The 72,089-nt window shown below is 37.8% G+C and overlaps 3 protein-coding genes across 4 annotated transcripts; 2 read left to right on the top strand and 1 right to left on the bottom strand.

Annotated features, from left to right (window-relative positions):
- The first annotated feature begins 3,030 nt into the window (after window positions 1–3,030).
- LOC138905463 (uncharacterized) lies at window positions 3,031–3,837 on the top strand. The gene is made up of 2 exons (XM_070193986.1): window positions 3,031–3,367; window positions 3,572–3,837. Exons 1-2 carry the CDS (start codon window positions 3,031–3,033, stop codon window positions 3,835–3,837), a joined length of 603 nt encoding a protein of 200 aa, XP_070050087.1.
- Window positions 3,838–16,809: 12,972 nt separating this feature from the next.
- LOC138905462 (nuclear matrix constituent protein 1a-like) lies at window positions 16,810–18,794 on the bottom strand. The gene is made up of 2 exons (XM_070193984.1): window positions 18,030–18,794; window positions 16,810–16,911 (listed from the first exon to the last, which is right to left on the bottom strand). The coding sequence occupies exons 1-2, from the start codon at window positions 18,792–18,794 to the stop codon at window positions 16,810–16,812; spliced, it is 867 nt and encodes a 288-aa protein (XP_070050085.1).
- Window positions 18,795–23,413: 4,619 nt separating this feature from the next.
- Window positions 23,414–52,049, top strand: LOC104120480 (geraniol 8-hydroxylase-like). Of its 2 annotated transcripts, XM_070195990.1 has the most exons (4): window positions 23,414–23,994; window positions 24,450–24,894; window positions 43,059–43,118; window positions 51,740–52,049. In XM_070195990.1, exons 1-4 carry the CDS (start codon window positions 23,546–23,548, stop codon window positions 52,037–52,039), a joined length of 1,254 nt encoding a protein of 417 aa, XP_070052091.1. In that variant the 5' UTR covers window positions 23,414–23,545; the 3' UTR covers window positions 52,040–52,049. The 2 variants fall into 2 exon arrangements, with proteins under 2 accessions (XP_070052091.1, XP_009630529.1); XM_009632234.4 differs by lacking the exon at window positions 51,740–52,049 and having other exon boundaries at window positions 43,059–43,893.
- The last annotated feature ends 20,040 nt before the right edge of the window (window positions 52,050–72,089 follow it).

Raw genomic sequence — 72,089 nt, 5'->3', positions numbered from 1 at the left:
GCATCCAACTCTGTCATCACATGTATTGTTCAGGTTGTGGTAGAGATGCGTCAGTCTTATTTGATCTAGGCTCCACTTATTCTTATGTTTCTTCTTATTTTGCTTCGTATTTGGGCGTACCCCATGATTCTTTGAGTTCTTCTTTCTATGTGTCTACACCTGTAGGAGATTCTATTATTGTGGACTATGTGTATAGGTCGTGTTTGGTTGTTATCAGTGGTTTTGAGAGCAGAGCTAATTTATTACTACTCGGTAGGTGAATTTTGATGTTATTTTAGGCATGGACTAGTTGTTGCCCAGCCGCGTTATCCTTGATTGTCACGCCAAGACGATGACGTTAGTTATGCCAAGTCTACCGTGGCTAGAGTGGAGGGGTACCTTTGATTATGTTCCTAGTAGGGTTATTTCATTTCTAAAGGCTCAGCGGATGGTTGAAAAGGGATGTGATGCGTATCTGGCATATGTGAAGGATATTAGTGTTGATACTCCTACTGTCGAGTCAGTTACGGTAGTGAGGGATTTTTCATATGTATTTCTGGCAGATCTTTAGGGCATGTCACCCAACAGAGATATCGACTTTGGTATTGATTTTTTATCGGGCACTCAGCCCATTTTTATTCCACCCTATCATATGGCCCCATCAGAGTTGAAAGAGTTAAAGGAACAGTTTCAAGAGTTGCTTGACAAGAGATTCATATGGCCTAGAGTCGAATGTGTATTGATTATCTCCAGTTGAACAAGGTTACAGTGAAGAAAATATATTCAACACCTCGTAACAAAGAAAATGCACAATTTCAATATAGAGACACTGGATCATCACAGTCCAAGGAAGAAAGATCAAACCAAAATGAGAACTTAACAAAAATGCAACACGAAGACGATTTTGACAATGAAGAATATTCAAAGGACAATATAGGCAGAAGCAGACAAAAAAATGGAGAAAGGAAGAATAAAGCAAGAACCTCATCATCCTGCAAAGTGGGAGAACAAAAAAAGATTACTACCACCCCAATATCCCATGATTAGTATAATATTTTGGAATATTAGGGGGGGTAAGATCCAAGAAGGCAATTCATAGACTTAAAAATCCTGCCAACATTAACAAAGTGATGTTCATTGCTATCTTTGAACCTTTTGTGAATATCTGCAAGATTGACGGATATAGGAGATTTCTAGGTTTCACCCATTGCTTGGCCAATTCCAATGAGAAGATCTGGTGCTTATGGAAACACATAGATCATGAAGCTATTTTGATTAATGATGAACAAAAAATTACTCTCCATTTCAAGGACAACTTGAACATTGATAACTATGTTACTGCTGTGTATGCTAAATGCACTTCTATGGAAAGAAGAGACTTATGGGATAGTATTGAAAGTATGAGAAATCGGATCAATCGTCCGTGGTGCATTGGGGGAGACTTCAATTCCATAATAGACCCTAATGAGAAGTTAGGGGGTAGACCACATAGAGATCATAGGTGCTTTGATTTCATTAGTGCCATGGAAGCTTGCGGCCTTTCTGATAAAGGATTTTTAGGTTACAAATTTACTTGGTGCAACAACTGAAAACCTAGTAAAAGGATTAGGAAGAGACTTGACGGGGTTTTGTGAATGATCAATGGGCCCAAAGGATTCAAAGTTGTATTGTCAAGCACCTGGTCAGAACAGGTTCAAACCACAGACCTTTTTTGATGAAGTGTCACTCTGATCAAAAGGAGTTTATTAAATATTTCAAGTTCCTTAATTTTTGGATAGAACAAACAGATTTCTTAGAGGTTGTTCAAGATTTTTGGAACATGAATGTCATTGGCAATGCAATGTAGAGACTTCAATGTAAACTCAAAACTCTGAGCAAAATTCTTAGCCAATGGTCTAGGAATATTATTGGTGATGTGAAGGAACAAGTCAGTATTTGGGAGGCTAAAGTCCAAGTATTAGAAGAACTGGACATTCTCAATAACACAGAGCATGATAGGGAGGAACTAAACAAGGGCCATGTAGAATATGTTAGATGGGTGGGTATGCAAGACTCTCTTCTAAGACAAAAAGCTCAGATTAAATGGTTCAAAGATGGGGATTGCAATAGCAAATTCTTTCACAGTGTGCTTAGAGACAGAAGAAAGAGGCTACAAATACACAAAATCAAGAACCACAGAAATAGATGGGTTCAAGGTGAAGACAAAATTGCAAGAGCAACAATCAAACACTACAACACTTTCTTCAACCTCGACCAACCAACTTTGAATCATGATTTGCTGCAATGCATTCCTCAATTAATTACAAAGGAGGAAAATGTCTTTCTTAATAGCTTGCCTAATGAAGATGAAGTTAGAGAGGCTATCTTTAGTATGAATCCTGATAGTGCTGCTGGACCAGATGGTTATAATGGAAATTTTTTTCAAACATGTTGGAATATTGTCAAGCAAAATGTCATGGACTTTGTTGCAGAATACTTCAATGGAAAAGAATTGACTAAATTCTATACTCATACCTGTTTGGCTCTAATACCAAAAATGGAGAATCCCTCCACCTTCTCGGATCTTAGGCCCATCAGTTTGAGCAATTACACCAATAAGATCATCTCCAAGATTATTTCCAGAAGACTCAATCTTCTATTAAACAAGTTGGTATCCATGAACCAAAGTGGCTTTATTTCTAGTAGACTAATCACAGAAAATGTTATGCTTACCCAGAAATTTGTCCATAATATATCCAAGATGAATATTGGGGGAAATATTGTTCTAAAGCTTGATATGGCTAAGGCCTACGACAGAATATCATGGACATTCCTTGTGGAGGTCTTAAAAAGGTTTGGCTTTTTCGAAGCTGGATTAATAGTATTTGGAGACTTATCTCCAACGTGTGGTATTCTGTTCTTATTAATGGATCCAGGAATGGATTATTCTCTTCATCACAAGGCCTGAAACAAGGTGATCCGCTATCCCATTCACTCTTCATCTTAGCAGCAGAGGTTCTCTCCAGGTCACTCAATAACCTACACAACAACAACGACTTTATTCCTTTCTCAATGAATCAAAGAGGCCCTCAGATTAACCACCTTACCTATGCAGATGATATTGTCATTTTTAGCAGCGGCAACAGTAGGTTAGTGAAGCTGATTATGAATCAAATTACTAATTATGAGAGGGCTTCTGGTCAAAGGGTGAACAAACAAAAAGGTTTTTTTCTCACTGACCCTAAAGCTGGGGTTTATAGGATCAATAGGATTAGAGCTTGTACTGATTTTATGGATAAAACTTTTCCATTTACATATTTGGGTTGCCCTATCTATATGGGGAGGAAGAATATTTGTTATTTTGATGATATGGTCACTAAAGTTGTGAAGAGACTCAATGGGTGGCAAGGTAAGATGCTCACATATGGTGGCAAAATGGTTCTAATCAAAAGTGTGCTTCATTCTATGCCTACCTATACTCTCACTTCTATTAATCCTCCAAAAACATATATTAATCTTCTAGAAAGGCACCTTGCTAGGTTTTTCTGGGGTTCTAATGTTGATAAAGCAAATTATCATTGGAGATCCTAGAAAAACCTTTGCCTTCCTATAGATGAAGGAGGTATTGGAATTAGGGATATGGCTGACATCTCTAATACTCTTGCCATTAAAAGATGGTGGAGATTTATGACTCAGATCTCTTTGTGGTTTGACTTCCTAAAAGCCAAGAATTGCACTAGATCTCACCCTTCAGCAAAAAAGTGGAATTTTGACAACTCTCAAGCATGGAAATTCCTTCTTAGAGCTAGAGATAATGCAGAAGCAAAGATCATTTGGAAAATCAACAATGGAAACACTATTATGTGGTTGGATAATTAGAGCGAAATGGGTGCTTTGGCTACTTTTTATCCAGATGATGTAACCAACCATAAAGCCAAAGTCAAGGAGTACTTCACAAATAGAGGTTGGGACCTTAACAAATTGAGAAGAATCCTTCTAGAATATATGGTGCAGCAGATCAGTAACATTAAGATTGGCCATGAGGATCAACCTGATTATGCCATCTGGAGTGCTACTCAAGATGGACAATTCTCCAACACATCTGCATGGAATATGATCAGACACAAAAAGGATAAGAACCATGTTCTAGCTCAAGTATGGCACAAAAGTTTTCCCTTTAAGATATCTTTTCTAACTTGGAGATTAGTTTTGCGCAGGTTACCTTTTGATGAAATAATTAACAACTTTGGCAACCAGTTATCCTCTATGTGCTTCTGCTGCTCAAATCCTATGTGCGAGTCAATCCAACATATCTTCATTGAAGGACAGGCTGCCAACCACATATGAAATTTCTTTGGTGCATCACTCGGCATTAGGCATCACCACTGGTCTCCAACTATGGTATTGAAAAATTGGAGGGATACAAGGCCTAAGAATGAGATTCACAAATTACTCCTTCAAATTATTCCAATTTGTATTTTATGGGAAATTTGGAGGAGTTGGGCAGCTTGTAAATATGGAGATGGGTATTTTGGCAAAAGCCTGTGGCAGGAAGGTTTAAGGCTAACACAGATGGAAGTTTTCTAGGCAACAATTCAAGAATATGCATTAGAAGAGTTATCAGGAATGAACTAGGTGATTTGGTAAGGCATTTTCAATTCCTATCCAATGCAACAATAATAACCAAGCAGAGGCACAAGCATCCAAATATGGGGTGGAATGGTGTTTTCAAAATTGAATACATGCTTTCGATTTGGAATTAGACTCACTGATTGTGACGAATATGCTGAAAAATGAAAACACCAACAATCTCAAGTTTAGAAAGATAATCAAAGACATCACCTCGATAGTCAGTAGGGTAGAGGTACACTTCACCCATTGCTTTAGAGAAGCAAATAAAGTGGCAGATTCTTTAGCTAAGTTAGCCTCATCTGGTGGAAATGGTACCTTCTACTACTCTTTTTAACAATTTTCGAAAGAGACGAAGGGACATTTTCAACTTGACAAATGACAACTTCCTAGTATTAGAAGAAGATACGACAAAAGTAATTTATTTGTAAGTTGAATTTATAGTTAGATATGGAAGAGTAGTATAGGCCCTCTCTTCCAATTGTTTTTAAGACTACATCAGTCATGTTCTTTTGGAGGTTAAAGTTCATGTCCCCCTCTTTTTTGTAATTTTTGCATTTGAATGGACATCGTAGGGGTCTAGCCTAACCCCCAACATTTAAAAAATAATAATAATAAAAAAAAGTAGCAGAGAGACCTTTAACCTTGGATGTTCAGACCTTGGCCAACCAGTTTGTTAGATTAGATATTTTCGAGCCGAGCCGAGTTTTGGCTTGCGTGATTTCTCAGTCTTCTCTTTATGACCGTATCAGGAAGTGTTAGTATGATGACCCCCATCTACTTGTCTTTAGGACACGGTTTAGTACGGTGATGTCAAGGAAGTCACTATTGGAGATGACAATGTATTACTGATGCATGGCAGGCTATATGTGCCCAATGTAGATGGTTTGCGTGAGTTGATTTTTCAGGAGGGTCACAGTTCGTGGTACTCCATTCATCCAGGTGCCGCCAAGATGTATCAGGACTTGAGGAAGCACTATTGGTGGAGGCGTATGAAGAAGGATATAGTGGAATATGTAGCTCGTTGCCTAAATTATCAGCAAGTGAAGTATAAGGATCAACGACTCGGTGAATTGCTTCAGAAGTTAGAGATTCCAGAGTGGAAATGGGAGCAAATCACTATGGATTTTATTGTAGGTCTCCCACTGACTCAGAGGAAGTTCGATGCAGTTTGGTTGATTGTGGATAGATTGACCATGTCAGCTCATTTCATTTATATGGTTACTACTTAATCTTCGGAGCAGCTGGCTCAGGTTTACATTTGCGAGATTGTCAGACTTCATGTCGTACCAGTATCTATCATCTCTGACTGGGGTACACAGTTCACATCACCGTTCTGGAGAGCCGTAAAATGTGAATTGGGTACTCGGGTGGAGTTGAGTACAACATTTCATCCTTAGACGGATGGACAGTCCAAGCGCACTATTCATATATTGGGGGATATGATTCGTGTGTGTGTGTGTGTGATGGATTTTGGGGGTGCTTGGGATCAGTTCTTGCCACTTTAGAGCTTGCCTAAAATAACAATTATCAGTCGAGTATTCGGATTGTACCATTTGAGGCTTTGTATGGTAGGCGGTGCTGGTATCCAGGGGGTTAGTTCGAGCCGGGCGAGGCTAGGTTATTGGGTACAAACTTGGTTCAGGAAGCTTTGGAAAAGGTTAAATTTATTCAGGATCGACTTTGTATAACCCAATCCAGACAGAAGAGTTATGCAGTTCGGAAAGCTCTCGACGTTGCATTTATGGTTGGGGAGTGGGTTTAGCTCCGGGTTTCTCCCATGAAGGGTGTTATGAGGTTCGGAAGGAAGGGAAAGTTGAGCCCTAGGTATATTGGTCCTTTTAAGATTCTTGAGAGAGTTGGATATGTGGCTTACAGACTTGCACTACCACCTAGTCTCTTTCCAGTTCATCCAGTGTTCCATGTTTCCATGCTCTAGAAGTATAATGGCGATCTGTCTCATGTGTTGGACTTCAGCTCAGTCCAGTTGGACAAGGATCTATCTTATGTTGAGGAACCAGTGGCCATTCTGGACAGGCAAGTTCGGAAGTTGAGGTCGAAGAACATCGCTTCAGTGAAGGTTCAGTGGAGAGGTCATCCAGCCGAGGAGACAACTTGGGAGACCGAGCATGATATACATAGTCGTTATACTCATCTTTTCACCATTTCAGGTATGTCTCTATAATCGTTCGAAGATGAACGTTTGTTTTAAGTGGGGGATGATGTAATGACCAGGCCTGTCATTTTGAGAGTTTTAGCCCTGAACCCCTAATTATTTCTCCCTCTATTTCATTTTGTGGTTACGTGACTTGCCGGGAGGATTTATTTTTGGTTTCGAAGTGAAATGGGATACATAGTCCCTAAATTGGAAGTTCAAGTTTTAGGTATTGACCGTCGTTTGAATTGTGTGAAGACAACTTTGGAATGGAGTTTCGACGGTTCTAATAGCTCCGTAGGGTGATTTTGGTCTTAGGAGCGTGTTCGGATGTTGAATTGGAGGTCCGTAGGTCATTTTGGCGTAAATTGGCAAAAATTGGAAAACTAGATAATTTTTTGAAGTTTGACCGGGAGTGGACTTTTTGATATCGAGGCCGGATTCTGATTTCAGAAGTTGGAGTAGGTCTGTAATGTCAATTATGACTTGTGTACAAAATTTGGGATCAATCGGACTTGATCTGATAGGTTTCGGCATCGTTTGTAGAAGTTAAAATTTCTTTAGTTTCAATAGGCTTGAATTGGGGTGCGATTCATGTTTTTGATGTTGTTTGATGTGATTTTAAGGCTCGACTAAGTTCATACGATGTTTTAAGATTGATAGTATAATTGGTTGAGGTCCCGGGGCCTCGAGTTGATTTCGGGTGGTTAACAGATTGAATTAGAGTTGGGTGAATTACTGAAGTTTGGAATATGATGGTGTTATCGCACCTTCGGAGTTCTAATAGCAGGTGCGAGCTCGCAGAAGCGAGAAGTGAAGCACATAAGCAACCTAGGAAGCGTTATGCAGTGGTCTCAGAAGCAAAGTAATTTTCGCACCTGCGTGGTCGCAGATGTGTCCCACTTGTGAACACCTTTATTCAATAATATTGTTTCCCCATTGAAATTTTCACCTAGTTTGCGTGTATTTAAGGTGGAATTTGGGAGTTTGAGGCTAGGGATTTAGAGAGTTTAATTTGGGGATTTGAGTTGCGATTTGACGTCAAATTTTGGTAAATTTGGTATGGTTAGACTCGTGGTTGAATGAGTGTTTGTATTTTGTGACTTTTACCCGATTCCGAGACATGGTCCCGGGTTAACTTTTTGAGGTGATTTTTAAATTCCTTGTTAAAGTCATAATTACATTATTTGATTAGTTTATTATAATTATATTTATAGTATGTAAATATTTTGGCTAGATTCTAGTTGATCGGAGTCGTAAAATCGAGGGAAAGACATTCTATTTGACTGATTGAGCGAGATTTGAGGTAAGCGAATTGTCTAACCTTATGTGGGAGAAATTCCCTTTAGGATTGGTACTGTTATGGTATTTGAAATATGTGAAGGCCGGGTACGTGAGGTGACGAGTGCGTACTCGGGCTAAATGTTGGAAATTTGATTTTTGCTAAATAGTTCCTTTTTGTTTCTTTAATCGAGTGCTCTAGCACGTGTAGTCATCATGTTTAGCCTAATGTTACATGTCTACGTGTCTTATATCTTACTTGCGAATTGTGCAACTTACTAAGTTGAATTACTTGTTTCCCTTGATTTTGTATTCGTTATTTAATTGTATGATTCTTTGCTGTAATTTCATTATTCCGTTTGTTATGTGTTGTTTTCGTGATCTTTTGTTGAGATAATTGTTTGGCTGTGGCAAAAGGTTTCTGCCGTGCAGTGTATTTATTGTAGCACGAGGTTTCTGCCATGCGGAGTGTTATTGTGGCACGAGGTTTTTGCCGTGCAGAGTATTTTTGTGGCACGAGGTTTCTGCCGTGAGGAATGTTATTGTGGCACGAGGTTTCTACTATGCGGTTATCATTGTTTGCATGAGGTTTGTGTCGTGCCGTTGTGAGATATTTACTTTTGGGACTACGAGGCGGTACCTTGGGAGTGCCCCAGTTGTTTACCCCTATTTACTGTATTGTTGTTGTTGTTGTTTCTTAATTTGTAGAATTCTTGTTTCCTTACGTGTTGTAGTTGTCTTCTTGAATTATGTGTTGTTACCTTCTGTGAATTTTTATTGTTACACTTCTCTATCATTCATCACTTTATTATATCTTTTGCCCTGGTTTCTTATTATTTTCAGTAGGCCCTGACCTGAGCTCGTCACTACTCTACCGAGGTTAGGCTTGTCACTTACTATGTACCATTGTGATGTACCCATACTACTCTTCTGCACATCTTTTGTGCAGATCCAGATTCTTCCTACAAGGCCAGATATTAGTGAGCCAGCCCGTGCATGAAGACTTTAAGGTATATCTGCCAGCGTCCGCAGACCTTGGAGTCCCCCTCTATCCTTATTATGTTATTTTTGCTTATTTTCATTAGACTATGATGTATAGAGATATTTAGTATTTCTCTATATATTCAGTTATTCCGCATAATTTCAGGCTTACCTAGTCTTCAAGACTAGGTGCCATCACGACATCTGTATCGCGCTCAAATGCACACCTTAAAACAAGGTATGAATAGGTCAGTTGCAATTATAGTAACCCAACGAAGAGTCGGGATTGAATCCACAGGGAGCTAGTCGGGATCGAAACCACAAGAAAGGGTTTTGTTTCTATTTCTATTTTAAAACTAAAGATTGCAAAATAGAGAAATAAGACTAGGATAATTATTTTTTATGGTTTTTCAAATTGGTAAAAGCTTAGGGATGTGACCACTACCTATGTGTTTTCCTAATGGGATAAAAACCTTAATGCTTATTTTGTTGATCGGGTGTATTATAGCTATCAACTCTCAATTTTTCACTCAATACCTCTCGGTCAGAGAATGATTTTGCCCAAATTGGCTTTCTCAAGACCAAATGGGTATCACATAATACAATTGATAAAAGCTCAAGTCGGGTTATTACTATCTCTAGGTTGAACCCTTTAATTGGGTTAATCAATCTCTCGATTGACCCAATTCCTTGTTAGCCAACAATGTCATGTCGGATCGGGTTGCACACTGCAATAATGTCATGCCGTATCGGGTTGCACGCCACAACAACGAGATGTTGAGCATAACTCCTTACACTTATTTGTGTGTCTTGTTTTTCATCCATGAGGTAGGTTTACGACATCTATTTGGCCATTTTATTCGTTATGCGGGCTGGGTAGTCCTTTATCTAGAGTTATTCTTCCTTATGTATAAGATTTGTATAAGGTATGTTTAAGAGCAAATATCATTATTTAGTTTAGAATGAGGTAATGGTTCTTGTCAGGAGGGGAGACTTCGTGAATTACTGATTCAGCAGGTGGTTATGAGTTTCTACATGACTCTTTCGTCGTGTTAGTGTTATGAGAGTTGGAACATGATTTATATACGTCATGAGATGTATTGCGGGCATCAGATACGTAGAATTACAGCTATTAGGGTCGGAGGATGTTATTATGGGCAACCGACTTATGTGGTGCGTGGTGTGATTTCAGCATAGATGCATGATCATGTTTTGGTACAGTGCGTGGTGATTGGTACGGCGTTCGTGTGTTAGAGTCAGGCCTTCTAAAGAAATTCGGAAGTTGGAACTTGGTTTTAAAGCTTGTTAACTAAGTTTATAGGGAGTATTTTCAGTATGGCTCGAGCTAAAGTGTCCAACCAGAATGTGGTGGCACGGGTAGGTGCACAAGGTGTCGTACAATAATTTTGGACAACTCCGGAGCAGTCCTTAGCACGTTTGAGGACGAACGTATGTTTAAGTGGGGGAGACTATAACGACCCGACCGGTTGTTTTGAGCTATAGTGCGTCGTTCATTGGTTTGAGGCATTGAGTAGCTTCACTTCAGGTATTACGACTTGTACAAGTGTTCAGAATTGAATTTCGTGAAGCTCAGAGTCAATTTCGAAATAAAATTCTAATTTCGAAAGCTTTAAGTTGGAAAATTGACTAAGGTTTGATTTTTGAGTAAACGGACTCAGAATCGGGATTTGAAGGTTCTGATAGGTTCGTATGATAATTTCAGACTTGGGTGTATGTTCAGGTCGAGTATCGGGTGGCCCGAGAGTATTTCGATGCTTATTTCAGAAGGTTGCCATTTTGAAGGTTTAAGAATTTTCTAAGTTTGGGTTGTAGTGAATTTTGATATTATTGATGTTCAATTGGGATTTCGAGCCTAGGAATTGTTTTGTATGGTGATTTTGGTCTTAGGAGCATGTCCGGATGTTGATTTGGAGGTCTACAGGTCATTCCGGTATCAATTGGCGAAAGTTGGAAATTATATGATTTTTTGGAAGTTTGACCGGAAGTGGACGTTTTGATATCGGGATTGGATTACGATTCCGGAAGTTGGAGTAGGTCCGTAGTGTCAATTAGTACTTGTGTGCAAAATTTGAGGTCAATCGTACTTGATTTGATAGTTTTGGTGTCTGGTCATGGGGACTTCAAGTATTCTCAAAGATCGATCAGAAGTTCTTAACAGGAAAAGTCGAAAGGAACCTTGAACTGAATTACAACTTTTGGAACTGTTTCTATAGGAAAAACCGTAAGATAAAAACAAACTTCTGCCCCAGTTTTGGAGTATTGGGAATATGGATTTTTGTTGCAATGGAACCGAACCCAGGGTAAGGCTGCCTACGTATCCTTTCGGAATCAGGTCGGACGTAGTTCAATGACTCAGAAAATTTGCTCAGTGACTCAGATTTTTTTTTATTTAAGTACACATGTTCCAAAAAGTGGAAAACAAAGGAAGAAGAAAAATACAACTTAAAAGGGGTAACAAAAGGGTGACACTTTCTTGGAATAGCGAGCAATGGTAGCCTTCGTCATCTCGATCTAAGAAAATCATGCGCGAAAGTTCCACAGTGGGTATATATCAGACATAATATCTTTTGACTGCATCTGCATTAATAGTCATGTCTGGTACCCGTCCTTCTTCATCTACCAAGTGCAAGGCCCCTTTTGGTAACACTTTCTTGATGATGTAGGGTCCTTTCCAGTTTGGGGCGAACTTTCCTTTAGCTTCTACTTGGTGTGGAAGAATGCGTTTCAGAACGAGTTGGCCTACCTCGAAGTACCTTGGACGCACTTTCTTGTTGTAAGCGCGTGCCATTCTTTGCTAGTATAACTGGCCAAAGCACACTGCTGCTAGCCGTTTCTCATCAATCAACATTAGTTGTTCTAATCGGGTCTTTACCCATTCTGCATCTTCAATCTCCGACTCCACAATGATCCGAAGAGAGGGAATTTTGACTTCAACCGGTATTACAACTTCTGTCCCATATACCAACAGATAAGGAGTTGCACCAACAGATGTGCGAGCAGTCGTGTGGTATCCCAGAAGAGCAAAAGGCAACTTTTCATGCCATTGTCTCGAGCCTTGGATAATTTTTCTAAGAATCTTCTTGATGTTCTTGTTCGCCGCTTCAACGGCTCCATTGGCTTTTGGCCGGTAAGGGGTAGAATGGCAATGCATAATTTTAAATTGCTCGCATACCTCCTTCATCAAATGACTATTGAGATTGGATGCATTGTCAGTGATAATGGTATTTGGGATACTAAAGCGGCAGATGATGTTGGAATGAACAAAGTCTACCACTGCTTTCTTGGTGACTGCTTTGAAAGTGATGGCTTCCACCCACTTGGTGAAGTAATCAATTGCAACCAAAATGAATCTATGCCCATTTGAAGCCTTTGGCTCAATTGGCCCAATAACATCCATTCCCTAAGCAACGAAAGGCCAAGGAGAGGACATGGGATGCAACTCTGAAGGTGGCGAGTGAATCAGGTCACTATGAATCTGGCATTGGTGACACTTGCGAACAAAACTGAAGCAATCTCGCTCCATTGTAAGCCAATAATACCCTGCCCGCAGAATCTTCTTCGCCAAAACATATCCATTCATGTGAGGTCCGCATACCCCCGAATGCACTTCACTCATGATCCGCTCAGCTTCTGTTGCATCTACGCATCTCAACAAGTTCAAATCTGGGGTCCTTTTGTACAAAATTTCCCCATTCAGGAAGAAACCGCTGGCGAGCCTCCTTATAGTTCTTTTTTGATCTTCCTTGGCATGCTCTAGGTATTCTCTCATTTTTAGGAATCGTTTTATGTCATGATACCATGGTTCACCATCTGGTTCTATCTCAATTGTATTGCAGTAACCGTGTTGATTCCGAACTTAAATTTCTAGTGGATCGATATGGGTGTTTCCCGGATAAGGGAGCATTGAGGCTAAAGTAGCCAAAGCATCGGCTAGCCCGTTGTGAAACCTGGGAATGTACCTGAACTCGATGGATTTGAATCTTTTGCTCAAATCTTGTACACATTGTCTGTATGGAATAAGCTTGATGTCTCTAGTCTCCCATTCACCTTGAGCTTGCCGGATAAGCAAGTCAGATTCTCCCATAACCAATAGTTCATGCACATCCAGATCGAGGGCCATTTTCAAACCCATGATACATGCTTTGTATTCTGCCGTATTATTGGTACAGAAGAACCGAAGTCGGGATGTTTCAGGGTAATACTGTCCAATAGGTGAGATGAGTATTGCCCCGATCCCAACTCCTTTGATATTGACAGCTCCATCAAAATACATTTTCCATAGAGGGTTGTCGTCTGGAACTACTTCCTCTATTGAGTTGACCTCTTCATCTGGGAAGTATGTGGTAAGTGGCTTGTACTCATCATCAACTGGATTCTCTGCCAAATGATCGGCCAAAGCCTGTGCTTTTATCGCAGTGCGAGTGACATAAACGATGTCGAACTCTGTGAGCAGGATTTGCCATTTTGCGAGCCTGCCGGTGGGCATTGGCTTTTGGAAAATATACTTCAGAGGATCCATTCTGGATATGAGGTAAGTAGTATAGGCCAAAAGATAATGTCTCAACTTCTGAGCGACCCAAGTCAAAGCACAACATGTCCTTTCTAAAAGGGTGTACTTAACCTCATAATTTGTGAACTTCTTGCTCAAATAATATATTGCTTGTTCCTTTTTGCCTGTCGCATCATGTTGCCCCAGAACGCATCCAAAAGAATTATCCATCACCGATAGATATAAAAACAAAGGCCTACCAGGTTTAGGTGGGACCAGTACAGGGGTTTTTGATAGATAATCTTTGATCCTGTCAAAAGCATTTTGGCAATCGTCTGTCCACTTGATTGCAGCATCCTTTTTCAGCAACTTAAAGATGGAGCATGGTTTCTGGGCCAATTAGTTGCATATCGGCACGACTAGTGCCTTCACCAGCCTGAATCATATTCACTTCAGAAAACATCTGCCTGAGGCCATGGCAAATTTCATCAATGTTTGCATGCGCTGAGGAATTTTGACCATGTTTGAATCGTGACTTGACAAAAGTGTAGAAAATGTGAGGGATAGGTTGCTGCAAGACCCACCCATGCTTTTTGCGGTGCTTGGCTTTGTCTTCGTCTGCTTGTGTTGGCCTGAAGCCTAAACCAAAAGTACCCCTGTTACTGAACGGAGAAATGGGTTCTGAAATTCCTTGCAATGATGCCCCCAAACCTTTTCCTGGCTCATAACCTTGTCTCATCATAAGTGCAGCCACCATTACGGATGTGGCGGAGAGACGCGGATGTAGAATGGGTTTTCATTCCTCAACATGGTCCACAACAACTACTTCGAAAGCCTGATAGACAATAGACTCACATCCTTCCTTGGCCTCAATACATGGGATTAACGGGTCTTTATAAATGGATGACTCGTCTTCTCCGTGAACAATAATTTCTTGCATGTCGTGCTCGAATTTGAGCATCTGATGCAAGGTGGATGGCACAACTCGGGCCGTATGGATCCATGGCCTTCCAAGAAGAAAGTTATAAGAAGTTTCCATGTCCACTACTTGGAAGACAATTTCAAAATCAACAGGCTCAATCGTCATGGTGAGGTTGATCTCCCCAATGGTATCTCTCGCTGAGCCATCAAAAGCCCGGATGCGAACATTGCTGGGTCGGATCCTGTCTGTATTGATCTTCATGCTTTGCAAGGTAGAGAGAGGGTATACATCTACACTCGAGCCTCCATCAACCATGACTCGCTTCACATAATGCCCCTCACATTTGACAATCATGTGCAAAGCCCTATTGTGACCGGCTCCCTCCTCAGGAAGTTCATCATCAGTAAAGGAAATTCTGTTAACCTCAAAAAATCTATTGGCCATCTTCTCTAACTGATTCACAGTGGTATTCTCTGAGACATGTGCCTCGTTTAGGATTTTGATTAGTACACGGGCATGCTCTCCTGAGTGTATAAGCAGAGATAACAGAGAGATTTGGGCAGGAGTCTTTCTCAGCTGGTCAATGATTGAGTGATCCTGAACTTTCATCTTTTTCAAAAACTCCTCCGCCTCTTCTTCAGTGACCGGTTTCTTTATTGGCATTTGGCCTTCTCTGATTTGCTTAGCCTTCCTCAACTCTTTTGGAGAGTAACACCTCCCTGATCGAGTCAAACCTCCAGTTTCCCCCACTTCTCCTATGATTTCCTTACCTTTGTAGGTTACTACGGTTTTGTCGTAGTTCCAAGGGATGGTTTTCGTATTTGTTACACGGGGTTGTGTGGCAGGCTTGATTATGATCGGCTCAATTATACCCATCGTACCGCCCTGATTCTCCTTTGTGATGGGGTGACCTCCAAGGACGTATAACTTTGGGCTTGGAGCATTGGAGCGAACCTCCAACCTCAAGATTTTCGGAACAAATAAAGTTTCCCTCTCTGAGCTCTGGGCACCTTTCACAATCAACTGTGCATCTAGGCTTGGACTTACTTCCAGTTTGGTTCCCTCTTGAATTGTTACCACTGTCATTTCTGCTCGACCAACCGGCTTGTATACATGATCTCGTCCAATCATTCCCACAAAATGAATATCATTGTGTACTGGCAACGGGTTATTGGTCACATTAGGAGGGTCCTCGCCATTCGTGACTACAATCAATTTTTCAACAATGAGTCTTTCCATGGCTCTTTTCAGGGTCCAACAGTCATCAGTGTTATGCCCCAGAGCACCTGAATGGTATTCACACCTAGCATTTGCTTGAAATCCGTGCGAATCAGGATGCATATGGTGGGGAGCGATGGGTCCAATCACGCCCATCTGCTTCAACTTCTGGAACAGACTAGAGTATGATTCAGCCAATGGAGTAAATCTTTCCACCGGCCTCTGCTCTCGACCATAATCCTGCCTAGGACGAGCATTGTAGGGTGCCCAAAAATTTTGCTGCTGAGGTTGGGGGAATCTTGGAGCTGGTGCCCATACTTGTTGATTGGGAGGACGAGCATATGATTGAGCATTAAACACTGTATATTATGGCGGTCCCACGAAGTACTGAGGAATTGGCGGGGGATAGTAATGTTGAGGGTAGCTGGATTGCCCCTGCTCAACTTGAACATATGGGTGCGATGCCCCTCTTTGAACTTTCCTAGATCCTGAAGTCATCATGGACCCTTCATCTCTCTTCTTTCTATTTGCCAAACTTCCCGACCCATTTTGGATAGCTTGGGTGGTGGCTTTGAGAGCAGCTTGACTTACAATTCTGCCAGTCTTGAGGCCATTTTCGACCATTTCTCCTATTTTGATCGCTTTCGCAAAAGGTCTGCCCATTGCGGACATCATGTTCTGAAAGTAATCAGGCTCTTGGGCCTCCAGAAAAATAGTGATCAACTCGTGGTTATCCATGGGTGGCTTAACACTAGCTGCTTGCTCCCTCCACTTGATTGCATACTCCCTAAAGCTTTCAGTTGGCTTTTTCTTCATATTGGACAGGGAATTGCGATCCGGCGCAATATCTATATTATATTGAAATTGTTTGATGAAGGCTTGGGCCATGTCATCCCAGACATGCCAGTGAGAGATATCTTGGTCAATGAACCATTCGGAGGCTACTCCCAGAAGACTTTCCCCAAAATAAGCCATCAGTAATTTTTCTTTTCCACATGCACCCCTCAGCTGGTTACAGTACCTTTTCAAATGGGCGATAGGGTCGCCGTGTCCATCATACTTCTCGAATTTTGGTGTCTTAAACCCTGGTGGCAAATGGATGTGAGGGAACATGCATAGATCACTGAACGAAACACTTTTGTGACCCCCTAGTCCCTATATGTTCTTTATGTTTTGTTCAAGACTTTTCATTTTCCTGGCCATCTCATCCGGCTCAATCGTCTTGACAAGCTTTTCATTTTTCACTGGTGACTCGTACTGAGGAGTTTGATTATATGGAGCCAAGACCCCGAAAGCCATATTTGGAGAATAGTATTGGCCATCATAAGCATGAGATGGTGGCTCGTTGATTGGCCTCGTCATAGGAGGTGGAGGCGGGATTGTGTATACCGGTGCGCCAGACACGACTGGAGGAGTGTTCCTGACCGGTGCGACTGGAGGTCGCACATTAGAGGTACTAGGAGCAACGTGGAGGCTGTAATTTGGCACATACCCTGGTGGTAGGATGTGGTCGCTCGTTGTATGGAGCGGTGGTTGAGTAGCCAGGGGTATGGTGGAAGTTCCCTCTGAGGGACCACGGGGTGGAGGATGACCAGACACCCAAGCTTGATATACATCAGACAATTGCTGTCTCAATTTTCTTATTTCCTCCGACTCTTGTTAAACTGATTGACCCTGGGGGTCGTCAGTGATCAACTCGATCTCATCATCATTGGCCATTACTACTGCTCCCTTAGATCTAGTGAAGTAATGGTGTGTTGCCAGTTTCACCACAAACCAACCACCTTAAGATTACTACGTAAGACACAGCAAACGTGTTAGGGTTAAGCATTTTATAGATAAGAATCACACATAATGTGCCATGCTCCATTCATTGTCACTATTTCTAGCATGCTTTTGGAGGCTTCATGTTTCATTCCGGCTTATGAGGTTGCTTCTTATTGACGCTCTTATTTTCTTATCTTTTTTTTTCTTTTTTTTTAACTCACACCTCATTTTGATCCCTCATCTTAGAATCATTGAAAAATATTTTGATCGAACCTCTTTTGGGTTGCCTACGTATCATGTCGCCGCATGAATCAGATCATTATGTAGTTCAGGGGGACATAATAACAATTTTTTTTTTTCAAAATGACTCTAAAGACATAAATATGACTGAAAATGCGACAAATATAAAATTAAAAATACGACAAATGCAAAATGAAACTAAAAACTAATTGACTGCACTAAAACTTTAATCTTCAATGGCATTCTTTCTTAAACTGATATCATCAATGGTCTGCATTCCTTGGCCTCCACTCTCCCCCCAACATCTCGTACAAATTCTGAAACACTCCCGTCAATTGTGGAACGAGGGCACGGGCCTGTTGACCAACTTTCTCATTGTTTAGATGACGATGATCGTCATGAATATATGCTACTTTCTCCACCAATTGAAGTACTTGCTCTCTAGCAAGCCCCATATTCACGTGACAATTCTGCAACCATATATGGGTAGTGTTGAGGGCGTTACCCATCATAGTCTCGCGTCCCTCGTATTCTTCAATACGGCGGTTTAGCACAGCTCTCTCAATCATCCACTGACGTCTCTCTACCTCAAAATCTGCATGTTGATGACCTCCCTTATGCTTTTTTATTTCTTCCAATTGTGAAAGAAACTGACCCTTTGAGCATATCCAATGGGCCCTTTCTCTATCAAACTGCTCTCTCTGCTGATCAAACTCCAATTGTTGCTGGTGCGCATCCTCTTCAATGATACTCAAGTCTTCTTGCAGCTTGTGCATTTCAACATTGTTATTTGCCTCAACTCTTCTAACTAAACCAATAGTGCTTGCCAATTCTTCTTCTAAGCGGGCCGCCTTATTTTTAGCATGCTTTTGATCTTTATCCATGACCTGTAAGGCCGATTGATAATCTTTCTCAATATTTAAATAAATCTGAGCGACTCCGGCTTGCAGTTGGGCTTGTTGTTTAGATATGGTCATCCGGGAACGCTCCAATTCCTCTTTTAACTTTTCTATAGCTCTTTGATCATTTCTCCTCCTGTTGGATCCTTCAGGCATATCTCCAAGCAACGAAGGGTCATGAAACCAGGTAATATATTCAGGGATCACCTTTCCATGATCTCGGTCTTCTACCATATCATTCAACTCCGATACTTTACTTGCATACCAAATTTTCATAATTTCTTCTTCGTCATGAGGTTGATCTTTACCAAAATCATAACAGAACTTGCTCATATCTCGTGTTGGTGGCACCTCCTGTAGTCGTGCAAATTGGCGCATTACCCGAAGTGGAGCATAAAACTGAACACCATCCAATCCTATGAGTACCAAATAAAAGTGGTATGCAGACTCACAAATGACCTCTTTGGAGGAGAACCAATCGTAGTTCCAAGTGATCCGTTTGGCAGACAGAGTAAGAAGTAGTTCTTTCCAGGCGCCAATCCCCTCTGGTAAGTCACATTCGTCAATTCTTTTCTGGTGATCATAAGTATGATTGGGCCATAGCTCACTAAAATTAGTGATCGTAGGATGACGATAGAAATGCTCTAAAAACCATATCTGTAACAAAATGTTGCAACCATCAAAGTTTCGCGCGCCCATTTTACATCTAGTTAAAGCACGGAAAATGCAAGAAAGAATCATAGGGACCAAAGTATAATCACCCCCTCCTAAGGTCAGAGCCTCAACTACACCTGCCAAGCGGATGTCAATGCGTCCCTCCCTTTCCGAAAAAACTACACGCCCCAAAAAAGTGACCATAAATGCAAACCTTCTATGTACCTTCCATGTTTCCTTATCTTCCTTTGATTTCAATTTTCCCACATTCCTTTTGAAATTGCATTCTTGGCCATACAACTGAAACAAAAAGCCCAGCTTAACCCATTTGCCTCCTAGACCTTCATATTGTCCGTAATTTATGTTCAAAAGCTTCAGAGACCTACCTTCATTCATATTTTTTGGTACTATGGGCCTTTGGCGGCGAAGATTGCGGCCCCACCCCTGGAAATGGGCGATTTCCTCCAAGGTCGGAGTCATTTCACAGTCGGTGAAACGGAACACATTATTTTCAGGATCCCAGTGCGGAATCAAAGCTTCAATCACATCCCTCCTGGGCTTTATCGTAATCATGTGAACCAAATGTCCCAAGTATTTCTTTATCTAGTTTCGCTCATATTCCTTAAAGTCTCTCCACCAATCCCACAACAACTGTGGTATCTAATCGACAATGAGAAAATCTGGTATCCCTTCTAATCTGGGCCTCTTTTCAGACTTACCTCTTTCCCCACTCATGGTATACCTGTCTAACCAGACACGAGGTTAGGCTTTGATCAAACATATTATTGACACACAAAAATTCTGATTTCTCGAGTTTTGACTCCATAAAAGAATATAAATAAATAAATAAAAACTCAACTGTGGGACTATAAAAAATATTTTTGGATTTAGTATTTTTTTTTTTTGGATTTTCTAAGGAAAGAATTGTAAACAGGGAATTAAGGAAAAGGAAAATATATTTGATTTTTTTTTTTTTTGAAAATTGGGGCCGGAACCGATGAGGTTTGCCTACGTATCTCACATCCGGTGAGAATCAGACCCGCGTAGTTCGATAAAATCGACTATTTTTTTTTCTATGAAAATTAATCTTTAAAAACCATATGCACTAAACCACATCATTTTTTCTCTCTTCGTTCAACTGATATATGCTAAAGCCACTCGACATGCAAGCCTCCCAAATAATGCAACAAGTAGCACGTAACATGACATAACGGTCTCAACAAATTCTGTCCTAAAACAGAACTCGACCTCTGTGTCGAGCGCTGCTAAGTCAAATGCACATGATGCAAATAAAGCGTAGCCTACTACGGATATTCATTGCTTATGGCTTGTTCTTCTAAGTTTGTAAATCCTAAAAGAGATGGTATCTAGACCTGGCTTACCCGGGCGGACAACCCGAGCTGAGGAGCGTCAAGCGTCACCAGTAGTAGAACAACACTGGCTAGCTGACGGCTCTCCCACCTAAACACGTGTGACTAAATCCTTCACCAGAAGCTGGTCGGCTAACTGGCTTTATCTCAAGACAGAAATTTTGTGATGCTGGTAGGCAAACACAACATAACTAATTATCAGAAGACTCAGAGGGATGCGAGAGAAGATACAATTTATATGTACAGTTCAACAATATCAAAACGGTAAAAACTCGACAAGTAACACATTAGGCCCAAATAAATCACAATATATACAAAAATTAATAAAGCCAAATAAAGTCAATGTACAAGCTCGAATTCTTAAAAATTCCCCAGCAGAGTCGTCAGAGCTGTCACACCCCTTATATACACCCCAAAAAGACATGTGTTATGGATTGTTGTAGGTTAAAATATTTTTCCAATTAAAGTGACAAACTTGAGTAAGGACTATTTTATTTATAGAGTCGCCACTTAGAATTGAGTTTTTGGGTGTTCCAAGTCACCTTTTATTTGAATCCCTAGTCAAAGGAATGTTTGACTCTATTATTATTGGTCTGCAAAAATAAAGTCCGGGTAAGGAATTTTGTTGACCGGGGAGAAGGTGTAAGGCATTTTCGAGTCCCGTGGTTCTAGCACGGTTGCTTTATCGACTTAAACTTGGCTTAAATTAATTTTGGATAAACTATAATTTATTGGTTTCCATGTTTTATCTATCCGCTTTTAATTATTAAAATATGGAATTATCTTTGAAACGAATCACTTGTGTTAATCCGTTTTGTTTATTTTGCTAAAATCATGTCACACGTACGTACACAAAATTAATAGCATTTTATTATATTAAGATTGTTTTGCCCAAAGTTGCGTGAATAGATACTTCGTTTTTAATTTTGGTAATCACAATTATGTCACACGAACGTATACATAATCGCGATAAACTAATTAAAGCGCGCCTAAGCCACTCTATCGTTGTTCATTATTCTTCCTAAACTTTAAGATTATTGTAAGGCCATGATTTATGGAATTATTATAGAATACTTTTGTGAGTAATACTAAGAATCTCAAAGTCACTTAATCAAAGATACAACTCACAATTATGCCGAAAATATTTTATTCAACACTGCCATAGTCTTAAAGTTCTATGGCCCAACTAAATAGTTTATATGCTTAATTTAATCCTAAATAGTTAACCAAAATCTATCACACATAAGTCAGATGCAACAACCGAAAACTATCAATTCATTAATAATAAAATGCATGAATATTTAGATAAAGTAACACAAGATATAAAGTTACTACTTACTACATATTTCATGTTCTTAACTAACTAAATAATGGCCTACTCATTTAAGCCAACAAGGAGCAACGAAAAGGAAAGAACCAAGAAAATGAAATCTCTAGTACTTCATATAACTCATTCAAGCCAAAGTGGGCAAAAACAAAAATGCCAAAATCAGATGGACAACTAAACCATTTTGAACTAATCTAAAACAAGACAAATAAGCAATAAAATAAGGAAAATGTGATTTAAAATCAGAAAAAAGAAATTTACGATTATTAATAGAATTAAACCAGTAAGAGAAATAAATGATTAAATTCAATATCACAAATAAAAGAAATTCACTTCACTGTTCAAAACATTCATCAAATCAAGTCATATACTAACATGCTTAAAAGTAACAATGGAGAAGATGAACCTCAAAGTTGAATCTAAACTTTAAATGTTTTATAACTCTAAAATCCAAATCGAACAGGATATTGATTGAAGCTCTACAACAACCTCGTTAGCTCGACCGCGAAACTATACCGATGACCTCGACTGGAAGCCTCGCCGGATCTTCGACGGAGTTTGGTTGCTTGGCTATTTTTCGGAGTTGTCTTGGGGGCTGTTTTGAATGGTGTTTTACAACTTATTTTTTTTGGAGTTCTTTTTTTTTTCCAGCCCTCTATTCGACTGTTTTTTGAAAGCTTTATGTAGTCGTCTTAATTGAGGAGCTGGGGTGAGGGAGATGGTGCTTCAAAGCTGTGCAATTTCATGTTGCAAAAGGGGTAACAATTGCCTTTTTTCAAGGTGGAAAATAGGAGCTTTTTTGGGGGGATTCCCTAGTGGGGAGTCCGTTCTTTTTCTTTATGGGGAGATCATGTGGGGGTTGTGAGTGGGGACAAATATGGGAACAAAGAAAAGTGGAGAGGGGATAAAGTGTGAGGGACAAAAAGTGGGGACACGCGTGGGAAGATGGGAGTAGGAAATATTCAAGCACGATAAAAAATTAGATGCTCACAAATAGTACTCTACAAATCCCGAAGGTTTTGCATTACAACTTTCTATCGCCGAGGAGTGATGGAATGAACGAGTTCTCTCCATTCTAAATAACATGTATGTGTTCCAATCTTGAGCATGAAAGTTTTGTTAATAATCATAAATAAGTTAAAGAAATTGTTACAAAAAAAATTAAAATATACGAGAAGCAAATGAAATATCATACGATACGAAATGAAACCCGGAAGGAGGGCCATAAAAATTTTCCAAATGAAAAATAATAGAAAATGAAGAGGCGTCCGGATCCTTACTATCCCTATGTAGGTCGGCTAATAAATAACACCCAATGGACCCTCGATGTTTTGCATTAACACCTACTAAGCAAATATAATCAGATGGAAATATGTAGTATTAATTAAACCACTAGAGTAAGGTAAGGACGATTATACAATTGCTCAAAATTGTATAGAAACTTATTTGTAGACTACAGTGAATTTAGTTATTTTCCGTGGTACCAAACATACCCTAAATGGAGTAAACTTTGAATAACAACCAACCAGCTCACTCTTTTTGTTTCTGCGGTCAAATATTAACACCTTCAACTTATAGGATAATGCAGTATTTAACCACTAGCTAATTGTCCTATGATAAAGACAGAGTAAACTATGGATTACTTAGCCATTGGGGGTGTATTACTACTTGCATGGACTTTGTTTCAATGCATTTCTTGCCTTTCTACAAGCAACAGATGTAACAAAAAACTTCCACCAGGACCAATTCCACTACCATTGATTGGAAATCTTCACAACATTCTTGGTGATCAACCCCACCAGTCCCTCGCGAAGCTAGCTGAAAAATATGGCCCAATAATCAGCCTCAGATTGGGCCAAATAACGACGGTGTTAATATCTTCATCAGCCGTGGCAAAAGAAGTTATTCAAAAGCAAGACTTGGCCTTCAGCAGTAGAACAATCCCAGATGCAATCCATGCACTTAATCACTATCAGTTCTCTGTGATATGGCTACCAGTCAATACTCGGTGGAGAAGCCTCCGGAAAATCATGAATACTTATATCTTCTCCGGCAACAGGCTTGATGCAAATCAGCATCTCAGGTTTATATAACAAATTTGAAAGCTGAGTCAAACTTGGGCAAATCAAATCAATAAACAAGCCCATGGCCTAGCTGCCAAGCTTCCAAAATTTCTTATTTTGAAAAAGCGATTTTTTATTGGAAATGTTTTTTGAAAAAGTACTTTAAAAATACAACAGTTTGTGTTTCATTATTAGAGCAACAATGAATACTTGACCAAGATTTTAAAATGTGCTTCCAGAGAAACGCTACCTTTATCAGCTTCTCAAAAACAGTTATTTCAGATTTATATAACTTCCAAATTTATTTTTGTATTCTGGTTTAGATTTCATTTTTACTAGTCGAGTTACAGTATTTTGATCCGTTTTGACCCAATCATTTAGTGGATCACTTCGGGGGTCATAATCCAATATGTTTAAACCTAAATGGATTGGCAGGTTACTGAAAAAATGTTGATTTTGCAACTTGTAATCTCAGGTTTCGAAAGATCCAAGATTTAATAGCTTATTGCCGTCGGTGTAGCCAAACAGGGGACGTAGTGAATATAGGACAAGCTGCTTCTGAGACCTCATTGAATATACTTTCGAGTATCATTTTTTCAAAGGATGTAGTGGACCCTTATGCAAATTCAGGTAAAGGATTCAAGGATGTGGTGTGCAAAATGTCGGAAGAAGCTGGTAAACCCAACTTGGCCGATTATTACCCTGTGCTGAAAAGGATAGATCCTCAAGGGATAAGGCGACGCATTGGCAAGCATTTCGATAAATTGCTTCAGCTGATTGAGGGATTGATTGACGAACGTTTGGAGCAAAGGAGGAAATCACCAAATAGTGGTAGCACAGATGTTCTTGATGTTTTGTTAAATACTAGCCAAGAAGATCCAAAGGCAATTGACAGAAATCACATAGAACGGTTATGTCTGGTATGTTTTCAACTTCTTCATTAAGTTCCTTATTCGCCATATATGCTTTCATTAGGTTCCCTTGTTTTCTTTCTTTATGCAAGTCAAGTACATTTTTAAAGATAGGGATTCTTTTTCATTTCTCCTGTCAAAGTCGACCTATTAACTTGACTTCTTGAGGTAAAACGAAATGGACATATGAATTCATTACGTGAACACAATCGATCAGACCAGCAAGAAGAGGAAGAAAGACCAACCTCTGAAAGAGCTTAGCATAGTTGAGCTTTAGGGGGATGCTTTTTGTGGTCATGCTCATGGAAAAGTCTAAGTATTCTATACAAACTTGATTTACTAGAATATTTGTTTGAAAAAATTCCTTCAGCTTCGGTCTTGGCATTTAAGCACGATTAGCTTTATTTGACGACCACCGCGACAACAACAAGAACAACAAATCCAATATAATCTCACGAGTGGGGTCCGGGGAGGGTAGTATGTACGCAGAACTTACCCCTACCTTGAGGGTAGAGAGGATGTTTCCGATAGACCCTCGGCTAAAGAAAAGAAAAGGAAAACAGTAACAACCAGCAATACCAACAACAAGATAATAAGAAAACAAACAGTGAATTTAGAGATAAAATAGAAAAAAAATTTAGAATGATATCCTTATAAATCAAATCGAGATAGAAATAAAATTTTAATAGCTGAGACTTCTTTAATTATATATGATCACGCCCAACTCTAATCCTAAAAAGGATAAGCGGTCGATGCAAATATAATTCGGTCTAAGAGTCCGGAGTCGAATCTTACAGAGAACTAAGGTTTAGTTACAAATGTTTACTATCACCCGAACTCGTTCCTATATATAAAAACATGTAATGAGCATATTTCACTTTAAAAACCATGTAACTTCCGCGACTCATACAAGAATTAATATGCAAATATACACAAAAATATGCATTTTTCATCATTTATCACCACCCCGCACTTAAACTCTTGCTCGTCCTCGAGCAACTTAAAATTAAGCGCATAGGAAAGAAATACCTTTCAAAACATACTCAAGCATCACACCAATGACAATGGTTTATATCAACGCTTAGAACCCAACATATGCACTCTTCATACATTTCCCCATTTTTAGACCAATGCCAAGACTATTTAAAATATTTGTATGACTCTTCTAACATCATAGCCTCAAAAATTGACTCCACTACATTGCTCTTTGTGACCCGCTTCTTGTGCAAACTAAAGATACGAATTCCTTACCAATCCGTTGTAACCCTCACCAACGAAACAAAGAGAGTAATCACAGAATATTAATTCAAGTGTAAATTAAGGACTCACAGAATGAAAGAATTCACTCACTCTCACAAAGAAACTCATGTGCCCCCAAATCTCGTACCATAGGCTTGCTCATAATGTAAGTCTCTACTAATTTACACTACTAGAAATCCGGTAAAAACCGACCAAAAAAATCGACCAACGTTGGTCGGTAATGGCAAAAAATCGACCAAAACGTGACCATTTACGTGTGGACGGTATTTTTGTGGTCGGAAAGGAATACCGACCAAAGTTGGTCGGAAATTACCAACCAACTTTGGTCGGTCAATTAAATTCAAAAAAAAAATATTGCAAAAAAAAACCGACCAAAGTTGGTCGGTATTTTAATTATGTAAAAAAAAGATTCACCATCTGGGAATCAAACCGAGGTCTGTACTGTGGCAGGATACTATTCTACCACTAGACCATTGGTACATTTTGTTTTAAGACTGTCTTTTATTTGATTTATACTCTTTAATTATATTTTCGCACGAAAATAACCGACCAAAGTTGGTCGGTTTTATTAAAAAGTAAAATTACCGACCAAAGTTGGTCGGTTTTTTTAAATGACCCGCCGAATTAACCGACCAATTTTGGTCGGTTTTTTTAATATTAATTTTTATTTATATTAATTGAAAAACCGACCAAAGTTGGTCGGTTTCTTGAAATATAAAATTCACGGGACTCAAAAATAGTTTCCCGCATTTTTGCGCCAAAGAAAACCGACCAAAGTTGGTCGGTTTCATAAAAAAAAAAAATTTTGAAAAACCGACCAAAGTTGGTCGGTCGACCTTGGTCGATTTTGCCAAATTTCTAGTAGTGTTAAGCTCGCAAAGTCTAGGGTCAATTAGGTCTTCATGGGTTGTAATGTAGGCTAAGGGACGGGTGACTAACCCTCCTAAGCACTTTTAATACAATACACTTTTACTTTTAAGCACATACTCTTCATGATAACTCAACATATCGCTACGACACCGTAAATAACATAGCCCATTGACTTTAAGCACATCTACATAAGCACTAGCACATATCTATCGCGACCCAAAATTCCACCACAAGCGTCGTGATGGCACCTAGTCTCTAAGACTAGGTAAGCCGATTTTCATTACATTTCGAAGCCATTTTTTTTAATAAACGAAACCAACAACGGAAATAATTATAACTATCTCCCAAGACTGGTAGTACTGGGTCACAAACTCTAACATAATACATGAAATGATCTCAATGATCGAATACTCAATACTGTTTGATTAAAAGTTAACAGTACAATGAAATGAACAGACTCCAAGGGACTGTGACGACCAAATAGCTCTACCTTGAATCCTTGCGATCACACTCTAACTCTGTCCAGGTCTGATACCTCAAATACCTGGCTCTGCACAAAAATATGCATAAGTGTAGTATGAGTACACCACGGTCGGTACCCAGTAAGTATCAAGACTAACCTTAGTTGAGTAGAGACGAGGTACATTCAAGACACTCACTAGTCAATTAACCTGTGCAATATAGCAGTATACAATAGTACTGGAATACAACTAGCAACAAGAACATCATAATTATTACAAAGGCGAATAAGGAACACAAGTACAATCAACAAGTCAAGTCCTTCAAATATAAATCCTTCACATATTATTCTTTAAGATAAATATCTTTCGAATATACTTCTTTTGAATAATTATCTTTCAAATTTAATTCTTTCCAATAAATATATTTTCAAGTAAAAGTCACCATGTGACACCTCATTTCACAATCATAAAAATTACGGGTTTTAACCCACTTTCATATTTTCCACGGCACCTCGTGCCCATATTTCTTTCACCATCACACCGACAACACACGTGTCAATAATAAAATCATCATATTTTTCCCCGGCACCTCATGCCCATATTATTTTCATAGCTGCACGAACAACTCACGTACCAAAATATCAATGTATATAAGATCCGCATGATCAATTTGTTTTCAATAAAGTAAGGTTAAAAATCTTTAAATCAAGTAAGAAATCAACAAAAAGATAAGTTTAATTTAGAAATCGTTTGAGTGAGGAAAAATGACATTTCCATTAAAATAAAGCATAAGCTAAACTACTTATTTGGATATAGAATTTATTAAATTAAACATACTAGAATTTTTTTTATTTAAAACAACTCAATCATCAAAACAAGTACAACCCAAAAATACAAATCCTCAAAGTCTCGTACGAAAAAGTCAAGGTCAACACAATACATCAAGAAATATAAAACGTTTAATATTAAGTCAAATAATACATCACGAAAAATACACGAATTTACAAATTACGGAAAAATAAAATAACCAAAGGCAAGTGCATCCATAGAAAAATATCAACAAAAGGCCACTCCCGAAGTACCGTCTCGTAGTCCCAAAAGTAAATATACAAGATAGGAAAAATCTCCCGAGGTACTGCCTCGTAGTCCCAAAAGTAAATATGCAAGATATGGGGATCTCCCGGAATACCGTTTTGTAGTCCCAAAGTAAATATGATTTCAACAACAGCACATCATGTGCTCACATATCACAAATGGCTCATCAAGTGCTCAAATATTACAACATATCACAAATTGCACATCGAGTGCTCAAATATTTCAACTTGCCACAGAAATCAACAATACATCATTTTTCACAATAAGGAGCCCATGGCTCGACCATAATGTGGACAAAATCTTAACAAAATATATTTCACATAAATTCAAGGTGGCAATCACACCAAATCATCATATAAAAATAATTTCAACAAACAAGGATCTAGGCATGACAAATAGAGGATTTAATAAGTGCCAATAAGTTTCAATTTAATACATAATAGCATATAAGGATTTTTAATCAATGAAATTCGCACATATAAACCAAGTACGTACTCGTCACCTCGCATACATGATTTTCAATTACACAATTTGCACATAAGACTCAATGCCTAAAGTGAAATTTCCCCACTCGGGGTTAAGCAAGACACTTACCTTTTTGAAGTTAGGCCGATATTCCAAAATCGCCTTCTTGCTTGAATTGGCCTCCGGACGGCTCCAATCTTTCTTGAGCCTTCCTTATATTACTACGAGATTCCGAAAATTCTAGCAACTTCAATCTATTTAGAAGCATAACAATAGTGAACCATAATTAGGAAGATTTGCTTGGTTTCAGCTCATTTGAGCATTTAATCAAACATTATGTGTGCAAATTTGGGTACAAGGTTCTTCTACAAGATTTCCTTCATTCCACAACCCAATCTTTACTTATTTGATCTCAACAATATTTTTACAAACCTTATTGGTACAAACATATATACATAATACTTTTACACCCAAGAATCATACTCCCAATCACCAATCTTTTATCCCAAACTCGAAATTGAAGACTAGGGGTTGAATCTTACCTCTTTGATGAAGATCTTGTGATTAGTTTCCTTGATTCTTGAAGATTGGATGATTAGAATATTAGGTTCCCTCCTTCTCTCTCTAAAATGCTCTTACCTCTCTCTAAAACCCTCAGAAAATAACCCCAAAATAAGCCTCAAAGCCTATTTATCAAAATGGGGTCGGGTTATGAAAATAAAAAAATTAACCCTCCGAAAGTATAATGGACCGCAGAATGGGTATGCGGGCCGCAAAATTAATCGCAAAATCAGTGCCCAGAACTGGGCTCTTCTGGTCCATTCTGCGACCAGTTTGTGGTCGCAGAAGCAGTTTTGCGATCGCGTAACTATTTTGCGATCGCATAATTGGTCGCATAATTATATTTTTTCATTCTTTGGTAATTTGGTCGTAACTTCTTGTAGGAGTATCCAAATGACGAACGGTTTGAAGCGTTGGAAACTAGACACATAGACCTTTCTTTTGATATGTAAAACACTATATAACTCTTCATATCAAGAAAGGTATACTCGTTTGAAATTAGGTCTTGTGCGAACTCACTTGAAACTTTAGTCTATTATGAAATTTCCAACTTCAACATTCGATGCCGAAACCTATCGAATCAAGTCCGATTGACCTCAAATTTTGTACACAAGTCATAAGTGACATAATGGACCTATTACAATTTCCAGAATCAGATTCCGACCTCGTTATCAAAAATTCAATCTTCGATCGAACTTTTCCGAAAATCGTCTACTTTCCAACTTTCGCCAAAATTGGTCGACTTATCCTACGGACTTCCAAATCCAAATCTGAACACGCTCCTAAGTCAGAATCACCATACAAAGCTATTGACATCATCAAATTTCTATTCCGAGGTCGTTTACTCAAAAGTCAACTCTTTCCATTTAAGCTTCAAAATGAGATTTCTCTTTCAATTAAATTCTAAATCTTCCGAAATTCAAACTCGACCATACCCGCGGGCCATAATACATATTATGAAGTTTTCCGGGACCTTAAGTCATTGAACGGGGCGTTAATTATTAAAACGACAAGTCGGGTCGTTACATTCTCCACGTCATAAACATACGCTTGTCCTCGAACGTGCCAAGAATCTTTCCGAGGACTTTAAATTAATGCATGTATTCTTACATACATACTTGTGGGTAATTCTATGTTCCCGCAATTTAACACGGGTCCGGCGACACCGTCTCAATTGAGATTATTTATTTTCTCTATTCTTATAAGCTTTAAAGCAAATTCCCTAACTCTCCAATCATTTCCAAAAGGCCTGATTTTCACTTCGACACACGGTATAAATCTCAACTGGCTATAGTAACTCGTGCCTACGCACACATCAACTTTTTTGATAGTGTTGAAGTACTTCAAAAAAATTTCGGGTTGCTACATTCTTCCCCGCTTAAGATCATTCGCCCTCAAACACATAACATATTTATCTCTTCTTTCGCACATCTCAATCCCCTAAATTTTACTAACTCCCAAATTTTTCAGAAATTTCGGCAGAGTCTCCCCTGTAAATGGGGCCTATCCACCTGCCAGAGTAACACCAAAACAAATCCTAACAACACATCCACAACCCAACAAAACACCACATCTCTGGTCTTAATAGTTGTTCATAGTCGATTATAACATTGCCAACTAACCTCATATTCACCAAAACCTTGTTTCGAATTTTCTCAACACCGACAGCAAAATGTGAGGCTTGAAGACTTCATAAGTATTTACTCGGATTAATGAGTCACTTTTAACGCCACCTGGGCACTCACCTCATAGGCTAAAACTCAATGTTTATAACACGAAAATGGCTGAATATGAACAGAAAATATACAAGAATTATAAAATAAGCCTAACAGGCATGACTCCCTATTAATATTATTGTACAAATTAAATTTCACAAAGGGAGAATTTTAAACTCATAAATATTTTACCACAAGGACCTCGTCCTTATATATCTTACACCGTGGCTTGTAGCCCGGTTTAAATATTTCACATCATATAAAAATACGAGGATCTCGTCCTCAACTCCGAATCATAAGTATTTTGCACATTGAGCCAACTAAAATTTTCAATTTCCTTTCTTTTCTTCTGTTCAATATATTTCATAAACAATTTTCACAACACATAATGAACCCTAATACTGGTAGGGCATATAATTCATAAAAATTTGAAATCAATTATTCTGAAACATATTAAACCCACTGTGATGGATAATAAAAAATACTTTTGGACTTATAGCCGTCAATGGTGCACAAAAAAAATAAAAATGACAGACACGGGCTCACATCCTCAATTCTCCCAACAGGGATAACATATAAGTGGGTCACAAAATTACGAAGCTAACCCATAAGCAGAGCATAATAGGATGAGTCACCTCAATATTCAGAACCGAATCAATTAAGGGAAAATACCCTTTTATAACAAAATCAGGATCGTACCTATAACAACACCATCTGGTGTATTGGGGTCAGCCGAATCTTAGGCGCCCACTACCCGTCTGTCCTCCACCTCTAACTGACTGTGCATCTGAAGTATTAACTGGAATAAAGCTTGTAGTTGGAGTATTATGATAAAATCCACCCCTCCCAAGTCTGGGACAATTTCTCTTGATGCGTCTAGTATCACCACACTCATAACAACCCCTCTGCGGGTTCGGCTGCTCACACTGAGTCTGTGCCGGATAAATTGAATTACCATTATAGGAACCTCGTACTGGTGGTGCATTAAAAGAACTTACTGGAACACCTCGAGTATTCTAGAATTGTTTTCATGACCCCGTTGATACTGAAATGTAGAATTATTAACGACGCGGGAATATCGCAAGTCCCAGCATCATCCCATACAAATCTCAGCTCTTAATCATATACAAGTCTCGGAGAACCTTTCAATACAACATTAATACATCTCAGGCCAAAACTCATATAACACATGACCCCGTAATCTGATCGTTGATAGTGGACTCCCTCACTTGGTGCGAAGCCATAGGACACATTCCGATGATCCATTTATTTGGCGCATGTTATCTTCGTGATAGTTAAACTCGATTCCTCTAGTGCCTTTGTTGTGTATGTACCCTTAGCTAAATAGAAATCTCATACGAACTACATAGTCTCTAATACCACCAACTATTTCATATCTACATCCACCCCGTGACCCTACCACAATTGTGATGATTAGGCAATTAATTTAAACCTTCTTAATATCATACTTATCAACCAGATGTCAGAACCTGCTGCACCTCAATGTGCACAACTGAATGATCTCTCAATACTTCCACATCCTCGATCTGGACGACACGTTGTAATAATAGTTGAGCAACCCTGGCCCCATCTATAGTATCATGAACGGTTGGCGCATAGTTGATACCGAGTGCGCAATTTCATACACGGGTGGATGCAAAAGAACATAAGATATATGCTTCAAATTAAATAAATGTCGCACGATAAGGAATGAAAGAAGTGAAATTTCCTAACAGTTATGTAGCCTCTCGAAGATACGTACAGACGTCTCCGTACCGATCCGCAAGACACTACTAGACTTGTTCGTGACTCGTAGAACCTATGAACCTAGTGCTCTGATACCAACTTATCACGACCCAAAATCCTACCACAAGCGTCGTGATGGCACCTGGTCTCTACGACTAGGTAACTCGATTTCCACTACATTTCGAAGCCATTTTATTTAATAAACGAAACCAACAACGGAAATAATTATAACTATCTCCCAAGACTGGTAGTGCTGGGTCACGAACTCTAACATAATATATATGAAATAATCTCAATGATCGAATACTCAATATTGTTTGATTAAAAATTAACAGTACAATAAAATGAACAGACTCCAAGGGACTGCGACGACCAAGAAGCTCTACCTTGAATCCTTGCAATCACACTCTAAATCTGTCCAGGCCTAATACCTCCAATACCTGGCTCTGCAAAAAAATGTACAGAAGTGTAGTATGAGTACACCATAGTCGGTAGCCAGTAAGTATCAAGACTAACCTCAGTGGAGTAGAGACGAGGTACAGTCAAGACACTCACTAAACAATTAACATGTGCAATATAGCAGTATACAATAGTACTGGAAAATAACTAGCAACAAGAACATCAAAATTATTACTGAGGCGAATAAGGAATACAAGTACAATCAACAAGTCAAGTCCTTCAAATATAAATCCTTCACATATTATTCTTTAAGATATATATCTTTCGAATATACTTCTTTTGAATAATTATCTTTCAAATATAATCCTTTCCAATAAATATACTTTCAAGTAAAATACCTCATTTCACAATGTCAGCCCACTATCATATTTTCCACGGCACCTCATGCCCATTTTTCTTTCACCATCACACTGACAACTCACGTGTCAATAATAAAATCATCATATTTCTTCCCCGGAACCTCATGCCCATATTATTTTCATAATTGCACGGACAACTCACGTACAAGAATATCAATGTATATAAGATCCGCATGATCAATTTATTTTCAATAAAGTAAGGTTAAAAATCTTCAAATCAAGTAAGAAATCAACAAAAAGATAAGTTTATTTTAGAAATCGTTTGAGTGAGAAAAAATGACATTTCTATTAAAATAAAGCATCAGCTAAACTACTGATTTAGATATAGAATTTATTAAATTAAACATACTAGAACATTTTCTTTTATTTAAAACAACTCAATCATCAAAACGAGTACAACCCAAAAATACAAATCCTCAAAGTCTCATACGAAAAAGTCAAGGTTAACACGATACATCGAGAAATACAAAACTCTTAATGTTAAGTCAAATAATACATCACGGAAAACACAAGAATTTATAAATTACGGAAAAACAAAATAACCAAATGCAAGTGCATCCATAGAAAAATATCAACAAAAGAACACTCCCGAAATACCGCCTCGTAGTCCCAAAAGTAAATATATAAGACAGGGAAAATCTCCAAAGGTACCGCCCCGTATTCCCAAAAGTAAATATGCAAGACAGGGGGATCTCCTAGAATACCGTTCCAGAGTCTCAAAGTAAATATGCAGGGTAGGGGGATCTCCTGTAATACCGTTCCGTAGTCCCAATGTAAATATGTAGGGTAGGAGGGATCTCCCGGAATATCGTTCCGTAGTTTCAAAGTAAATATGATTTCAACAACTGCACATCAAGTGCTCACATATCACAAATGGCTCATCAAGTACTCAATTATTATAAAATATTACAAATTGCACATCGAATGCTCAAATATTTTAACTTGCCACAGAAATCAACAATTCATCATTTTCCATAATAAGGAGCCCATGGCTCGACCATAATGTGCACAAAATATTAACAAAATATATTTCACATAAATTCAGAGTGGCAATCACACCAAATCATCATATAAAAATAATTTCAACAAACAAGGATCTAGGCATGACAAATAGAGGATTTAATAAGTGCCAATAAGTTCCAATTTAATACATAAGGGCATCTAAGGATTTTTAATCAATGAAATTCGCACATATACACCAAGTACGTACTCGTCACCTAGCGTACATGATTTTCAATTACACAATTTGCACAAAAGATTCAATGCCTAAGGGAAAATTTCCCACTCGAGGTTAAGCAAGATACTTACCTTTTTGAAGTTATGCCGATATTCCAAAATCGCCTTCTTGCTTGAATTGACCTCCGGACGGCTCTAATCTTTATTGAGCCTTCCTTATATTACTACGAGGTTTTGAAAATTCTAGCAACTTCAATCTATTTAGATGCATAACAAAAGTGAACCATAATTAGGAAGATTTTTATGGTTTCATCTCATTTGAGCATTTTATCAAACACTAGGTGTGCAAATTTGGTTACAAGGTTTTTCAACAAGATTTCCTTCATTCCACAATCCAATCTTTACTTATTTGATCTCAATAATCTTACCACACCCGGGGTTTATAATACATATTATGAAGTTGCACGGGACCTTAAGTCGTTGAACGGGGTGTTAAATGTTTAAACGACAAATCGGGTCGTTACAATATAAAAGTGAATTGGAGAGTTTTTTTTTATTTTGTATTTTTTTTTTGTTCAAAATCTTTTCAATACCCTTCACAAATTGATATTTCCAGCTAGTAGCTCTCTCTATTCATACATGCACCTTTTGGCCTTTCTATGGTTCCACTAAAAAACTATCCAATCTCTTTTCCTTGACTTCTAGCGACTTAAGTGATTTCGGAGGTAAAGGTTCGACAAGATTTAATTAAGAACAAAAGGGATTTGTCTTGTAATGTGGGTACCAAAGAAATGGTTTACAGGCTCAAACGGGCTAACAAATGATAATATTTATCACTGGTAGGCAAATAGACTGAAGGGTCAATCCAAGAAACGCCTATATCATTTCCTAAACTCACAAGACTTAATCATTTCGCTTCAAATCACACGCGACGCAAGTCTAGACTAATAAGGGATGGCACAGAGTATAACCAAAATCTCACCTCACACAATGCACCTGACTTATTCAGGACAGCTCAGACCCTACTCTCAAGTTAAAACAACTAGCATAGTCATAATATAATTCAATTATATAGGATGTACATAATAGGAGTCAAAAGATGAGCCCAAGTGTCAGAATAAGTCATATATACTCTCAAGGCATATAGTCACAAGACTCAAGAAAAAAGTACTCGGCACAAATGCTCCAGCTCTCAGCCCTAACATAAAACATGCCAAAAAGCATAGATACTCAAGTTCTACCAATTCCATTAGCAGTTCTAAAATAATGAACTTTTTTGTATTTTTCTTTGGACCTTAAACCCTTAAGAAAACTGTCTAGGAGGTCCATCGTCGGGAAAAGTCCAAAACATTTTGAGAATTCTACCTACAAGAAAAAAACTGCTACCCGATTTAAAGAGTCATCCCTTAAAAAAGAACCGTGACTATAAGAATAACCAAGAGGGATTATTTCTACCTATTTTTTTTTATTTGATTTTTGATTTTTTTTCAACACACATAAAATAATACAACTAAAATAGCATAGAAAATCACCCAAATAGTCTCTTCATCCCACACTTAAAATTATGTATTGTCCCCAATGCACACCCATAAATACAGAAGGGTAAAAGAAACTCTCCGGTAGGCCAAAGGCTGAAGCATTAGCAGCTCATGGGGTACTCAGACTTCTCCCAGACGTGGTTCTTTGTGCGGGCACCCCACACTTAGTTCTAACCATATCATTTGCTTTTGCTTTCTTTCAATGGCTTTGCTTCCCATGCTCCTAGAAAATAAAAAAATGACACTACAAAAATAATACAATAAAATAATTTTAAAAAAAATTAAAAATAAAAGAAAGTAGTAAAGTTGAGTTGCCTCCCAACAAGCGCTTGATTTAGCGTCTTGGTACGACGCGAATCACTTTTTGCCTCCACCTTGAGCATATGAATTGAACCTCAAGTTTTGCTTCAAGTTTATGATTATGCTCATGGGGCGGTTTAAATTCTTGCGAGTCAAAAATTAAATAAATTCTCATGCACTTTTTGGCTCTCCACCGAGGAGTGTCACCTTGCCTAGACGACCTTAAAAATTATAAAATATAAGGCTCATCTACCTCTTCCCTGGACTCCTTTTTATGCTCGTAAAGATCCATTCCCATTTCACCGTGATGTGAAAAAGTGTTTGGAATGAGATCCAACGCGCTCAAATACATGAACTTCAAGATTTTCAACATCCTCAAAACCAATTACACTAGAGTCAACTAAATTTGTATACTCAATGTCCTTGGTTGACGCTAGTATTACTTCTTCAACATCGGTATCCTCAAATTCTAGCTGGTTAGAGTGTTGGTGTTATACTTTAGACCCCTCCATTGGCACCTCAATTTTCATCTCTAATGCATACTGCTCCTGGCTACTATCCATAATATTAACATGTTGAGCATTAAAAGTTTCAACTAGTTGACTCACTTAAGCCTCCAAGTTGCAAATAGTTGCATCTTGCCTTTGTACCCGCAATTGTGTCTCGTCATTTTTTTTTCACAAGGTACCTTTGCATATCCTTGATCTCTTTCAGGTTGTCATCCCCGGGTTCTTTGTTCCTGTTAACCTTACAAGAAAAAGTAGAACCATCATAGTAAGGACTTAGGGAAGGATAAGAAATATAAGCAGAACCATAAAAGTGACCATCTTGACCACCACACATATCACACACTTTCCACACATAAGATTGAGCTGGTGCACATACACTACTAGAAATCCGGTAACAACCGACCAAAAGAACCGACCAACTTTGGTCGGTAATGGCCAATAATCATCCAAAATGCGACCATTTACGCGTGGACGGTATTTTAACGGTCAGAAAGGCATACCGACCAAAGTTGGTCGGAAATTACCAACCAACTTTGGTCGGTCAATTAAATTCAAAAAAATAAATATTGCAAAAAAAAAAAGACCAATATGTAATCAAAAGATTCACCATCTAGGAATCGAATCGGGGTCTATACTGTGGCAGGATACTATTCTACCACTAGACCATTGGTGCATTTTATTTTAAGATTGTCTTTTATTTGATTTATACTCTTTAATTGTATTTTTACATGAAAATAACCGACCAAATTTGGTCGATTTTATTAAAAAATAAAATTATATACCAAAGTTGGTAGGTTTTTTAAAATGATCGGCCGAATTAACCGATCAATTTTTGGTCGATTTTTTTAATATTAATTTTTATTAATGTTAATTAAAAAATCGATCAAAGTTGGTTGGTTTCGTGAAAAATAAATTTTGCGGGATTCAAAAATAGTTTCCCGCATTTTTTCGCCAAAGAAGACCGACCAAAATTGGTCGGTTTCGTAAAAAAAAAAAATTAAAATAAAATATTTTGAAAAACCAACCATCTTTAGTTGGTTTTTTGGCCGATGTTTTGACCGACCAAAGTTGGTCGGTCGACCTTAGTCGGTTTTTGCCGAATTTCTAGTAGTGATAACTCGTTCTCAGGAATATTTTGATAATTTTGCCATGGGTGATTTCCTCCACAATATGCATAAGGAGGATCAAAAGTAGAAGTACCAATATCAAAACTCTCATAATTCCAAGATGCCATATTTCTCAAATTACCAAGTAAAACAAAAAAAAAATCAAATACTAGAAAATAAAATAATAGTTCAAACTTGAAACCTAGCAATATGTACACCTATATATACACCGTTAGTTCTCTGGCAACAGTGCCAAAATTTAAACATGCCCAACTCTAGTCCTAAAAAGGATAAGCGGTCATTGCAAATATAATCCGGTCTAAGAGTCCGGAGTCGAATCCCACATAAAACTAAGGTTTAGCTACAATTGTTCTCTATCATCGAGAAGACAAGCTTGAACAATTCCTAAGTTATAAATATTAAGATTCTTATGTCTATAATTAACTAACAAATTAAAATAGTAAATTAATAAGTAAAGATACTAAGAATTGGATATAAGATTAAGGAGGTGTAGAGTTATGATTTTCCCAATTGCTAGAATCTTTCCCGCTACGTCTCCTATAATTTCGCCTAATTATTCTCTACTGATCGTGAGCACTTTAGGTGTCGTAATTCTCTCCCGAGCAACTATAACAATTTACTAGACATATTCTCCGGAACTACGCTAGCTGGCACAATCTTACTGCTCACTATGACCACGTCAAGGCTTTGTTATTTCCTAAACCCACCTTTAAACCTGCCGTATTGATTCCCCATATACGTTAGGAGTGACGTTGTTCAACAACCACCTAAATATGCACCCTTTCCCAAGCAATACATAATATATATGCACGATCAATTGATGGCCATTCAATCAACAGAAATAAGCACGTAGTTGAACAAGTAAAGAAATTCAAAAGCTAAATTATATTTAAATTTAACAAGAATTCATCCTCCAAAAGGTTCCATCAAAACTCTAAATACTAAATTAGCTACTCATAGTAGTATGTGAAAATACAATACTAAAATTCATAACCAACAATGGAAAATAGGAAGAAGAAAGAAAAAAACTCGTGGTTGAATCTTCTTCCTTGCTCCTAGTGTATTCTTGCCTCCAAAGGTGTTGTGTAACCCTAAATTAGTGTCTCCTCCTCCAAAGTTATGTAAAAATTATGTTTAGTGTGTATTTATATGACCTAGGTAGGGTAAAGGGCCGTCCAATACAATCAAATTTCGGATAGGAGAGCTGGAATCCGCGTCTGCCTTAGCGCATCGCGCGCCCATGGACGCGGACTGAGCTTTTACAATTTTTCAGTTCGCGAAGCTATCCGTGCCTTCGCTTTACTTCGCTGTTTTGTGCTTGCAATTGTCTCCTTTGGTGTGTCTGCCCTCGCGCAATGCACGGGCATAGACGAGTTCCCAATTTTTGCTACCTCACTTCCGTTTTGCGATATTTCTTCTTATTTTATTCTACTTTCATCCGAACTCGTTCCTACATATAAAAACATGTAATGAGTATATTTCACTTTAAAAATCATATAACTTCCACGACTCACACAAGAATTAATATGCAAATATACACAAAAATATGCACTTTTCATCATTTATCAATATACTACCAAAATAATTAAGAAATAGAAAATAAAATCTTCACAATGAGCCGACACCATAGAAATTGATAAAAAGAAAAACATAATTATCTTTTGGTCCGACCCATTTTCTCGGACCCCACACATAACAGAAGCTTAGTGCACCGGACAACCTTTTATAATTAGTTTTTGGGACGGAGAAACCAATACAACTCAGTACAAGTATTAATATCAATTCATATTTATTCATGAAAAGAAACTCATTATTACTCAATAATCATTTGAGAACTAAATAGACAATATGAGAGTATTCACAGAATTTTAAATTTTATACGCACGTAAAGAAACTGTGAATAATCTAACTCCAATAACCTTAATTATATCTTCTTCAAAAATTTCATAGTCAACAACTAAAACTCATGGGAGGAAGATCCTAATTTTCCGAGGTGCATCAATGATAATTTCTTGAAAACTCTATTAGTAATAATTTCAAATGGCTACAATTGTCATCAGGAAAAGTAAAGTGCAAAGGCTGAAGGAAATCAAGAAGACAAATACACTTCCCCTTTCGACAAATGAATCTCATTTTCTTTTTCCCACATGATTCTTCATTTCCTTTTCCGCTCTTCTTTCCTTATTCATTTCTTCCATTTTTTTTTCCTTTTTCACTCTATAGCAATTATTTTACTCCAAAAAGATAAACTCACTTTTCCACATAAATCAAAATTATACTACTAATAGACTATAAAAGAGGTACAATTGATCGAAAAGTGCATGATAAACATAGTTAAATTCTTCCTACAACATTCTCCATTTGCCTTTAAAGCAAAAGAGAAAGAGAAGATTTTTTTATTCCTAAACTACAACAAATTGACCAAAACTCGAGAATGTCTTCAAAACAACTTTAATAATATCTTCAAAAAAAACAATCCAAATCCACCAAATTCATATACCGACCAACCTGCAAAAACAAACACAAACCTGAAGTCAATAAATATGAAAACGATAAACAAAAGAAGGAAGAAAGAAACTCCACAAACTAACAGAAAAAGTCTCAAATAAAGATCAAAAGTACAACATTTCTAAGTAATATAAATGTAAATAGGAAACAAAAACAGGAAAGAGTACTAACAAATGATATAATTTTTAGCATTTATAGTTTGAAAAAGTCTTAAATACATGTAAAAAGACAATAGAAAAGTAAGGAATACTAATTGCATAAGTTCATAATTACAAGTAAAGTGAATAGAGTTGAAGCCATTACTTTTTGAGGAGAAGCTTCCTGTAAATCTCGTAACATCTGAATCACCATCTTTTGCCTTTCGTATAAAATCAGGTCACGACTACAACGACCAATAGCCAAAACTTTAAAAGGAAAAAAATAATGATAATAATTTATTGAGTATAAAAGAACATAGAATAAGAATTAGAGAAGAACAGTAAACATGCAGACCCATTCCAAAAGATTTTGAAAGATCTATTCCCATGGAAAGGGATCTGTAACCGCTACAGAAAGATGTAAAGGTCATAACGCATTTGGCAAGTTGTTTTAGTTACAAGGATATTTAGTACGTACATCGGTACATGCCACGAATAACACCAAAAATTTTGCAGGAAAAGAACTTGTTAGGTTCCGAATATTATATTCATTTAAAACAAAGTACGAAGAAAGTGACAACACGTTAATTAGTACCACCCTCGTCACCATCACCACCAGAGTTCTTGCAAAACCGCCATTGCCATATTTGTAAATTATTATAGAATTGGCCGTCCATATTGCCGACTATCTGAAAAAAAATATGAACTTTTGAATCCGTGAGTAGAAGCACTGAGTATTTATCAGAACACGATAAAGAAGAAGAATAGCCTCCAAATCGACTGGTATGAAGCAGGTTTAATTGTATTTTTTTGTTTTGATCTGTAATTGTGAAGCTGGTAACGGAGGAAAACCCACGAAGCATATATAATGGTGACAGAGATTCGCGAGTAAAAGTTGCAATGTTTGCTTGTTCGATCGGAAGAATGCAGGAAATAAGGAGGTCGAGAATATGAAAAGTTGGATTAGTAAACGTTGCAACTATTGAGCCTCATGTATTACTGTAATGAACAAGAAGAGTCAAACAATTGGAGGTTACGATGAGAAAATAAATAAATTGGAGGTTATGGATATTAAAAAGTCATGATCCCAATGAAGACGTGCAACTGAGTTATGGCGTTACGGTATGGAGTTCTTAAATAATTAAAATGGAAAGTTTGAAAGTAAAAAGTCAAAAACAATAATGAGAAAAAAAGATAAAAATAGAGATGCCACATCACCTCTCTCATGCATGGGCGAAGCTACAGTGTAGCAACGGTTCGTCGGAAAATGTCACAAAATTAACATTGCGGATATAGGTAAAATTTTGGATTTATATGTATGTAATATATATTGAACACCCTTACAACAATAAAGAATTATAGCTCAGTGGCAAAGGGTGGTCAAGAGGGCCTCATGGTTGCGGTTTTGAGCTCCACTCTCCACAATTTTTATTTTTCTTGTTCAAGTTTGAACACCCTTGAAATATTTTCTAGTTTCGCCACTGCTCTCATGTCCTTCCTTTATTTATATATATATATATATATATATATAGATTAGTAGGAAGTCGTGTAATATCTGTGTTTGACCTTTACTAGCGTATGTTACTGGTCATAGACTCATAGTTTACCTTCCTCTTTGGACAAATTGAAGCGATTTATATTCATCATAGTAAGTGTAATAGATAATAGGGGAAGAAATCGTATGCCACATTGTTTTATTTATGTTGAAAAAAACAATACATATTATTCACTGCGGCCTCAGAATTATGAGAGTATCCATTATATACTTGCTACCTTATATAAGCAAATTTATAAAGAAAAGAATCAATAGCACAATCAATTTAGACAAGTATAAACCTTCTATTTATTAATTTCTGCATATATCCCTTATAGTTAGTTATATTGCAGGACCTTTTCATTGCTGGAACTGACACAACTTCAAATACATTAGAATGGGCAATGGTAGAGGTCATGAGAAAACCAGATAGTATTATGAGAAAAGCTAAAGAGGAGCTTGCACAAGTTATTGGCAAAGGCAAGGTAATAGAAGAAGCTGATGTTGCTCGTCTCCCTTATTTGCAGTGCATAGTTAAAGAAACCTTGCGAATACACCCAGCAGTTCCCCTTTTGATTCGAAAGGTAGATCAAGACGTTGAGGCGTGTGGATACTTCATTCCAAAAGGCTCTCAAGTGTTAGTGCACGTATGGTCAATGGGGCGCGACCCAACTATTTGGGAGGATCCTTTGGCATTTAAGCCAGAAAGATTTTGGGATGTGAAAATGGATGTTTTTGGCCATGATTTTGAGCTCATTCCATTTGGTGCCGGTCGAAGAATTTGCCCGGGGTTACCTTTGGCAACCAGGACATTGTCTGTAATGTTGGGTTCATTATTGAATTCATTTGATTGGAAAGCTGAAGGGGATATTGCACCAGAGGATTTGGATGTGGAAGAAAGGTTTGGCATTTCACTAGCGAGATCAATTCCTTTACTAGCTGTCCCTATTCCGCTATAAATATAATGTCGGCTTCAAGCCAACACCCAAAACCTAATAATTTGGAGTCTTGACGTTATACCTTAGTCATGAATAATGAAGTTGCACATGCTAATAAATTAGTTTATGATTTGTGTGTGCAAACCTCCTAAGCATGGACTCTTATTTTTTGTACTTGTTTACTCTTATATAAGTATAATGACAAGGGTTCATATTATCAAAGTATGATATGTCTAAAGATCCTGACTTACTTCAGAGCCGTTAGTGAATTCAGATTGAAGAAGGGTTTGGTTTCTCTGCACATCTCTTCGGGGACATGGGGCGTAAACCCCATGCTAGAACTAGTGGTACATCTTGTGTGGACAACTTCGGAATGTTAAAAAGAAATATTGAAACCAGAAAGCAGAAGTTGTAATATGTGAGACCATGTTAAAAGTAACAGTACTATTAATTCTAAACCTCAAGGAAGGTTTCTGTAATTAGATCCCCTCCCCCTTAAAGAAAAATATTTGAATAGTGCTGCAGGGCTCACATGGCGCAAGAATTTTATTTTATTTTTTTTAAATTCAAAAAAGATAATATTATTAATATTAATATAATGCATCAATCATACATAGAGCAAGCATTGTCTTTTCCATAGTCCAAACACCTCTACTGCTTGACATCTTCTCCACAAATTTGTATCCGCCATAGTTAGCAGAAAGATACAGTATTTTAACCACTAGATAACGTAAAGCTCGTACTCTGGATTATTACCTATGGATTACTTAGCCATTGTGGGTGGATTATTACTTGCCTGGACTTTATTGCATTTCTTGCCTTTCAATAAGCAACAGATGTAACGAAAAACTTCCACCAGGACCAATTCCACTACCAATGATTGGAAATCTTCACAACATTCTTGGTGGTCAACCCCACCAGTCCCTCGGGAAGCTAGCTGAAAAATATGACCCTATAATCAGCCTCAGATTGGGCCAAATAAGGACAGTGGTTGTATCTTCATCAGCGGTGGCAAAAGAAGTTATCCAAAAGCAAGATTTGGCCTTCTCCAGCAGAACAATTGCAGATGCAATCAATGCACACTTTTCTTAAATGTTTTGAAAAATAAGAGACTTCTCAACCTTCTCCATCCTCACTCACCCACCCACACCCTCACACCCACCACCTAACCCACCTTCTTCTCCAAAAAGGTTTTTTTTTTTTTTTTTTAATTTTAATTTTTTTTCGTCACCACCAACCACCAACCGTACACTCCACCCCGCAAAAAACTTTTTTTTCTTATTTCTTTTTTGTAATTTCAAATTTTTGTTTTTTCGTTTTTCTGCCCCACTCACCCCCATCCCATCCCCACTGCCCCCACCCCGTACAAATTTTTTTTTTTTTTGTAATTTTTAAATTTATGTTTTTTTTTCTGCACCATCCATCCCACTCCCCCCCCCCCCATCCCTTTTAAAATTTTTTTTTTTATATATTTTCAATTTTAGTTTTTCATCTTTCGGTTTACAAGTTCCAAAGTTATGAGTACGGAGGTTTATGTGTTTGAAAGTTTACGGGTTCGAAATTTCGCGGTTTCGAAAATTTAGCGTTTCGGAAGTTTATGAAATTTGTGGGTTCGAAAGGTTATTGGTTCGAAAGTTTAAGACTTCATGTTTATTGTATCTAAATTATTTATGAATACTCTTGAAAAATTATTTTCCTTAATTTGCGTACCAAACACCGCAAAATGAATAAGATTACTACTTATTTTCCAAGAAAATCTACGGAAAATATTTTCCGTTATACCAAACACACCATTAATCACTATCAATTCTCTGCTATATGGCTGCCAGTTGATAGTCGGTAAGAAGACTAAGCCAATTAGTACGCCACTTGCTCCCCATTTTAAGCTAAGTACTACTATGTCGCCAAAGGATGAAACTGAACAGGAGTATATGTCAAGGGTACCATACGCAAATGTTGTTGGTAGCTTGATGTATGCAATGGTTTGTACGAGACCTGACATTTCACAAGCCGTTGGAGTTATTAGCAGATATATGCATAATCCAGGAAAGGAGCATTGGCAAGCTGTGAAATGGATTCTACGGTATATTCATAGTACTGTAGATGTTGGGTTAGTTTTTGAGCAGGAAGGCAATCGGTCTGTAGTTGGATATTGTGACTCAGATTTTGCGGGTGATCTGGACAAACGAAGGTCAACTACTGGTTATGTGTTTACTTTTGCAAAGGCACCAGTTAGTTGGAAGTCTACTTTGCAGTCAACAGTTGCTTTGTCTACAACAGAGGCAGAGTACATGGCTATTACGGAGGCTGTGAAGGAGGCAATTTGGCTTCAGGGGTTGCTAAAGGAGCTTGGTATTGAACAAAAAAATATTACAATTTTTTGTGATAGTCAAAGTGCTATTCAATTAGCGAAGAACCAAGTTTATCATGCAAGGACGAAGCACATTGATGTTCGGTATCATTTCGTACGAGAAATCATAGAAGAAGGTGGAGTCACGGTGAAGAAAATTCATACTACGGAGAACCCTGCTGATATGCTGACAAAAGTGGTGACTGCGGTCAAGTTTCAACATTGTTTGGATTTGATCAACATTGTTGAACACTAAAGATTGAAGATGAAGACACAACCAAAATTTGTTATTGAGAGAAAATTGAAGATGTGGAATTTTGCCAAGGTGGAGATTTGTTGAAATTGGCAAAAGTACCACATCGGTGGATGACAATTTTGAATGAGAATTTCACCCTATAAAAGGAGGCCTAATGTTTAGGATTTAAATACACCTCTCATTTGCCTTTTATCTTCTTAAGGCATTTGTATCTTCTCTCTTTAGTATTATTTCACTTGTAATTTTGGAGTGGAATAAAATATTGATTGTGTCCGAGGAAGTAGGCAAAATTGGCCGAACCTCGTAAATTCTGGTGTTCTTTTATTGTTGTCTTATTGTCTTGTTTATTATTTAGTGGTTGTCATAATTTTTGGTATAGTAGTTGTGACTCATTCACACTATATACATTTGGCTTCCGCAACAATTGGTATCAGAGCCAAGGTACTGTCTAAGTATGCTCTGTGGTTGCAGCATAGTCTGATCTTCCACATCAGAAAAGATCTATCTTGGTAACTGAGTCAAGGTTCTGTCTGAGTATGCTCTGTGGTTGCAGCTTAGTCTGATCTTCCACACCAGAAAGGAAATAATCTTGATTTGTGTCGTCAGCTACTAAATAATATTTGTGTCAAAATGGGAGACAGTAAACAAGAAGAATCTACATCAAGTGTCAATAATACGTCATCGTTGGCATCTTCGCTTATGACAAGAATTGTGTCAAATGCGAAATTTGCGGTAGAAATTTTTGACGGGTCAGGACATTTTGGGATGTGGCAAGGCGAGGTTCTAGATGTTCTTTTTCAACAAGGGCTAGATCTTGCCATTGAAGAAAAGAAGCCAGATGTTATTGGAGAAGAAGATTGGAAAATTATCAATCGTGTTGCTTGCGGTACCATTCGATCCTACCTTGCTAGAGAGCAGAAATATCCATACACAAAGGAAACTTCTGCAAGTAAATTATGGAAAGCACTGGAGGATAAATTTTTGAAGAAAAACAGTCAAAATAAATTGTACATGAAGAAGAGACTGTTTCGCTTCACCTATGTTCCTGGTACCACAATGAATGAACATATCACCAGTTTCAATAAGTTGGTCACAGATTTGCAAAATATGGATGCAACTTTTGATGATGGTGACTTGGCCTTGATGTTGTTGGGGTCACTTCCTAATGAGTACGAGCACCTTGAAACTACTCTACTCCATGGAAATGACGAAATTTCTCTCAGAGAAGTTTGTTCGGCTTTGTACAGCTATGAACAAAGAAAGGGAGAAAAACAGAAGGGCGGAGAAGGAGAAGCACTAATTGTGAGTGGTCGTCCTCAAAATCAAACGAGGACTAAGAAGGGAAGATCCAAGTCGAGATCTAGACCCAGCAAAGATGAATGTGCCTTTTGTCGAGAAAAGGGACACTGGAAGAAAGACTGTCCAAAGTTGAAGAATAAGGCCAGACATAACAATGGAAAGGCCATTATGGATTTAAATGTAGCTGATTGTGATGATTCAGACTTCTCATTAGTTACAACAGAGTTATCAACATCATCAGACATATGGTTGATGGATTCAGCTTGTAGCTATCATATGTGTCCCAACAAGGACTGGTTCGTGAATTTTCAAGAAGGAGAATATGGAGTCATCCACACAGCGGATAACAACCCTCTTACCTCATATGGCATTGGTTCAATAAGATTAAGGAGCCATGATGGAATGATCAGAACATTAACAGATGTTCGATATGTACCGGGTTTGAAGAAGAATCTCATCTCTGTGGGAGCCCTAGAATCAAAAGGGTTCAAAATCATTGCAGAAAATGGAGTGATGAGAATATGCTCCGGTGCACTAGTGGTAATGAAGGCCAATCGGAAGAACAATAACATGTACTGCTATCGTGGTAGCACAGTTATTGGGACAGCAACAGTGACATCCAGTGATGACAAAGAGGCAGAAGCAACCAGGCTATGGCACATGCGCTTGGGACATGCTGGAGGGAAATCCTTGAAAGCTCTATCTAATCAAGGATTGTTAAAAGGCGTAAAGACTTGCAACTTGGAGTTTTGCGAGCATTGTGTCAAAGGGAAACAGACAAGGGTTAAATTTGGTACAACGATCCATAATACTAAAGGCATTTTGGATTATGTACACTCTGATGTTTGGGGTGCTTCCAAAACACCTTCATTGGGTGGGAAGCACTATTTTGTAACCTTTGTTGATGATTTTTTCCGAAGAGTGTGGGTGTATACAATGAAGAAGAAAGATGAAGTGTTGGGAATATTTCTCAAATGGAAAACGATGGTGGAGAATCAAACATGCAGGAGGATCAAGTGTATTCGCACAGACAATGGAGGTGAATACAAAAATGATCATTTCAATAAGGTCTGTGAAAATGATGGAATCGTCCGACACTTCACTGTCAGACATACACCACAACAGAATGGAGTGGCAGAATGTATGAACCGGACTTTACTGGAGAAGGTACGGTGTATGTTGTCCAATGCTGGCTTGGGCAAAGAATTTTGGGCTGAGGCAATTACATATGCATGCCACCTCATTAATCGTCTACCATCTGCTGCTATTGATGGCAAGACACCATTTGAAAAATGGTATGAAAAACCTGCTGTAGATTATGACTCTTTGCACGTGTTTGGCTCAATTGCATACTATCATGTGAAAGAGTCAAAATTGGATCCGAGAGCAAAGAAGGCTATATTTATGGGGATTACTTCTGGAGTCAAAGGATACCGCTTATGGTGTCCAGAGACAAGGAATATTATATTCAGCAGAGATGTTACCTTTGATGAATCTGCCATAACAGATAAGGTGACAGTTGAAGATGTCAAACAAACTGGTGGTGCATCAAAGCAGGTGGAGTTTGAGGGAAAATTTATTTTTCCTACACAAGAAGCAGAGGAGGAAACTCATGAAGATTACCCTCTGGAAGAAGAGCCAGTAGAAAGGGAGATTCCAACTCAGGAACTTCGACAACAACTTGAATCAATAGCAACCAACAGGCCAAAAAGGACAATAATGAAACATGTTCGTCTCATAGAGACGGTTGCTTGTGCAACCTCAATTGTAGCTGATGGTGTTCCTACCACTTATAAAGACGCAATCCAAAGTTCAGAAGAAGATAAGTGGAGGATTGCCATGAATGAAGAAATGCAGTCCCTTCATCAGAATCATACATGGAAATTGGCCAATCTCCCGAAGGGAAAGAAAGCAATTGGGTGCAAATGGGTATTTGCAAAGAAAGAAGGATTTCCTAACCAAGAAGATGTTCGCTACAAAGCAAGATTGGTGGCCAAAGGATATGCTCAAAAGGAGGAAATTGATTACAATGAAGTATTTTCTCCAGTTGTAAAACATTCCTCCATTAGAATTATGTTGGCTTTGGTAGCACTGTTGGATTTGGAACTAGTTCAGATGGATGTAAAAACTGCGTTTTTACATGGAAACTTGGAGGAGGAAATCTACATGACTCAGCCAGAAGGATTCAAAGTTGCTGGAAAAGAAAATATGGTATGCAAACTTGAAAAATCGTTGTACGGATTGAAACAATCTTCTAGACAATGGTACAAGCGATTTGACAAGTTTATGTTGCGGTAAGGGTACAAGAGAAGCAAATACGATCATTGTGTGTATTTGCGCAAACTTAATGATGGTTCCTTTGTATATCTTCTCCTATATGTTGATGATATGTTGATAACTTCCAAGAATTCGGAAGAAATTGATAAGTTGAAGATTCAACTGAAGGAGGAGTTCGAGATGAAGGATCTGGGTGAGGCAAAGAAAATTCTTGGCATGGAGATAATAAGAGATAGACGTTCAAAGAAACTCTGTTTATCTCAGAAAGAATATTTGAAGAGAGTACTACATTGTTTTGGCATAGATAAGAAGACTAAGCCAATTAGTACGCCACTTGCTCCCCATTTTAAGCTAAGTACTACTATGTCGCCAAAGGATGAAACTGAACAGGAGTATATGTCGAGGGTACCATACGCAAATGCTGTTGGTAGCTTGATGTATGCAATGGTTTGTACGAGACCTGACATTTCACAAGCCGTTGGAGTTATTAGAAGATATATGCATAATCCAGGAAAGGAGCATTGGCAAGCTGTGAAATGGATTCTACGGTATATTCATAGTACTGTAGATGTTGGGTTAGTTTTTGAGCAGGAAGGAAATCGGTATGTAGTTGGATATTGTGACTCAGATTTTGCTGGTGATCTGGACAAACGAAGGTCAACTACTGGTTATGTGTTTACTTTTGCAAAGGCACTAGTTAGTTGGAAGTCTACTTTGCAATCAACAGTTGCTTTGTCTACAACAGAGGCAGAGTACATGGCTATTACAGAGGCTGTGAAGGAGGCAATTTGGCTTCAGGGGTTGCTAAAGGAGCTTGGTATTGAACAAAAAAATATTATAATTTTTTGTGATAGTCAAAGTGCTATTCAATTAGCGAAGAACCAAGTTTATCATGCAAGGACGAAGCACATTCATGTTCGGTATCATTTCGTACGAGAAATCATAGAAGAAGATGGAGTCACGGTGAAGAAAATTCATACTACGGAGAACCCTGTTGATATGCTGACAAAAGTGGTGACTGCGGTCAAGTTTCAACATTGTTTGGATTTGATCAACATTGTTGAACACTAAAGATTGAAGATGAAGACACAACCAAAATTTGTTATTGAGAGAAAATTGAAGATGTGGATTTTTGCCAAGGTGGAGATTTGTTAAAATTGGCAAAAGTACCACATCGGTGGATGACAATTTTGAATGGGAATCTCACCCTATAAAAGGAGGCCTAATGTTTAGGATTTAAACCCACCTCTCATTTACCTTTTATCTTCTTAAGGCATTTGTATCTTCTCTCTTTAGTATTATTTCACTTGTAATTTTGGAGTGGAATAAAATATTGATTGTGTCCGAGGAAGTAGGCAAAATTGGCCGAACCTCGTAAATTCTAGTGTTATTTTATTATTGTCTTATTGTCTTGTTTATTATTTAGTGGTTGTCATAATTTTGGTATAGTAGTTGTGGCTCATTCACACTATATACATTTGACTTCCGCAACAGGCTTGATTTACTGGAATATTTGCTTCAAATCTCCTTCAAGTTTCATATTATAACGCGAATAGCTTTATTTGACAATTAGCTGAAAGTCGGCTAATTTATTAGCATATGCTACTGGACATAATTTACCATTCCTCAGTTCCTCTTTGGCCAAATTGCAGAGATTTGTCCATCATATTAAGTGTAATGAATAATAAGAAAGAAGCTATTGTCGTATGCCACATTGTTCTATTTATGTTGAAAAGAATACACATATTTATTGCCTTAGAATTATGAAAGAATCAATGGAACATTCAACTTAGACGAGTACATCACCATGATTTATCACATTGTAAGTATAAACCTTCTGTCTACATTGCTGGACCTTTTCATCCCTTAGAGTTAGTTATATTTTCTTAGAGTTAGTTATGGGCCATGGGAGAGATCATGAGAAAACCAGACATAATGGAAAAAGCTAAAGCCGAGCTTGCAGAAGTTATTGGCAAAGGCAAGATAGTAGAAGAAGCTGATGTTGCTCGTCTCCCTTGCTTACAGTGCATAGTTAAAGAAACCTTGCGGATGTACCCAACAGTTCCCTTTATGATTCGCAAGGTAGATCAAGACGTTCAGGCATGTGGGTACTTTGTCCCTAGAGCCTCTCAAGTTTTAGTGAATCTATGGTCAATAGGCCGTGACCCGACTATATGGGAAGAGCCTTTGGTATTTAAGCCTGAGAGGTTTTAGGGTTCAAAAATGGACGTTCGTGGCCAGGATTTTGAATTCATTCCATTTGGTGCTAGTAGGAGAATTTGCCCGGGGATACCTTCGGCAAATAGAACATTTCCTATTGAATTCATTTGATTGAAAAGCTGAAGGCGATATTGCACCAGAGGATTTGGATGTGGAAGAAAGGTTTGGCATTACTCTAGCGAGAGCACGTCCTTTACGAGCTGTTCCTGTTCTGCTATAACTGTCCGCTCCAGATTAGCCATGTAAGGCATTGGGGATTCTTGATATCAGTCATGAATATTGAAGTTCCACATGTTACTATTATCTATATATTACCATATTAGTTTATGATTTGTTATGTGTAGCCCTCCTAAGTAAGGATGTTTTTGTTTTTTGTACTAGTATATAATGACAGGAGCTTATATTATCATGGTATTAGAAGTCTAAATATCCTAACTTATCTCTCAAGATCAAATTTAGATTATAAAAGGGCTTGCTCTCTCTGCATTTCTTAGGAGATCGAGGTATAACACTGTTTTGAATAATAATAATTCAATTTATACGCGGTTTAAGGATATGTAAACTAATTCAATACAAGTGATTAATAACGTTAGATGAACAGGTTAAAGATAGAATAAATGGCCAAACCAGTAGTAGTATCGAGTCCGGGCTCGGTTGTGAGCCTAACAATTAGCATGCCTTCGTTCGGAACCAAACACTTATGAAGAACTATGAACAAAATTAAGAACTTTGAATAACCTTTAGAAGCAGAGAAAACAAATGTATATTGCCTTGATATACGTGTTATAGTGTGTCTATTGAATAATTAGTTTCCCCTTTATATAGTAGGAGAGTATTACCCTATGTACAATTCTAAGAAAGCTAAAAATCTTTCTTTTCGCTAATTACTGATTTGCTATCGATTCGCACCGAGATTCATGCCGTGATATCCAGTTGGACACGGATATCACGGCCCTTTGTTAATCGTGCGCGGTCGTTTTGTAATGCTTTCCGAGGTCTTGCAACTCAAACCGAATTTGGGTGGTGTGGTCTCGATGGCTCCGAAGGAAGGTGTTTTGTTCGAGCCTTGATATAAGAGGCTCGTGGCTTCGATTCTGATTCCTTGTGGTTACGTCCTTGTTTCGTTTGCCTCACCAAGAAATCGGGGTGCTCATTAGCCTCGATTTTACCCGTATATAGATAGTCCTCTCGTTTCTCAGAGAGTAGGTTTTCCGAAACTATGAGAAACGATAGATGTTCTCTGGTTCCTTCCTGTGTACGTTACGACGAAGAAATCGAAACGTCCCATCAGTCGCGTTGTTCTGACTTCGGACACGTGTTAATCATCGGCTGGTTGCCTCCGAATGCAAAGCGTCGCCTACTTGCCCTATAAAAGCTTCTACCCCATGTTCTTTCTCCACTTTCCGATCAAGCTTTCACATTCGAATTCTCTAGCTATCTCGAACTTTCTTCAAACCTTCATATATTCATCTTTGATCTTCAAATCCTCATAGTTGTTCTTAGGTTTTTACCTAGATTTTTTTCGAATCTTCTTACTCTGTTCTTCAGCCTTCAAACTTGTTTCTCCAAACCTCTATACTTTTTCTTTAAATCTTCAAACTTTCTCAGATAGTAATGGCAAAAACTTCCAAGTCAGTCCCTCAGAAAGTTGCCTCTTCATCTTCCCAATCGGCCGCCGGTACTGAGGCGGTCGCTCCCGAAATAGTTTTTCTCGAGACGGTTGCTCCCGAAGTGGCTGCGACTAAGTCGACTGCCACCGAACCAACTCTCGAGCCCCCCTTGAAAATATTTATTCCCGGGGGTTGTTCAATTGCGGACGACTTCAAGGTCGAGAAACCCAAGGACCGGGGTGAATGAGCATCGAGATATATATGCGCCGGTACCGAAGACGTCCTTCCAACGGTCTGAGAGGACTATAAATGGAAAGGCAAGGACGTAGTAGTCCCCTGGCCCGAGGATGCTATTACTACCCACATGAAGGGGTATTTAAGTATTTACACTTATCCTTTCACACTGGGCCCGATAGACCTAGTTGTTTTAGATTTTTGCAAGAGATACGAGGCGTGCCTTGGGCAAATCCATCCGTCTCTATGGAGGATTGTGATCCTCCTCCATTACTTTGTGAATAACATCGAGTCTCGTCGGTTCACCATCGACCACCTGCTCTGCCTATATAGTCCCCAAATTTTCCGAGGGGGAATACTCATGCTTACTCTCCGGGTCAGGAAGGCCCCATTTTCGAGCATTGACGAAGACTGAGATTGAGGCTAGCAGTGGCGCTTGATGATGACAATGTTTATAGGATTTTCCTGCTCGCACTTTGTCAAAATCTAGTATAATTTATGATATTGTCCCACAGAGATTGAAAAATATATTCTACAGACTTATATTATTTTAACTACTATTCGAGACAATCAGATTGTTGAAAAGTTTGTGGAATTAAAACTTGTTAAATACTTAACAAAATTAAATAACTTTCGAAAGATTTGTAATTTAAAAGAGTTGGCAATCGTTGAATTCACTTGATAATATATTATAATAAAATCTCACTTTCTACATGTATTTCTCTAAAGGATAATTGCTTATTGCTAATACAATTATATCTTATCTCACCAAGAAGTAATCAACTAATAACACTCTATGAGGTTATGTAATTAATTGAGTTAAAACTAGTGTCGGTTAAACCGAAATATTTTCTGGCCTGAATTGTGCTAAAAGAGTAAAAACTTCGTGACAATATTTTTACTAAAATCGATACTCGTGCGACTAAAATTCCTCCGTGAGAATTAAAAATGAGGCAAGCAAGATTACCGACTTTTAATTATAGCTTACTAAAAATTACTCTGACTCCACTATTTTATTCAGTAGTTACTATATATTAATTTTGCTCCGTGAGAATTATAAAATTAATATAAGAATAACTTAGAGATAAGATATATAGAAGTAATAACAATGATTAGTTAAAACCCATTATTATAGCACAATATAAAATATAAATAGAAAGTTTTAGACCAAGAATGTATTAAAACTGAAATAGTATTATAATATATATATCAAGTTTCATCAACTATCCCAACAAAAAAGGTTACTCCATTATGAAGTAAGAAAAAGAAACTAGTTTGGAAATACTAAGAATTGATACAGAGATATTATTTTTCACAAAAGGACAACTACTAAGAATTAGGAATATTAAAGATAAAAGAGAGACCATGTAAAACCTCGAAAAAATTCGAAGTACTTCAGCGCTATTAAAAAAGTTGATGTGCGCTAATTATATTATTTTGTGTGCAAACGAGGACACACAAAAAGGGGTGCTGGAAAATCGCGGAAAAGGAAAAAAAAAAGGAAACGGAGAGAGCACCTGAGAGATCTAGGGAAAACTAAAAATAGAGGAGTAAAATCGTGAGAGAACACAATACAAACTTCCCTTCCGTGATTGAACACACAAAAAGAAGGCAGCCACTATAACTCCATTTTCTTTCACCCAAAGGCCACCATAAACCCACCTAAATTGTAACAACCCGACCGGTCGTTTTGAGTATTACAATCTCATTTTCCCATTTACTGATTAATTATGCCTTACAGTTGATTTATGACTTAACGGGTTAGTTAGTTCGGGTTCGGAAGGATTTCAGAGTGAAATGAGACACTTAGTCTCATAATTAAAATTTTAAGTTGGAAAAGTGGACCGGATATTCACTTATGTGTAAACAACCTCAAATTCGAATTCTGATAATTTCAATAGCTCCGTAGGGTGATTTTGGACTTATGAGCGTGTCTGAAAAATTATTTGGAGGTCGGTAGAGAAATTAGGCTTGAAATGACGAAAGCTGAATTTTTGAAAAGTTTGACTGGGTTGACTTTTTTGATATCAGGGCAAAATCCGATTCTCAAAATTTTATGACTTGTGTGTAAAATTTGAGGTCAATCGGACTTGATTTGATAAATTCCGTCATCGTTTGTGAAAACTTGAAATTTCCAAGTTCATTAGGCTTGAATCTATGTGTGATTCGTGTTTTTAGTGTTGTCAGATGTGATTTGAAAACTCGACTACGTTCGTATGATGTTTTAGGACTTGTTGGTATGTTTGGTTGATGTCCCGGGGGCCTCGGATGAGTTCCGGGATGGTTTCACATCATTTTTCCTTGTTTTGCAACTGCTGGAACTGATATCTGGTATTGTTCTTCGCGAACGCGAAGGGTCTCACACATTCGCGAAGAAGGTATTTGGACTGCTGGGATTTACCCATCGCGAAAGCGAGCAAGGAGACGCGAACACGAAGAAGAGACTGGGGAAGCCTACGCAAACGCGAGTGGGCTGACGTGAACGCGAAGAGGAAAGGGAGTTGGGGCCTGCCTGGCGCTAAGCCTTCGCGAACGCGGATCGTGTCTCGCTAACGCGAAGGGCAGAGGTAGGAAGGCATCGCGAACGTGAAGAAGGAACCTTGGCAACACATTTTTTTTGTGCTTCGCGAATGCGAAGCCATGGTCGCGAACGCGATGAAGGCATTTCTAGGCAAAATTAAAAGTTCCAAAACGGGGGTTTTGAGTTCATAACACAAAATCAAATTGGGATCTCGGTAGAAGGTGATTTTTGGAGAGATTCTTGTGTGGGTGTTTAGGTAAGTGATTCTTATCTAGTTTTGATTAATTTCCATGATTATGCCTTAGAATCCATCATTTAATGGGTGAATTAAGTTGAAAAATTTAGAAAACCCTCTTGGTTTAAATTGAAGATTTGAGGGTCGAGTTGAGGTTGGATTTTGGTAAAATTGGTATGGTTAGACTCGTGGTTGATCACTTGATTGGGCTTTCGAATTTTGTAACTTTTGTCGGGGTCCGAGAGTTTTGAGCTAAATTTCAGATTTTTATGGAAAATTAGCATTTTCTTATGAAATTAATTCCATTAAATTTTATTGACTGAATCGAATTATTTGTAGCTAGATTCGAGGCGTTTGGAGGCCAATTCGCGAGGGAAAGGCTTAGCGGAATAAGAATTTTACGGTTTGAGATAAGTAACAGTTATAAATCTGGTCCTGAGTATATGAAACCCCAGATTTTTATGTCATGTGATTATTTTGGAGGTGACGCACATGCTAGGTGACAGGCGTGTGGGCATGCACCGAGGGGATTGTGACTTGGTCCGTCCCGTAAAACTGTAAAGTTGAATAACTTTTTGTTAGCTATATGATCTCTATGTGTTGTGTAAATTTGACTGTAAGTCATGTTAGAAACCATGTTTAGGCTATATGTTGGTACTGTTAGGACTCAAAGAGGTCGTGTACATGTTGAATTATCTGCTAAATTGTTGTTTTGTACTCAGTCACACTTTACTTATTTATTTTATCACAGTCTCTATTGTTCATTATTGATGCATCATATTATTGTTATTTGGGCATAGTATCATGACTATTGAGAGCCCGAGAGACTGCAGAGATTTATGACTGAGTGAGGCTGAGGGCCTGATTGTGAGATATTATTATAGAACGTGAGTTATCCGTGCAACACGTGAGTTATCTGTGTGGATCCAGATATTATTATACTATAGCATGTGAGTTATCCATACAGATCCAGATATTGATACTATAGCACGTGAGTTGTCCGTGAGGATTATAACGCTTGGGTTGTAGGAGCCCCTCCAGAGTCTGTACACCCCCAGTAAGCGCGGGTACCCATTGAGCGTGAGTGCTGAGGGCTGAGAGTCGAGTGGTTGAGCTGTTGTGACGAGTTGTGTGACTGTTGCCCTGAGAGGTTGTATTTGTTTTCATTTGTTGTTGTACTTAGTTTCTATTTGTCATTGTTGTAAAACTCTCTGAAAGTTTTTATATCCGGATTACATGAACTTGAACTGTATAAATTGATTTGACTTAAACTGTTGGATTTGAAAACATATCTATTCTCTGTTGGAATTTGAAAATGAACTATAACTATGTAGCTCATCACTATATTTAGTTCCTTATTTTTTATTGTTACTTACTGAGTCAGTTGTACTCATACTACACCCTGCACTTCGTGTGCAGATCCAGATGATCCCGGATACAGTGGGTGTTGATTCTTTCACACAGTCGATTTTTCGGAGATTCAGAGGTAGCTTCCATGTTTCACAGACCTTGTCTCTCCTTCCCTATCTTTTTTTTATTTATTGCATTTGGTCTCAGATTATTATAGACCATATTCTCCAGACTTATAATATATAGATGTTCATGTACTCAGTGACACCAAGTTTTGGGGAGTGTTCATATCAGTATTTGTGGAATTTTGTATTGTATTTAAATATTATGTTTTTCAAACTTAAAGGAAATCAGGGGTTATTGATGTTATCGGCTCGCCTAGTATTGAGATAGGCGCCATCACGACAGGTCAGATTTTGGGTTGTGACAAGTTGGTATCAGAGCTTTAGGTGACATAGGTCTCACGAGTCATGAGCAGGTTTAGTAGAGTCTTACGGATCGGTACAGAGACGTCTGTACTAATCTTTGAGAGGCTGCCGAACCCTTAAGATATTTTCCGTTTCATGTATTCTATTGTGCAGAATTGATTCAGCTTGAAACATAACTCTTTGAATTCCTTCCACGCACTCGTGTGCGTATGTGAGCGCTCAGTATTAGTTGTGCACCGTTGGCTTGTGATTCCATGAACGAGATTCGAGATGTGTATTTTGTGTTTTGGTGATGGGCCAGTCTGGAGGACTTGAGGCCAGGGTTAGACCGCAGCTTCAGCTCAGTAGCTTCAGTTATAACATATACATTTGAACTCATATGTCCGATAATGTCCCTACGAGTGGAATTTTATGGCTCGATGAGCGGTTGAAATGACTATATGATGAGTATGATGTGAATGTGGCCTGTGTCAGGTGGGATGAATGCGACAGATAAAATTTACTTGTGACTCAAGAGTCTTCTATTGGGTACTTGATACCTGTTTTGATGTGACGTGCAGTCTTGAGCTGTGAGTGCGTTGAGGGATCTGTCATGTTGTTTAATTTTGGAGCGAAGTAGATTTTCATGTCGTGTTGATGAGTTCAAACCCAAAAATATTAAGTGATTCTGTGGTAATTGTGGGTGCGAAAGGGTATAACAAGATGCCAATTTGAGACTAAGCAGGTGGGTTATCTCCTGCGGATTAATCTACATAGGTGTGCTCCTTATAATGTTGAGTGGAGAGTTTCTTTTCTACCAGCGGGGTGTACGTGTTGAGATTTGAATTTGAATTGGTTGAGAAAGTTGACTTGATTGTCACGAGAATAAATGCGAACTTAGCGGATAATGGAGGTATTTTATGGTGGGTGTTACATAAGCTTGAGAAGAATTTTCGTTGAACTGATAGCAGTATTATGGCGGTAATAAAGTATAGGTATTATGAGTTATCGAGTGTTTTGTTCTATGGCTTTGAGCCAAGTGGGGGAGTCTATTATTGACAATTCAATTTCATGGATATATACTAAATTTTAGTTTTGGTCTGAGGCATACTTGTGATTTAGTTATGACTTACAGATGTGGGGATCGAGGATGACTCGGGTAAGTAAATTCTTAGATACGGGTTACATTGCACTTTATGAAAAATATAAAAATTATGGAATGATTAAGTTGTTATTTTGAAGGATGTGGTGCACATGAAGTATGAATTTGATTGGTCGTGTTAAGGCAGGGTTACTTATTTGAGTGTTGATTGTGCTAAAGGAGCATATATCTTTCGGCCCGTTTGGGGCGGGGTAAATTAGATTTAAGCAGAGTGGATGACTATCGAGAGGGTTTTAATGGATTCAAAATGTATATGTGGAAATTGAATTTTTTTTGAATTTGTATATCACAAGAATCAGTTATTTACATTGGATGGTATCGGGACATGCGGTAATTCTGTTTGACTATGGATTATACATTTCAGTATAAGAAAGAAAAGAGGAACAATTTTAAATTCGAATAAGGTATTTTCAGAGTGAGTGATACGGTTGGGGTATTTATAAAGGTGCTTAAGAATAATACAGTGGCTTATGGGCCTTAGGGCGATGTGGTTTTATGTTAGGATGTGTTATAGTGAGCTTTGGGTAAGGATAGTAGTGTTTTGACAAGGAGAAATGTCAACCTAAGGGTGATTAAGAAGAAACTCGGAGAAAATAGCTCAAATGGGTAACATGATGGATCAGTATGGTAATGGTATGCTCGGTTCTTTTGGTTCTTATGATGATATGGGGCTTTATGGGTGTTTTGTGACAATACTTTGGCAACTTGTGTGGCTTGGTAGAGTTAGAGGAATTCAGTTATGATAGCTTGATTATGTGCAAATGGATTTCAAAGTGTTCATGATGGTTTCTACTATGATTTGAATCGGATATTTTCTACCAGTGTGTGGAACGTGTTGTGTATTGTGATTTTCTCCAGGAAAGAAGCAAGAGAGAGGTTTCTAATTAATAAGGTATGTAATTTGCTGGTGACTCAGAGTTGATAATGGGATTATTGTTCTTTTCACATGATGGCATAATAGATGTGGTGTGTTGTGCGGGATTAGGATTTACATATAGAAGGTGACAGTTCAGTCTTAAAGAGAAGGTAACGAATGTTGGACAACATAGTCAGTTTCAGATATTTCGATGAATGTTATAACAACTCGATAATGCCTGAGAAGGGTGAGCATTTCAGAAGGCGCATTGTGTTTTGACTTATGGATGTTCATCGGTATTGCAGTACTCACCTGGTTGATAGGCTGATGATATTCAAATTGTTTCTATGTGGCACAGAAGAATTATGAAAGTATTCCTCATGGGATTATCGTGAATGGAAGATGTGTTAGTCATTTTCGTGCTGGAGTTGAGATCAATTACAGTGATTCATGTGTTCGATGAATTTGGATACTGGGAGTTCTCAGAAGTATATTGTTTCGGGGTTACGACCTATTTGAAGTGACTATTTTATTTAAAACTCGGTGGAGACACTAGTTGCGTTAATTATTGTGATAGCTATGCACTATGAGTGCGCATATATGTGAGGTTTGAGCCCATGTGTGGGCATTAGAGCAAGTATTCATACTTGGAAGAGTGCTTAGGCTATAATATGCCTAGAGTTGACTGTTAAGCGTAAAGTTATAATGTTTCCCGTATTCGTACCTTTGTTGAGAACTATCTGGTCTATACTTGAGGTTACAAGGAAGATGATATATTAAATAAACGGGGTAGTTACTAATTCTGTGTTAAAAATTGCCGATTTGATGTGTGATAGCAGACTTTGCACATGCTTACACTATGGCGTGCTATTTATACCAGTCCAAGAGCATGAGGATCATATTTCATTATCATATACAAGTGTACTTGTTTAATTGCTCATGTATGATATGCTGGGATTGGAGGCCTGTGACCATGCCAGGCGATTCAAATTATTGGCACGTGAGTTGTCCGTGCCATGTGTGGGAATTTTATTTTTATGATAATTTATCTGATTCATTAATTTTCTTTCTCTATAATTGTGCATATGCACCTACGATTATCCTCTTCACGAAATTTGAGGAGTTGGTTGTAACATTGTGGTTGTGGTGGTGCTTGTTGAACTTGCAATATGGTTCTCTTCCTTGAGACATCTCCCATAATTAGGTGCACGGATTGCGCAGTTGTGGCTGGAGTTATATTGATGGGGCGTGCCTGTGGGATAGTTGTATTTAATAGTATAAGGTCATTGGACTTAGAATGGGTACTATCAGGTTGATTACGGTAAATTCAGGAGGATAATACTGAAAGTCGGCTTAAAAAGTATTTATGGTTCTAGTTGGGGTGAGAGAGCTCCATGACTTTTTGCTCTGATAATGGGTCATGAGATTTCTGCATGTTTCTTTTATTATCAGTAGTGTACGAAGGTTTTTGGAACGAGGTTTGGCTTGATATGAGGTTTTATACTAGTACTTGGTTGGTTTTGAGTAGTTATTGTGATCATAAATGGTGTTACGAGTATACGAGTTGTGTAGTATGTTATGCGATTATATCTGGAATTATCGTTATGGCTGGATACAACTTGTTCAGGCTTATACAGTGTGTAGATGTGAGATTCAGGTCTTGAAAAGAATTCTGGATGTTAGAAATTTGGCTCCAAGGTTTTTGGGCTAAGGTTAAATTAATGATTTTCAGTTATGTTGTGTGGTAAGGCCTATATAGAATAGGGTGACGTGATATCACCCCCGGGTATGTGTGTGGTACGACGGAATAGAGATTTGAAGGTTAGAAACAACTCTAGGCACTTTCGAGGACGAACGTATGTTTAAGTGGGGGAGAATGTAACAACCCGACCGGTCATTTTGAGTATTACAGCCCCGTTTTCCCATTTACTGCTCAATTATGCCTTAGAATTGATTTATGACTTACGGGTTAGTTAGTTCGGGTCCGGAAGGATTTCATAGTGAAATGAGATACTTAGTCTCATAATTAAAAACTTAAGTTGGAAAAGTGGACCGGATATTCACTTATGTGTAAACGACCTCAGATTTGAATTATGATAATTCCAATAGCTCCGTATGGTAATTTTGGACTTAGGAGCGTGTCGGAGAAATTATTTGGAGGTCGGTAGAGGAATTAGGCTTGAAATGGCGAAAGTCGAATTTTTGGAAAGTTTGATCGGGGGGTTGACGTTTTTGATATCGGGGTTGAAATCCGATTCTGAAAATTTTAATAGGTCTGTTATGTCATTTATGACTTGTGTGCAAAATTTGAGGTCAATCGGACTTGATTTGATAAATTCCGGCGTCGTTTGTGGAAACTTGAAATTTCAAAGTTCATTAGGCTTGAATCTATGTGTGATTCGTGTTTTAATGTTGTCGGATGTGATTTGAACACTCGACTAAGTTCGTATGATGTTTTAGGACTTGTTGGTAGATTAGGTTGAGGTCCCGGGGGCCTGGGGTGAGTTCCGGGATGGTTTGAGATAATTTTTCCTTGTTTTGTAACTGCTGGAACTGATATCTCGTATTGTTCTTCGCGAACGCGAAGGGTCTCACGCGTTCGCGAAGAAGGAATTTGGGCTGCTGGGATTTACCCATCGTGAACGCGACCTAGGAGACGTGAACGCGAAGAAGAGACTGGGGAAGCCTACGTGAACGCGAGTAGGCTGACGCGATCGCGAAGAGGAAAGGGAGATGGGGCCTGCCTGGCACTAAGCCTTCGCGAACGCAACTTGTGTCTCGGGAACACGAAGGCAGAGGTAGGAAGGCATCGCGAATGCGAAGAAGTGTTTGGGGTAAGTGATTCCTATCCAGTTTTGATTAATTTCTATGATTATGCCTTTAAATCCATCATTTAATGGGTGAATTAAGTTGGAAAATTTAGAAAATCTTTTTGGTTTAAATTGAAGATTTGAGGGTCGAGTTGAGGTCGGATTTTGGTAAAATTGGTATGGTTAGACTCGTGGTTGATTGGGCTTTCGAATTTTGTAAATTTTGTCGGGTTACGAAATTTTTGAGCTAAATTTCGGATTTTTATGGAAAATTAGCATTTTCTTATGGAATTAATTCCAATAAATTTTATTGACTGAATCGAATTATTTTTGGCTAGATTCGAGGAGTTTGGAGGCCAATTCGCGAGGCAAAGGTTTGGCGGAATAAGAATTTCATGGTTTGAGGTAAGTAACAGTTATAAATCTGGTCCTGAGGGTATAAAACCCCGAATTTTTATGTCATGTGATTATTTTGGAGGTGATGCACATGCTAGGTGACGGGCGTGTGGGCGTGCACCGAGGGAATTGTGACTTGGTCCGTCCCGTAAAACTATAAAGTTGAATAACTTCTTGTTAGCTATATGCTCTCTATGTGTTGTGGAAATTTGACTGTAAGTCGTGTTAGAAACCATGTTTAGGCTATATGTTTGTAATGTTGGGACCCACAGAGGTCGTGTACATGTTGAATTATCTGCTAAATTATTGTTTTGTACTCAGTCATAATTTACTTATTTATTTTATCTCAGTCTCTATTGTTCATTATTGATGCATCATATTATTGTTATTTGGGTTGATTATCATGACTATTGAGACCCCGAGAGACTGGAGAGATTTATGACTGAGTGAGGCTGAGAGCTTGATTGTGAGATATTATTATAACACGTGAGTTGTCCGTGCGGATCTAGGTATTATTATACTATAGCACGTGAGTTGTCTATGCATCACGTGAGTTGTCCGTGTAGCACGTAAGTTGTCCGTGCGGATCCATATATTGATACTATAGCACGTGAGTTATCCGTACAGTACGTGAATTGTCCGTGCGGATTATAGCAGTTGGGCTGTATGAGCCCCTCCGGAGTCTGTACACTCCTAGTGAGCACGGGTACCCATTAAGCGTGAGTGCTGAGAGCCGAGTGGTTGAGCTGTTGTGACGAGTTGTGTGATTGTTTCCCTGAGAGGTTGTACTTGTTTTTCATTTGTTGTTGTATAGTTGCTATTTGTCATTGTTGTGAAACTCTCTGAAAGATTTTATATCCGGATTACATGAACTTGAACTGTATAAATTGATTTGACTTAAACTGCTGAATTTGAAAGCATGTCTATTCTCTGTTGGAATTACTGAAAATGAACTATCACTGTGTAGCTCGTCACTATCTTCAGTTTCGTATTTATTATTGTTACTTACTGAGTCGGTTGTACTCATAATACTTCCTGCACTTCGTGTGTAGATCCAGGTGATTGGGGATACCGTGGGTGTTGATTCTTTCACACAGTCAATTTTTCGGAGATTCAGAGGTAGCTGTTATGTTTCGTAGACCTTGTCTCTCCTTCCCTATCTTTTTTTTGTTTATTGCATTTGGTCTCAGATTATTATAGACCGTACTCTCCATACTTGTAATATATAGATGCTCATGTACTCAGTGACACCAAGTTTTGGGGTGTGTTCGTATCAGTATTTGTGGGATTTTGTATTGTATTTAATTATTATATGTTTCAAACTTAAAGAAAATCAGGGGTTTTTGATGTTATCGGCTTACCTAGTTTGAGATAGAAACCATCACGACATGTCAGATTTTGGGCCGTGACATAAACTATATTAAAATACTGCAAAAAGAACCACCGAAGAACCAACCTCAAAATCCCAGCACCAAATTTCATCCTTTCCGTTGATTAAACTCATCCAAACCCAATTGTTTTTCCTCACAAAAAAATCAGCTCAACAGTAGCTCCAATCAGCCCCAAAACTGCTGAAAATAACCAGCCGAAAACCATCCAAAAACAACCTCGAAATCGTCCAAAATGCAGCTCCAAAACGACCTCAAATTTTCAGCCAAAACAGACTCCAAATGACTCAAAACCATCCCCAAAATCAACCATGAATCGCTTCTAAACTCCGGCAAGATCCAGCCATGAACTCCACAAAATACAGCTGCAAAACAGTCTTAAAATTAAGCCTTCCATCTCCAAAAAAATCGAGAAGCTCATTTGAGAAATTTCGGAGCAAGTTCGAGTTGAGCCCGTTCGAGGTCATCGATTCCAGTTTAAGGTTGATAAGCTCATTTGAGATTTTCGAAGCTATGTTTCTTGCTGTACACATTGGGGGAACCTATTCCATAATGAAGATTGAAGTTGCTAGGATTTTCAGAATCTCGTAATAATGTAAGGAAGGCTCAAGAAAGATTGGAGCCGTCCAGAGGTTAATTCACGTGAGAAAACTATTTTGGAATATCGGCATAATTTCAAAAAGGTAAGTATCTTGTCTAACCTTGAGTGAGAGAATTACCCCTTAGGCATTGTATAATTGAAAACCATGTACGTCAGGTGACGAGTACGTACTTGGTTTAGATGTGCAAATTATATTGGCTGAAATTCGTAGACGCCCTTATGTATTAAATTGGAAATTTGTTGGAACATAGTAAATCCTTGATTTATCATGCCTCATTCCTTGTTTGTCGAGTTTGTATTTTATATGATAATTTGGTGTGATTTTCACTTGGATTTTTATGTGAATTTCGCGTGTTTGTTGATTTGATATTTCTTGAAAATAATCACATTATGGATTTTTCATATGCAAATAATTAATTAAATAAGTTTAAATTGAGGTATTAATATATTTATCAAAAACTTGGACTAAAGAAAGTGTTGTCTTATGCTGAGTTAATTTTCCTTCCTTGTTGTTTTCGAGATTTTATATACGTTGTGTAGAGCCGTGGGCTATTTGCTGTGAAATTAATTAATTTTATTATATCTTTGGAATTGGTTGTGGCCTATAAGTAATTTATAATATGAACTGTTATTTTGTATTGTCGTGGTAACATCCGTGTGAATTGTTATGTGATTTTGGTTACTGTTATGCGATAGATAAGGGTGACATTCCACTGTTGATATTATATGGGTATAAGGGTGACATTTTATTGTGGTTATGTGTGTTGGGATATTATCTGGGCGGAGCGATAAGATAGAATATTATAGTAGCGATAAGTGTGGCTATAGATATTGTCAGGACGGAGGAAAAAGGGTGGCCATGGTCAGGGTGATATATGATGAAGTGGGATTAATGTGTTGGTGATTTTTATGTGATGTTATGATTTTCTTGTGACTTCTTTTATATATTGTGCTATTTATTTTTATAAATTCAATAAATTTGATAATAGTCAGATATATGTTGAAATTGTGAACCAGTAAATATGGTCGGGCGAATTATGATATGAGCACGAGATGCCGGGAAAATGTGATGAATTTATTTGTGGCACGTGAATTGTCCGTGTAGTTATGATATGAAATGTGGGCACGAGGTGTCGTGAGTAAATGATGATGATATTTGCGCGTGAGTTGTCCGTGCAGTTGTGATAGAAATATTGGCACGAGGTGCCGTGGAAATATGAAAATGGGCTGAGACCCGTATTGTATGATTATGAGATGAGGTGTCACAATGTGACTTTTATTTGAAAGGATTATATTCAAAATATTATTTGAAAGAATTATATTCGAAAGATATATATTTGAAAGAATTATATTTGAAGGATATTATTTGAAACAATTATATTCGAAAGATATTTATTTGAAAGAATTATATTTGAGGATATATAATTGAAAGAAGTATATTCGAAATATATTTATTGGAGATGATTATATTCTAAGGATTTCAATTGAAAAACTTATAGATGAAAGATGTATATTTTAAAAAACTTGATTATTTGTTGTACTTGTGTTCATTTTTGGTTTGAGCAATATTTATGGAGTTTTCCTGCCTTGTTTACATCACTAGTTGATTATTGTTGCTATCACATCTATTTGATTTCTATTACTTTTGCATACTATATTGCACATGTTATTAGATTAGCGAGTGTCTTGATTGTACCTTGTCACTACTCTACCGAGGTTAGTCTTGATACTTAATGGGTACCGACTACGGTGTACACATACTACACTTCTGTCCATTTTTGTGCAGAGCCAGATATTGGAGATATCGGACTCGGATAAAGTTAGAGTGGGATTGCAAGGATTCAAGATAGAGCTGCTTGGCCGTTGCAGCCCCTTGGAGTCTTTTTATTTTATTGTACTGTTAATCATTATTCAAACAATATTGTGTATTCGATCCTTGAGATCATTTCATGTATTCAGTTAGAGTTCGTGACTCAGTATTTCCAGTCTTGAGAGGTTGTTTGTAATTATCTCCTCTATTGGTTTCGACACGTGTATTAAATTATATGTTTAAAAAAATGGCTTGAATTGTAATTATAATCGGCTTACATAGTCTTAGAGACTAAGTGCCATTACGTCGCCTGTGGTGAGATTTTGGGTCGTGACAGACCAAGAGTAGTTCTTCTCTACCCAATAGGACTCTCCCCCTCGCAATACAATATGAGTGCCTATTTATAGAAAATGTGTAGCAAAGGTGAGATGATGTTGCAACTTTAAGTCTTGATGTTGTGACTTCAAAACTTGATGTTGTGACTTCAAAATTTGATGTTATGACTTCAAAGTTACATTCACTCTTGTTTACCACGTGCATTGCTCTTTTTCCTCCTTATTTTGCTTGTAGTCCTCTTTCCTCTGCAAAACTTGTTAGAAAATATAGGAGAATAGAATATATTTATTCATGTTTTATTTAAAAATCCTTATTTATACGTATGAAAATACACGAATAATTTATATTCATCATATTCCCCCACACTTGAACTTTTACTCGTCCTCGAGGAAAAAATATTTTTTTTTGAACAACTATGTTCAAAAATCATTATTTTCCTTGTGGAGAGAAAATTTATTCAAGATAAGGATTTCCTCATTTCCAAAAATTGATTAACCTTTTCAACCTCACAAAACATTTACCTTGCTTATGATTCCATCTTTGTTTGGCAAGAACTTCTATTTCTTTTTCCTATGACTCTTAAGAATTAATAAATTTATGGCCACCGTCAATAAGAATTGTTCTTCTTTATCCATAGGCTTGATCATTATGTAAATCGCCATTAATGTAGTTTAAACACTATTTTCTGAAAATTTTTAGGGCTTTTTCGGTTTGTACTGCTAAGCTTCAGACTGGTAGGATAAAAGGAATATTTATAGTGACCTTTTTTTTAATCTATTGAATCAATATATAATCTGAAAATTTGAAGCAATTTCCACTTTTGTTTTGTTGGAACAATACTTTCTGTACAATAGAGATTTTCTATATATATGAAGAATCTATACGTATACTGTTTGTATGCCTTTTCTGCCGCCATTTTTTCCTTTCTCTTTTTTTTTTAATAAGCTCCATCTTTGAATTTTCAGCTGAAAAGAAATAATTAGGAAGAAGTAATTACAAATATATGGGTATCTATAATTTACTGGTTCAGATTGCGGTGTGACAAGAAAGAATGGTTTACAGAATTCAAAGTTGGGTACTAGGGATGCATTTTTTTTTAGTTTTGGTTGCATTTTCAGCCTAAAAGTAAGAAATCAAAGAAAGCCTAATTCATTTTTCAAAAATTAGTGTCAACTATTATTTCGCCTTGACAACATTCTGCGCAAGTTCTAGTAAAGAATTTTTGAATCTACCTCTTGATCTTCATAACTCTTCTCAATTCCAATGATTTCTTGAGTTGAAAATGCAAATAATTGCTTTCACAAAATCAGAATAATAAACTTGGAAGTTGTGATTCAAGAAGAAAAGAGTTGATTTTAAAAAAAATGAAGAGATCTTATTTTGCCCATGAAAGAGAATTATATATAAGTAGTGTTATAAAATAAAGACCGTAAAGTAAATATAAGTATAGAGAGAAACTGATATATTATTCAAACTTCAAACTTCTGTACATAATAAACTGAATTCTCCTCTATTTATAGAAGAAAGGAAGCTGCTGTGTAAGCTACTACTGCAAGCTGGTGTGTAAGCTGCTACTGCAAGCTGCTTGTAAGCTGCTGTGTAAGCTGCTTCTCTAAACTGTTGTGCCAGATATAGATAATCTTCTATCATGGGTAATATTTATCCATAGCGGAGTACCGAAATGATAAGCTTCTTCAGGAGGCTTATTTCCAATAGAGTACTAAATAGATAAACATATTTATGGCGGAGTCTCATATGGATAAACTTCTTCAGGAAGCTTATTTACAACGGAGTACTAAATTAACATCCATAATATAATATATTCATAACACTCCCCCTTGGATGTTCATTAAAGATAATGTGTCTCGTTAAAACCTTACTAGAAAAAATCCCGTGGAAAAAATCCTAGTAAAGGAAAAAGAGTACACATATTTAGTAATACGCATTGTTAACTGCCTCATTAAAAACCTTATAAGGAAAACCCTGTGGGAAAAAATCTTAATAAGGAAAAAAGAGTACATCGCGTATTTTACCCCCCTGATGAAAACATTGTTTCAAATATTTAAGTCTCCGCATTCCAATCTTGTAAACCATCTTCTCAAAAGTTGAAGTTGGTAAAGATTTGGTGAATAAATATGCCGGATTGTCACTTGAACGGATTTGTTGCACATCAATGTCACTATTTTTCTAAAGATCGTGTGTGTAGAATAATTTTGGTGAAATGTGCTTCGTTCTATCTCCTTTTATAAATCCTCCCTTCAATTGGGCTATGCATGCAATATTGTCTTCGTATAAAATTGTGGGTCTTTTCTCACATTCCAAATCACATTTTTCTCGAATAAAATGAATTATTGATCTCAACCATACACATTCCCTACTTGCTTCATGAATAGCTATTATTTCAGCATGATTTGAAGAAGTAGCAACAATAGATTGTTTTGTGGAGCGCCATGATATGATAGTACCTCCACATGTAAATACGTACCCGGTTTGAGATCTAGCTTTATGGGGATCAGATAAATAACCTGCATCTGCATAACCAACAAGATTTGCACTATCTTTGTTAGCATAAAACAAACTCATATCAAGAGTTCCCTTTAAATATCGCAATATATGCTTAATCCCGTTCCAATATCTCCGTGTAGGAGAAGAGCTATATCTTGCTAGTAAATTAACAGAAAATGCTATGTCAGGCCTTGTAGCATTAGCAAGATACATAAGTGCACCAATTGCACTGAGATAGGGTGTTTCAGGACCCAGGAGTTCCTCATCCTCTTCTGGAGGTCGGAACGGGTCCTTATTCACTTCAAGTGATCGAACAACCATTGGTGTACTCAATGGGTGTGCTTTGTCCATGTAAACGCGTTTTAAGACCCTTTCTGTATAGGCAGATTGATGGATAAAGATCCTGTCTGCTAAATGTTCAATTTGCAGACCAAGACAAAGTTTTGTCTTCCCAAGATCTTTCATCTCAAATCCTTTCTGAAGATATTCAATTGCCTTTTGGAGCTCTTCTGAAGTTCCAACAAGATTTATGTCATCAACATAAACAGCAAGTATAACAAATTCTGAAGCCATTTTCTTTATAAAAAGACATGGACAAATAACATCATTTATGTAACCCTCTTTCAGCAAATATTCACTGAGGCGATTATACCACATGCGCCCAGATTGCTTTAAACCGTACAAAGATCTTTGTAATCTGATTGAGTACATTTCCCGAGATTTTGAATATGCTTCAGGCATTTTAAATCCTTCAGGTATTTTTATGTAAATTTCATTATCAAGTGACCCGTACAGATAAGCTGTAACCACATCCATTAGATGTATTTCAAGCCTTTCACGTAAGGCTAAACTGATGAGATATCGAAATATTATGGCATCCATAATGGGTGAATATGTTTCTTCATAATCGACTCCAGGTCGTTGTGAGAATCCTTGTGCGACAAGGCGAGCCTTGTATCTTTCAACTTCATTTTGCTCATTCCTTTTTCGCACAAAAACCCATTTATGACAAACTGGTTTTATACCAGCAAGTGTTTGGACTACTGGTCCAAAGACCTCTCTTTTAGCAAGTGTGTTCAATTCTGATTGAATTTCCCCTTGCCATTTTGGCCAATCAGATCTTTGTTGACATTCTTCGACAGATCGGGCTTCAAAATCCTCACTATCTTGCATAATGTTAAGTGCAACATTATATGCAAAAATATTATCCACCACTATTTCCGATCGATTTAAATTAATTCCATCACCAGTAGAACTTATTAAAAGTTCCTCGCTCACTTGAGTCTCGGGTTTATTGATTTCTTCAGGAATCTCATAACTAATCAGATCTTGGGTCTCTTTAGGAGATCCCTTCATAATATCATTTTGATCATTTGTCGATTTTCTTTTTCTAGGATTTCGATCCTTAGAACCCATAGGCCTACCATGCTTCAGGCGTGCTTTAGGTTCACTAGCTCTCATGCTAATAGTTGGTCCTGCTGGGACATCAATTCGGATAGGCACATTCTCTGCAGGGATATGTGACTTAGTTATCCTTTTCAAATCAGTAAATGCGTCTGGCATTTGATTTGCTATATTCTGTAAATGGATAATCTTCTGGACCTCCTGATTACATATAGGGGTACGTGGATCAAAGTGAGATAATGATGAAACTTTCCACACAATTTCTCTTTTGATTTCCTTTTTCTCTCCCCCTAATTGTGGGAAATTTGTTTCATCAAATCGACAATCTGCAAATCGAGCAGTAAATAAATCTCCCGTCAATGGTTCAAGATAGCGAATAATAGAGGGTGATTCAAACCCAATATATATTCCTAACCTTC

Source organism: Nicotiana tomentosiformis, chromosome 2, assembly GCF_000390325.3.
Source record: "Nicotiana tomentosiformis chromosome 2, ASM39032v3, whole genome shotgun sequence".
NCBI lineage: Eukaryota > Viridiplantae > Streptophyta > Magnoliopsida > Solanales > Solanaceae > Nicotiana > Nicotiana tomentosiformis.
This window is presented reverse-complemented; position numbering and strand designations above follow the sequence as displayed.

What these genes read in the sequence shown, in the direction of transcription:
- LOC138905462 (XM_070193984.1), bottom strand. Translation starts at nt 18,794, where the DNA reads ATGGTAGAAGACCGAGATCATGGAAAGGTGATCCCTGAATATATTACC. An exon ending in GTCATCTAAACAATGAGAAA is followed by an intron (nt 16,912 to 18,029) that starts GTTGGTCAACAG and finishes CAAACTCCTCAG; the next exon opens with TACGAGTCACCAGTGAAAAA.
- LOC104120480 (XM_009632234.4), top strand. Translation starts at nt 23,546, where the DNA reads ATGGATTACTTAGCCATTGGGGGTGTATTACTACTTGCATGGACTTTG. An exon ending in GATGCAAATCAGCATCTCAG is followed by an intron (nt 23,995 to 24,449) that starts GTTTATATAACA and finishes TTGTAATCTCAG; the next exon opens with GTTTCGAAAGATCCAAGATT. An exon ending in ACATAGAACGGTTATGTCTG is followed by an intron (nt 24,895 to 43,058) that starts GTATGTTTTCAA and finishes GTTATATTGCAG; the next exon opens with GACCTTTTCATTGCTGGAAC.
- LOC138905463 (XM_070193986.1), top strand. Translation starts at nt 3,031, where the DNA reads ATGAATCAAAGAGGCCCTCAGATTAACCACCTTACCTATGCAGATGAT. An exon ending in GAGACTCAATGGGTGGCAAG is followed by an intron (nt 3,368 to 3,571) that starts GTAAGATGCTCA and finishes GCCTTCCTATAG; the next exon opens with ATGAAGGAGGTATTGGAATT.